This window comes from Oryctolagus cuniculus, chromosome 11 (assembly GCF_051225735.1).
Source record: "Oryctolagus cuniculus isolate XC-2025 breed Fujian yellow rabbit chromosome 11, ASM5122573v1, whole genome shotgun sequence".
Lineage (NCBI taxonomy): Eukaryota > Metazoa > Chordata > Mammalia > Lagomorpha > Leporidae > Oryctolagus > Oryctolagus cuniculus.
The window spans coordinates 43,198,555-43,250,255 of NC_142877.1; the positions used below are offsets into that span (position 1 = coordinate 43,198,555).

General features: G+C 46.0%; 2 protein-coding genes across 6 annotated transcripts; both read left to right on the top strand.

Annotated features, from left to right (window-relative positions):
• The first annotated feature begins 1,745 nt into the window (after positions 1-1,745).
• On the top strand, positions 1,746-41,230 carry SEC23B (SEC23 homolog B, COPII component). Of its 5 annotated transcripts, none has more exons than XM_008256345.5 (20): positions 1,746-1,807; positions 3,723-3,957; positions 5,658-5,715; positions 9,164-9,250; positions 10,100-10,336; positions 10,442-10,527; positions 11,422-11,566; positions 11,963-12,121; positions 13,010-13,125; positions 19,282-19,405; positions 20,831-20,911; positions 24,763-24,852; positions 25,969-26,075; positions 27,213-27,366; positions 31,807-31,884; positions 34,370-34,531; positions 35,348-35,434; positions 37,510-37,665; positions 38,035-38,100; positions 40,758-41,230. In XM_008256345.5, exons 2-20 carry the CDS (start codon positions 3,737-3,739, stop codon positions 40,845-40,847), a joined length of 2,304 nt encoding a protein of 767 aa, XP_008254567.1. In that variant the 5' UTR covers positions 1,746-1,807; positions 3,723-3,736; the 3' UTR covers positions 40,848-41,230. The 5 variants fall into 5 exon arrangements, 3 of the variants coding, with proteins under 3 accessions (XP_008254567.1, XP_002710997.1, XP_089164347.1); XM_002710951.6 differs by having other exon boundaries at positions 3,734-3,957; XM_089308221.1 differs by lacking the exons at positions 1,746-1,807; positions 3,723-3,957; positions 5,658-5,715; ... (3 more) ...; positions 11,422-11,566; positions 11,963-12,121 and adding an exon at positions 14,167-14,333.
• Positions 41,231-49,592: 8,362 nt separating this feature from the next.
• SMIM26 (small integral membrane protein 26) lies at positions 49,593-51,300 on the top strand. Its single transcript, XM_051845349.3, has 2 exons — positions 49,593-49,745; positions 50,955-51,300. Exons 1-2 carry the CDS (start codon positions 49,631-49,633, stop codon positions 51,140-51,142), a joined length of 303 nt encoding a protein of 100 aa, XP_051701309.1. The 5' UTR covers positions 49,593-49,630; the 3' UTR covers positions 51,143-51,300.
• The last annotated feature ends 401 nt before the right edge of the window (positions 51,301-51,701 follow it).

Sequence of the window (51,701 nt, forward strand, 5' to 3'; positions counted from 1 at the left end):
CATGAACCAGTGGATGGAAGCTCTCTCTCTCTCTCTCTCTCTCTCTCTCTCTCTGCCTCTCCTTCTCTATGTAACTCTTTCAAGTAAATAAATAAATCTTTAAAAATAAATCTGTAATGCTTTTGCTTGCTTTGGTGAAGAAGTAACTGGCACCATTTAGGAAGATTACCTGAGGAAGCTGCTAACAACTGGAGATGGGTTTATAGATGAGGAGGTGGACAGGTGCACAAAGAAGCACTAATTGACAAAAAAAGTGAATTTCAACTACGTTGAACTGAACTTCAAATGCCAGCCAACATTTCTTGTTGCCACTTCAGAAATTTCTGGCATTTTTCCCTATAGCCTATTGCATATGCCTTACCTTTACAGCTTTCATCGTTTTCACTGTATTTCTCCTTAGCCATTTTGGCACATGTACATTTATACTCAAACTAGCAATGGATTTTTCTCATTTTCAGAATACAAAATAGGGTAGATTTACCAGTCCCTCCCCGCAGTAAATTAAGTATACAGAGTCAATATATTTTTTAGAGAAAATTGCTTAGCCTTCTTCTAAATCATAATTAAACTTCATTAATAAATTTAAAAGTCTTTCCTACATAAATTGCTAGTATGGAAAGAATTTAGGTTCAAATAATTAAGACAAATCTTTGGTAAATAATATTATGCTAATTTTTGGTGTAAAAAGAAAAATCCCAGTTAAGTCCTTTCTCTGTTAAGTGTAAAATACAAGTATACTTTATTTTAATTGGTCTTTTCCATTAAATTTCTTAAATTTATACAACTTTACTGATTAAAATAAGCTAACATTAACATCGAGTTTAAGATTAAAAACCAAAGTTTTCAACAATCATCCGATAACTTACATGAATTACATTTCATAGTGCATTGACTAATTTCCATTATCTATAGGGAATTTAAAACTTTGTACTTAGTTGAGCTAATTAGTGGCTGCTTCTTGAGTGCCTGGATGTGTCCCGGCCTTATTTTAAGCTCATCCAGTTTTTGCTTGTTTTACTATGCCACGCCTGAGTCAGAACTACAAAGCGCTCATTCTGTTAGCTGTCAACAAAGTGTGAAAAGACATGGCGGCTGGGACAGTTGGGTTCTGTGGAGAGTGAGCCTTGCTGGTTTCCTTCAGGGCCTGAGTGCAATCGTTCACCTCCTTGAGGAGGGGATGGATGTTCCGAGAGGGGCAGTTAGAGCCAGGCTGAGGAGGAAACCTTGGCGGATAGACAAACATCAGCTAGCAGAGACCACAGGGAGAGCACTCGCACACCCCACCACCACCAGCAAACACACATGAGCCCCCTTTCGGCGTGCTGACGCCACTTCCGGCCACTTCCGTTCCTTCCGGCCGGCGCCCCGCCTTCCGGAAGTACACGTCATCGTTCTCGCTTCCTGGTAACTAAGGCGATGAGAGGGCTTTCCCACGGAAGCGAGCGGATGTCATCTTGTGTGAGGGCGAACCCCCGGGGCGTGCTGGCTAGTAGCGACGAGGGTGCGGGTCTGGGAGGCGCCGGGGTTCTCTGAGGCAGAAACGTTTCGGGGTGGATGTGGAGAAACGTGTTGTGAGAAACTATCTTTGAAGTGGAGGCGTGATCGTCTTGCCCGGGTCCAAGATGACGGCGTGGCGTCTCTAACCGTGTCGCTTCCGCTCGGTCGTGCGGAAACCGCTCTTTGATTGGCCAGCGGACGGCGCCGTGGCGTGACGCGCAGGGGCGCCGGCCAATCCGTTGAGAGCTGAGCTGGACTTGGAAGTGGGAGCGAGAGCCCGGCTTTTCCAGCTGTGGACGGCGGTGGCCAGGTGAGTTGTAATCCTAGGTGACGGAGAGCGGAGGACGCGGTCGCGAGTTCTACCGGGAGCCTAGTGGTTTGCTCCTGGGATGGGGCCTCTTTCTGGCAAGCAGAGAAATAGATTACTCAGGAGGAAATTGATAACCCGGAGTCGGCTGAGAGTGACGCTCCCGGGCCAGGCCGGGCAGCCAGAGGACCGGTATTGGGGTCCTGAGCATTCAGGATTGGGGGTGAGGCAGTCATCCCTTTTAGTTGAGCAACCTAGCTGAAAGGACTTTTGCTTTGGGATAGAGAACTAGAACCCAGATCTTCGGGCTCCCTGCGAGGTTAAACCTCACTGAATTCTGTCTACGGATGGTCTCACTATGTCCTGAAATGTTAGGCAGCTGGGAGTGGCTCCGGTGTTTTTTTTTTTTTTTTTTTTTCTTGCGGATCCTCTAACGGTATCTTCCCAGGCCTTTCATTCCTTCAGCGGTTCGTTCATTCGGCTGGTAACTTCTTCCTATACACTTGCCCTTTGGGGAATTTGGTGTAAGCCCAGACCCGGCTCCCTAGGAAAATGCACATTGATTCACAGATTGATTCACAGTTGTCCGAGCAACGTCAGAGGACTCGTGTCCCCCCCCCCCCCCCCGAAGTCCTCCGTGGTTCATACGGCCAAGGTCAAAAATCTGTGCTTTGGAGGAGATAGGTCAAGAAGCGGTGTGAAATCAGGAGAGCAGGTGACAATAGGTAGACATCTGGGGACTTGAGGTAGAACCCACTCCTTTTTTTTTTTTTTTTTTTTAAAGAAAGATTTATTCATTTATGTGAAGGACAGAGTTACAGAGAGGTAAAGAGAGAGAGAGGTCTTCCATCTGCTGGTTCACTCCCCAGATGGCTGCAACAGCTGAACCGGAGCCTATCCGAAGCCAGGAGCCAGCAGTTTTTTCCGATCTCCCACATAAGTTCAGGGGCCCAGGGACCTGAACCAGCCTCTGCTGGTGGAGCAGCGGGGAATTGAACCGGCACACTTATGGGATGCTGGCACTGCAGGCGGCAGCTTTACTTGCTATGCCACAGCGGCCCCACAGGCTCTTTAACTTGTTCTGCTTTTCTTGAAGGGCTTGTTCCCCTGAACCCCACTTCCTGAGGTGTATGGTGCCCAGTATTTCAGACGTGTGACCATGGCGTGTATTAAACACCGCATGAAGCTGGGATTGCTGGGGTTGAAGCGTAATCTGCAGTACTGTTTCACTGCCCAGATTCAGGCCCGAGCACCTGCGACTGTGGTGCAGGTCCCGATGAGGCTCAGCAGAACGGCATTTGGCCTTGGTTGTTTCTGTTAACTCCAAGTGGAACTACTTCAGCTCGGAACTGGTTCCCATTGTGAACTGGACTGGCCAATCAGTAACTCATTCTTCACAGTTAACCAAGCTGGAGAGGAGAAAGGCCCCAAAACAACATCACTTGAAATGTAACATTTAATAATGTATTTAATTTCATTAAAGAAGGAAGGGTTGGGTTGTGAAACAGTGTCTGAGACTGGCCCTTGGGCAAGGGTCCAGATCGGCTTGACTGAGATGACGTGGGGTCCCTGAGGAGGATTCCAGTGGATGTTTTGACTGGGTGCAGCTTAGAGATAATCAGATGGTGGTGAACCTCCTCCCTCGTTTGTGTGATTTTTTTTAAGTGCTAGAGGGGGGAGAGTTGAGAAAGAATCCATCAGCTGGGAGTCAACTGACTTTTGAGGCCAGTGGGAAGGTAGGAGTAAAGAGGGGAGTGTTGAGGCAGGAAGCGTCACAGCTTTGGGGTCAGAGAGAAGGTAGGTAATGTCATCCATCCGCAGCAACAGATTCTTCCAGACCAACGTCCAAACAGAGTCAGATGACCATCTTTGAAATTTCAGATGAGAGTGTTACACTCAATTAAAGCTGTATCTTCAGTTTCCTTTCAGACTATGGCAACGTATCTGGAGTTCATTCAGCAGAACGAAGAGCGGGATGGCGTGCGTTTCAGCTGGAATGTGTGGCCCTCCAGCCGCTTGGAGGCCACGAGGATGGTTGTTCCTCTGGCTTGTCTCCTCACACCTTTGAAAGAACGGCCCGACCTGCCCCCTGTACAGTATGAGCCTGTGCTCTGTAGCAGACCGACTTGCAAAGCTGTTCTCAATCCTCTTTGGTATGGATTCTTTTAAACATTGGTAAAAATATTGAATACGATAAATTACCACGTTTATGTGATTCTGATAAATGACATTCATTTTGGGCAAGGTGTCAGATTTGAGATGAGTAGTAGATGGTGAGGTTCTTAGGGGATGAATGCTGGTAGAAATCTACCTGGCCTAATACCCCAGATAAAATTGGAATCTTGGCCGGCACCGTGGCTCACTAGGCTAATCCTCTGCCTGCAGCGCCGGCACACCGTGGGTTCTAGTCCCGGTTGGGGCGCCGGATTCTGTCCTGGTTGCTCCTCTTCCAGGCCAGCTCTCTGCTGTGGCCAGGGAGTGCAGTGGAGGATGGCCCAAGTGCTTGGGCCCTGCACCCACATGGGAGACCAGGAGGAAGCACCTGGCTCCTGGCTTCAGATCGGCGCACTGCGCCTGCCACAACATACTGGCTGTAGCGGCCAGGGGGTGAACCAACGGCAAAAGGAAGTCCTTTCTCTCTGTCTCTCTCTCTCACTGTCCACTCCGCCTGTCCAAAAAAAAAAAAAATTGGAATCTTATAGGAATTAAGTGAAGGTAGAGAAAAGAGGTTTGTCATTCACTTTTTTTTTTTTTGCCAATTATTAACTTAACTGTAGATGTTATTGGTGCCTTTTAAAGTATTTTTCAAAAAACTTTGAGAGCTTTAGAACATTTTCTCATACTTTACCTGGTATGATGAAGATATGTAGCTGGACGCAGTCGTAGGCAGAAGAAATTTTAGCTGTGAGTGATTTTGTTAAAGTAGTTTTCTTTGTAACTGAAGAGTAGCCTATGATATTTCTCTGAGAAGTGGGTGCTATTTTAACTGTTAAACAGGTGGGAAATGTATAATTTCTGTTTGAGGGGACATTTTTCACTTTCTTCTTATTTAATGCACCCATATATAAGAATGCTGCTGTTGTGTTTTTAAAAAATCATTACCCCTGTTTTTTAAATTTTTTAAACATTGAAAGGAGAGAAAAGCAACTGAAGCACTATTTAGAATGAATTGTAGGAGGTGGTAAATGTAGAAGCAAGACTGCCCTACATTTCTTCAAGTACAATGGACATTTGGTAATGTCACATAGCTGGACAGTAAAATTATTAGGGAAAAAATCATGAAAATAATGTTAATAGGCAAAGAGAAATAGCCTATAATTTATATAAATCATGAAATTTAAAAAATTTTCTAGGATCTTAGGAAAATGAAAGGGGTCCGCTGATTCTTCATTGTAGCTTTTTAAAGGACATTTTCTGGTGTGGTTAATAGCCAAAATTCTAACTGCAGCCAGCAGTTTTGTTTATGCATACACATAGAAACGTGTTTATGTGCTTTACTGACCTTGAAATTTATATTTGAATGCTTTCTACCTTAAAAATGAATAGGGCTGGGTGTTTGGCAGTTTGGCCTAGCAGTTAAAATGCTCATGACCCATACGGGACTGCTTGGATTCAGTACTAGCTTCCTGATAATGTGGACTCTGGGAGGCCACCATCGTGCCTCAGCTGATTAGATTCCTGCTACCAACATGGGACATCCGGGTTGAGTTCCTGGTTCCCGGCTTTGCCCCCGCCCTGGCCATTGTGGGCATTTGGGGGATGAACCACTGGATGGGAACTCTGTGTCTCTCTGTCTCTCTCCCTCTCCAATAAATATAAAGTACCTAGTTGTGATATTTATTTTTTCTTACAGTCAGGTTGATTATCGAGCAAAACTTTGGGCCTGTAATTTCTGTTTCCAAAGAAACCAGGTATGTGAATTATTTTTAAAAATGTTGTATGTTGCATTTTTAGTTGTGAAAAAAGTGGGGTTGAATTTGTGTCTACATTGGTAGTCAGCAATTTCTGCTGAACTCAAAGTGATAGCTTTTGTTTAGCAGAATACTGAGCGTTGAGCATTTGTGATTTTTCTGTTGATGGTTCCATTATTTGAGTCCTTGTCATTTGCTGTGGAGGAAATGTGGAGTTCTCTTTCCTTGCAAGCTGCTAAAGACAGGAAATCTGTTACCGTAATAATAGACCAGTAGCCCATATTTCACTTAATTTCAGTGTATTTGAAATGGATAGTGTACATTACTAAATTCTTATTTTCTGATCTTTTGGGATTCAAGTGTCAGTATTGCTTCTTCTGATTTAAAAAAAAACTTTTAAACTACCAAACTAGAAGGAGCTCACAAATCACGAGAGACCGCTCTTTAAAATTTCCTGTGCCTATGATGGAAAATGTTCTAAGACAGAGTTGTTGCACAACTCTGTGTGTTTACCAGTAGTCATTGAATTACACACTTAAAATGAGTGAATTTTATGGTATGTAAACTATGCCTCAATAAAGCTGTTAGAAAAAAATCTTGCCCATCCTATTGTACATTGTCCCAATAGTACCTAAGGTATTCATAACCTGCATTTATTTATTCATTTATTTGATAATTATAATTAATCTCATTCCCAGATATGACACATAGCCAGTGATGACATAAGCAGTGTACAGTTGTTGACTAACTAGGTGTTCAGAAACTAAGTAGGTTCCATTCACTATGTATCTCCTTGAGAGATTCAGAATTCTATACAATTTGGGGCAGTATTTAGCCTAGCAGTTCAGATGCCTGTGTTGCGTTGGAGGACCTGGATTTGCGCCCCAGCTCTTGATCCTGACTCCTGCTCCCTGCCAGCACAGACCCTGGGAGGCACCAGTGATGCCTGAAGTAGCTGGGTTCCTGCCACTCACAGGGGAGACCTAGACTGTGTTCCGGCCCTCAGCTTCAGCCTTGGTCATAGTGGACATTTGGGGACTGATGCTGCTAATGGGAGTTCTCTGTCTCTGCCTCTCAGATTAAAAAAAAAAAAAAAAGGTATATATAATACCCTGTTATGTGCAGAATTGATGTTGTCTGTGTTTCAATAATTTGTCATGAAAATTCTCAAGCAGGATGGTGATTATAAGCCAGGACGCTGTAGCCGGACTGCCTGGGTTTCACTCAGATCTGTCACTTCCTGTGTGGCTTTGGGCAAGTCACTTCATCTCCTGTTCTAGTCTTTAAGATTAGAATGATAGTAATATACCTGCTTCATGGGGTTGTTAGAATTAAACTGAACTGATGAATGTGCAGGATTTAGGACAGTGCTTGACACATTGTAAGCACCACGTACATGGTATAATGATGCTTACCTGAGATCGCCACCTGCCAGTTGACAGGCATGCTCTGCAGTCTGTGTGTTGCAGGCAGGCACGGTCATTTGTAATCCTCTCAGCTGGGCCTTGCAGAGGTGAGCCTCTCAATGAGTGTGGAGCCAGGAGGAGAGGGGCGGCTCCCTGGAGGAGTCAGAGCAGTCTTAGTCGCCTCTCCGCTTCTGTACAGACAACTGAGTGGGTGAACAGGGCCTCTCCAGGTTGCTGGGATGTGGCCAGTGTGGCTGGGCTGACCTCTGGGTTCTCCTACACTATTTTTTTTATAGTGGGAGACTGTGGGGTATTGCAGCCAATAGAAAGTCAAGGCCAGTTTGGGGACAGAGGTCTTGCTGTCGTGCTGAGATACCCTTTCTAGCCACTGGCCCTTTAGAATTGCCTGTCAGCTTCCCAGCAGGATTTGTATGTGGTTATCCTGAGGTGATTGTCCTAGAGTGAACACCTGCTAAACTTGGTGAGCTGCACCTAAACTTTGTGTGTGGGTGTGTGTGTTAATTATTTGTTAAAATCACAGATACAAAGCGGGGGTGGTGTAGGGGGAGACAGAGAGATCTTCCATCCCTTGGTTTCACTCTCTATATGGTCTCAACGGCCAGTGCTGGGCCAGGCTGAAGCCAGGAGCTTCTTCCAGGCCTCCCATGTGGGTAGCAGGGTCTTAAGCATCTGGGGCATTCTCTGCTGCTTTTCCCAGGCCATCAGCAGGGAGGGAATTGGATCAGAAGTGGAACAGCCAGGACATGAACCAGTGCCCATATGGGATGCTGGTGTTGCAGGCTGCATCTTTACCTGCTACACCACAACCCCAGCCCCTAAACTTGATATTTAACATAAAGCTAGGGGTAGGCATTTGGCACAGTGGTGAAGCCACTGTTGGGATGCCTGCATCCCATTTTGGAGCACATGGGTTCCACTCCTAATTCTTCTGTCCATTCCAATATCCTGCCAATATGCACCATGACAGCAGGTGACGGTTCAAGTAGTTGGGCCCCTGCCACCCATGTTGGAGACCTGGATAAAGTTCCTGGCTCCTGGCTTCCGCTTGGCCCAACCCTGGCTGTTGTTGCCATTTGGAGAGTGAACCAGTGAATGGGGGCTCTCTGTCTGTCCATCTGTATGTCTGTCTCTTTGCCATTCAAATAAATTAAATAAATAAATAATAGGCTCAATTGTGCTCTAATATAAAACATCTGGAAGAAATTACACCAAGATGTTATCAGTGGCTGTTTCTAGGTCACAGGATTTGCTTTTTTTCCTTCTTTTTTATATTTTCCTAAATTTGCCAGGTTTCCTACCCGAACATGTATTACTTTATTGGTAGCCAAAATAAGAAAGAAAATAAAGATGTTAGCCTGTGCACAAATCTCAGTCTTTAATTTGTAGGACAAAGTTAGGAAATGGTTTTTAATAGTGTTTTTAAACATTTGGAAATTACAACGTAACTTGAAGCTGCCTTAAAAAATAAAGATTTTTTTAAAGTTTCAAAATGATGTAAGACAGTTACAAGTTTTAAATCATGATTTTTCAATTTTTATGAATGTTTTGTATTTTGTTAAAAATTTATTTTACTTAATTGAAAGGTAGAGTTTTGGCAAGAGAGGGAGAATGGAAAGGAGAGAGAGAAATTGAACTTCTGTCCTCTGGTTCACTCTCCAGATGGTTGTGATAGCTGGGACAGGCTAGGCCAAAGCCAGGAGCCTGGAGCTCCTTCTGGGTCTCCCACATGGGTGGCAGGGGCCCAAGCACTTGGACCATCTTCTTTTGCCTTCGCAGATGCATTATTGAGGAACTAGAGCAGAAACAGAGCAGTTGTGACTTGAACTGGTGGTCTGATATGGGATATTGTCATTGCATGTAGTGGCTTAACCCACTTGTGCCACAGTGCTGGCCCCATTGTTTTATATTTTGTGATTTCAAAATTAATATATGGTCATTAGCCATTTTCATAAATGGAAAATAAAAAGTATAGTGTAAGTATCTTTCAGCTGTAACAAAACAACACTTGGTTTTCTTTTCAGTTCCCTCCAGCTTACACAGGCATATCTGAGGTGAATCAGCCTGCTGAGCTGATGCCCCAGTTTTCTACAATTGAGTACGTGGTGCAGGTAACTTCTTGAGTTTCTCTGAAAACCCTGTTTTTCATGTGTCTTAGCTGCCCAGGGGATTTAAAGCCAGTAGGGCAGCTGGATCCTACACATTAGATTATGGTGTGTGTGCACACACCGGCAGTCTCCTCCTTGATTTTGCCCTTACCCATTTACGTTTGTTTCATAACCCGGCGGCCAGAGTACATCTAAGAAATGCGTATCACGTTACTTATCTGTTCAGAAGCCTTCAGTGGTGAAAAGAGCTCGTCTTTTGGCCCAGAGTAGAAGACTTTTCAAAGCCCTGTGTGCCACCTCTCTGACCTCAGTTCTGCTGGGGTCCTTGTTCAGCCGGCTGGGCCTCCAGCACGCCAGGAACACTGTAGCCCGACAGCCTGTGCTCTTCCCTCAGGCTGCAACTGTCTCTGTGTGTGGCTCCCTCCTTGCTTTTATGTTACTTTCTTAATGAGGCTGCCTGGCCCCTCTCAATCCTTGAACCTGTCCCCTGCCTGCACTCCTGGCTTTCACAGCCCCCCTTAATCTCTGCCTTCCAGAAAGTTTGCTCCATGAGGCAGGCAGGGACCTTTGTTCTTTCTGTTCACTGATGTACCTGGGTCCTGGAAGCATGCCCAGTACATAGTGGGTATTCCAAAATGTTGAATAAATTGTTGGGAATAGTTTTTAAGTATAATTTGTTACAAAAAACAAATCTTAGTCATCCAATGAAATAAATAAATGGAGGTTTGTGTAGATGTCCTTATCCCCTGACAGTAAATGTAGATGAAGACTTGGTATTTTAACACTCAGTCAAAAAAGAGCTAGTCACGTGTATCTGAATACTGATCATTTTGCTGTTCTCTTTTCCAAAAGCGAGGTCCCCAGACCCCTCTGATCTTTCTCTATGTGGTCGACACATGCTTGGAAGAAGATGACCTTCAGGCACTCAAAGAGTCCCTGCAGATGTCCCTAAGTCTCCTTCCTCCAGATGCCCTGGTGGGGCTCATCACTTTTGGGAGGATGGTGCAGGTGCACGAGCTAAGCTGTGAAGGAATCTCCAAAAGTTACGTCTTCCGAGGGACCAAGGATTTAACTGCAAAACAAATACAGGTTTGTGTCTCACTTGTACAGAAGCAAAGATGTTTCTTAGAAGTGAATTAGTTGTTCACTCTTAATGGTATGGGAAATGAGTCTTTTTGTTTCTGTTTTCTTTAGGATATGCTGGGCCTGACCAAGTCAGCCATGCCCATGCAGCAACCAAGACCTGCTCAAGCCCAGGAGCACTCTTTTATTTCAAGCAGGTGAGACACAGTGTCACACACACGCCATAATGGGTGTGCAGGATAGTCCAAGGGAGTCAGGAAGGACCCTATTAGAACTTTATTCTCCTGTTAAAGAAAATTCAGCTTAACTGGTATTTAACATTTTGTCAAAAAGGTGTGGACACCACCTTACTCAGTCATTCTCCTCCTCTTAGACTTATGGTTGTTGCCCTTTCTAATCCTTATGTAAAACTGAAAAACTTGAAAAGACTTTTTTTTTTTTTTAAGGGAAAGAGTTTATTGGGGGAAACCTGACAGACTGGAGGGAAGGGGTGAAGAAGGAAAAGAGGAAGAGGAGAGTGTAAGAGAGACAGACAAAGAGCGAAAAGACTTCTTATTGAATGCACACAAATAAGATACTCACTTCATTCAGGCTACTGAGTGAATGGGCGATGGTAGTGGCCAGCAAATTCAATAAAATGCATCACCTGCAGGCTGGGCTGAACTTCTTCCTCTGGGAAGAAACTAGAACATTTCTCTCTGTGTTACTCCTCAGGCTGAAGAGAAACAAAGTAAACCTTTGCAGTGGTGCAGCTTGGCCACATCAGTGGACCTTCCATGTACCGAATTCCATTAGATGGGTCCTTAGCATCCCTTTGCTGCTTAACACTTAGTTAAACTCATTTATTCTCTTTAAACTGTTATTTTTCCTTGCCTCATATGTGATTGCTAAATATTAGACTTTATATTCCCTAGTAAAATTTCCTTGAGTTGTTTTGTGTGTGTAGTTAGAGATGACCTTAAAGAAGAAAATGACAGTTGTTTTTCCTACTCTGAGTAATTGTTTGAAGAGCAGTAACTAGGAGCCCCCTGAAGTTGAAGACCAGAGTGCTTTGTTAAGCCAGGACTGATGTTTCTCTTCAAAATTTGCAGATTTCTGCAGCCCATTCACAAGATTGACATGACCCTCACTGATCTTCTGGGAGAGCTGCAGAGAGACCCGTGGCCAGTAACTCAGGGGAAGAGACCCTTGCGCTCCACCGGGGTTGCGCTGTCCATTGCTGTTGGCTTGTTGGAGGTAATTCACAATTCACTGGGAAATTTGTCCTCAGAAATTTTATTTGTTGGCTTTGCTTGAAAACCAGTTGTGACGTAAATCAACCAGATGCCCATGTTAATGTAAGTCATTATTGCTATCCACATGGAAGGAATCCCTGGATGTCTGAGAGTACCAGAAGCTTTCAGGAAAAGCGTAGGGGCATTAGAGCAATGGGAAGTGCTCGCCGTAAGTTAATACCAGTGTGCAGAACCCTCAGGCTGGTGCTGCCCCTCGGCAGCATCCTCTGTGTTGATGTGCAGCTGCATCTGGTCGGGGCAGCTGGAAAGACTCAGTCTTTGGAACGTTTCTGTTGGAGGTTGAACCACACTTGGAGGTGGGCGTATACCTCTGAAATGCTGCTGCTTCCTATTCCAGGGCACATTTCCTAACACCGGAGCCCGGATCATGCTGTTCACAGGCGGTCCTCCCACCCAAGGGCCTGGCATGGTCGTTGGCGATGAACTAAAGGTTCCTATTCGTTCCTGGCATGACATTGAGAAAGATAATGCGCGTTTCATGAAGAAGGCAACCAAGGTAGGTACTCATGGGCGCGGGCTATAATGGGAGTAGCCCTGTGCCGGCTTTGGGCTGCTCTGGAGTGACAGCTACTGTGCTGAGACCCCCACATCACGGTCAGCAAGGCCCTCTTCCTGAGACTGTTTCCACGTCTTGGCTGCTGTTAGACTACTTCTACTGTCAGACCTTCGTCACAGCAGATGACCTCAAAGTGTTTTATAACTGGAAACTCAATCTTTATTTTCCCTGTGTGTTTTTAAGAAAACGATATATAAAAAAGATAAAAAAAAGAATAAAAATAATAAAATAAAATAAAAATAATATAATAAAAAAGAAAAAATACTATATAAAAGTAAATAAAATAACAAAAAATAAAAAATATAAAAAAGAAACTAAAAGATAAATAAACAAAAAATAAATTAAAAAATTTAAAAAAGAAAAATTAAAATAAAAATAAAAAACAAATAAATATAAAAAAGAAAAAAAGATTAAAAAAGCATATAAAAAATAAAAAAAAACAAAAACAGAAAAAAAGAAAAATGTATAAAAAATAAAAATAGAAAAATAAAAAATAAAAAAGTAAAAATAAATAATAGATAATTAAAATAAATATATATAAAAGAAAAAACTAATAAAAAATAAAAAACCTAAAAAATAAAAAATATAAAAATGCAAAATAAAGAAAATATAATAAAAAATAAAAAAGTAATAAAGAAAAATAGAAAAAATAAATAAAAATAAAATTAATAAAAAGATTAAAATAAAGAACTTGAAACAAATACAGAAAAAAACAAAAATAATAAAAAAAATAAAAAAAAAGATCTCCATTCCTATGTCCTTTGGGATGTTAAGGCATACCATGGCATCACGTTACTATTTCCTAAAGAATGTTTCCTCTCTTCACAGCATTATGAGATACTTGCTAATCGAACTGCTGCAAACGGCCACTGCATTGATATTTATGCCTGTGCCCTTGATCAGACTGGGCTTTTGGAGATGAAGTGTTGTACAAACCTCACTGGGTATGTTGACCGCAGATATCTGGGGAAAGTGAGGGGTAAGGAAAGAGGAATCAGTGATGGGAACATGGGGATGGGTAAGGTCACCCCACAGGAGCTTTCAGGTAGCCCTGGGCCATGGTTTCAGTGACTGTGGTGTGGGCCCGGGTGTGTTAATCTTACTCCAGGCTCTTGTCTTGCACAGAGACAAGCATTCTAAATTCAGACATGCACATGTATAAGATGCTCAAAGTGGTAAGAAAATTTATTCAGAAAGTGAGAAAGTGAACAGATACGCACCAATGAACATGGATTGCCCCACACAGAGAAATTCCCATCCCGAATGGGCAGCAGGCCAGATGATTGCCAGAAGAGAGGTGGGGTGGCAAGTGGTGTGGTGGGTGGAGAAAGGGCGCCTGGGTAGCACCTCCAGCTATGGGCCCTGCCAAGGAGAGAGAACTTCTCCCATTTGTTGGCCTCTTTTGTGAAGGTGGGGTGGGGCCTCTGCAGGTGTGAAGCTACCTAGGAATTTTATGGCACCTCCTCAAGTTCCATGTGGAGCTTGATAGCCATATGTTCATGACATTCCCCACCATAGGTCCCAGATGAAGCAGGTACATCCCAGGAAAGGGGATGTTTTGATTGACAAGTAAGAGGGTAGAATTACACATGGCACCTTGTAGGACTTCCAGCTCAAGCAGACCTAAGCCAGGTACCATATCAATTGGGGAGGGGGTGTTGGCCCCTCAGAGGAAGAAGCAGATTAGCAGGAGGTCTCAAGGGTTTGCTGTAAGAAGTTACACCAGAGTAACTTCATTTCTTCCTTAAAGTTTTAAGATTCACAGAGAGCAGGCCAGGAAAGCCGGCAAGCGGGGAGTGCATGGCCTTCAGCAGGGTACTTCCTGTGAGCCAGTGGAAGGATAGAGTCTGAATGCTGGAGCAGTGAGGAGCAAACCTGACCTGACTGAGGGACTGTACTTTGTGACCCATACCAAGTACACTGTAAGCCTAGAGGGCGAACTACAGGGTGCTGGTTTGGAGCCTGAGGCTGAACTGTACTCACAGGTCAAGGTGGAAAGCAGTGGTTCTCAGTGTGCACTGGTGCCTGGACCAGCAGCCTTAGGGGTTCCTGGGAGCTGATTAGGAATGTGCTGCCCGCATCCTGTCCCAGACCTGGTGAGTCAGAAGCTCTGGGGAGGAGCGCTCCGGGAGATTGCAGTGCACCTGAAAGGGTAAGAACAGCTGATGGGGCCACTGGTCTGGAGCCGGCTGCACACCAGAGGCACTTAGAGAACTTGGAAAGCTACTCTTGCTTTGGGTCTTGTCCTCCAGAGTCTGATTTCCTTGCATGGGGTGTGGCCTGAGCATCTGCATGTGGGAAAGTTCCTCCAGCAATTCACCCATGAAGTAGAGTTTGAGTCACACAGCAGCAGCCACACCGGGGAGCTTGTTAAAAATGCAGCACCTTGAGCCTTGCTCCAAGTCTGCTGAATCAGAGCTTCATTCGAACAAGATCCCCAGGGAATCTGCATGCACGGGACAGTTTGAGGAGAAGCGGTGTTGAGCGAGCCATGGTGTGGGCCTGAGATTCTGCGTTTGTCACAGGCTCCCAGGTGATACTGCTGGTCCTCATTGGAAAAAAAGGGGTCTGAGAGGGAGCCCAGGTCACTTCAACTGTGCTAGAGAGCAGCAGATGTGTTAGGGGATAGAATTAGTGCCCAGATGACACAGATGGCACTGTCTAAGCGAGCCAGATCTCATGATGAAGTCTTGCCAGGGCCCACCATGAGTTCTTGGCTGTGAGAAGCCACAGGAATGCTGTAGTGCATTGGTGAACTTCCTGAGATGGTCTGTCAGTGTTCATGCGTGTGTATTTCTTCTGTGGGGAGGTGCCGTTGCTTCCATCACGTTCTCCAAGATTATGTTGTTTTCCACACAGAGCATTTCTGCTGAGAAGGTTGGATCAGTGGCTTGGCGGTGCTCACAGGGGAGCAAAAGGCATGGGGGAGAGCACCCGAAACTCAACCTTGGGGAGAATCATTGAAGGAGCTAGTACAGATTAGGCTGGAGACAGACAAACACACAAGAACTGAACTCAAGTTTTGAAGGATTGCTGTGTGGAGAGGGAATCAGATCTGTTCTGTTTGTGGGCAAAGGGTAGACCAGAACCAGGGGCTGGCAGCTGGTCTCAGTATCGAGACCCCCTTCCTGACAGTCAGCGCCCCAGACACGGAGAGGCGGCTTCTCAAGGGCTTACGCTCCCTGCTGCCCGGGGTGGTGACTTGGCAGGTACTCAGGTGTCGTTGAGGGGTGAGTCATGATTTATATGAGTGTGACAAAAGCCTACAACAGCTTTCTCTGTCATGGAGGTGGCCAGCCTAAGGCTGGCATCCTGATTTTATCATAATCAGGAGCTGAAGGTCTCTGATTATATAGAGGATATAGAGGGAAAAACAAACTCAGACTCAGTTTCTCCTGTGCCCTCACAACTCAGGTCGCTTCTGACGCCACATGTGTTTTTGCCCACATACCAAGCTAGCAGGCATGCTGCAGCAGCACACTCCTAATTTAATTAGATCCCCTAATCTACTGGGGGTCCTTTTAGACTGCATAATTTGAAGGCTCAGCCCCTGGGACTGCCCCCACCCCTAAATGCCAGTCACAAGCCCCCAGGTTGGTTTCACGCTGCTTCTGACTGACTGGCTATCAATAAGGATTCCCACTACCCCCTCTCTGTAAGTTTGATTAATTTGCTTAAGTGACTCCTGGAACTCAGGGAAGAACTTAGGATTCCCAGTGGCTTCTTAACAAGGATATCACAAAGGATATGGACAGAGCAAGGTGTGGGGAAGGGGTGTGGTCCTTTCCTGCCCTCCCTGGTTGCATCACACTCTAGAACCCCCAGATGCTCAGCTATCCAGAAGCTCTCCAAACCCTGTCCTATAGGGTTTGTATGGAGACCTCGTTGCATAGACATGATTGAATCTTGGGCAGCAGTAGAAAGTGACTGGACAAAAAGGGTCTGATCAAATACCGGCAGATTCAGTGGAGAAGCCCAGCCTGGCCTGTCCAGATCCTTCTTGGCCTTTCTGGCCAGCATCCTTTCCTTACTGGTATGGGGAAGCTCCCTTCTGAAATGCGTTTTAGGATCAGAAAAGCGTAGGTCAGACACTTCATAGCCATCTCCAAGATGGAAAGGTGGGGCAGATCTGTGTTTCTGAGCCACTTTGGGGAAGAATAATAGTTTCCAAGGCCTACCTTGGAGAGAGAAAGAAACGAGTGAAAGGGCAGAAAGGTCAGAGAGAGGGATGTTGCTTCCTGAGACTTGTTAACGAGGTCCAACTCACCAACCCTTTTCTAGAAACTTAGGAAATAACAAGATCTGTGGATGTTGTTAGCCAGGAACCACTGACGAAACTCAAAATAGATACGCAATGTCTCAGGCTCCTCCTGAGCTGTTCCTGCCCGCTTCACCTGCGGCTGGAGTTCAGGCTGGTTGCTGGAGCTCCAGCCACGTCTCAGCAGTAGGAAGCAGGAAAGGTCAAAGACGGACATGCCCCTTCCCACAGGAATACACCCCACACATCATAAAGGACACTTGAGCAAGCAGAGCCGAGTCGCGGGGCCACGTGGATGGCAGGGTAGGAAATGCGTCTGTATTTCAGGCGGCTATGGAGTACGCGATAAAGGAAGAGGAAGAGAGTGATTATTTGGGGCAAATAGCTGACCCCCCCTCGCTGGAAGGGTCAGGTACTCCAAGACGGGTGGACCGTGTGATTGTTCCTGTGCTCTTCCCTGTTCAGAGATCTTGCTTTAAAATGGCTTCTGGATGCGCAGCTTGCACCAAACTGTGCTGCTCTGCCTACATGCATGACATTTTGAACAGTGTTTTCCTTTAACTTCAATAATGGGTGACTATCATATTGAAAAATGAGGAAAATAATTCTTGTCAAGCATTCAAGGTTTTGAGGCAGTAAATGTGGGTTTCCCACAGGGCTGGTTATTTTCTTATCCCAAAGAACTGTATGAAGGATTGGAGATGTTTTCCCAGTAGATAAATTATTCAAACTGGTGGGTCTGGGGCCAGCATTATGGCACAGTGGGTTAGGTTGCCGCCTGTGACAATAGCATCCCGTAAGAGTGCTGCTTCTTAGCCGGTGCCGCGGCTCACTAGGCTAATCCTCCGCCTGTGGCGCTGGCACCCCAGGTTCTAGTCCCAGTCGGGGCGCCAGATTCTGTCCCCATTGCCCCTCTTCCAGGCCAGCTCTCTGCTGTGGCCAGGGAGTGCAGTGGAGGATGGCCCAAGTGCTTGGGTCCTGCATCCACATGGGAGACCAAGAGAAGCACCTGGCTCCTGGCTTTGGATCAGCGCGCTGAGTGCAGTGTGCCGGCCACAGCGGCCATTGGAGGGTGAACCAACGGCAAAGGAAGACCTTTCTCTCTGTCTCTCTCTCTCTCACTGTCTGCTCTGCCTGTCAAAATAAAAAAATAAAATGATAAAATAAAAGAGTGCTGCTTGTTGTCCTGTGCTCCACTTCCCATCCAGCTGGGAAGGCAGCGGACAATAGCCCCTGTACCCATGTGGGAGACCCAGATGGAGCTCCTGGCTCCTAGCTTTGGTCTGGCCTAGCCCTGGCCATTGCAACCATTTGGGGAGTGAGCCCCTAGTTGAGAGGTCTCTTTCTGTCTCTCTCTATAACTCTGCCTTTCCAATAAGTAAGATCTTTTTTTTTTTTTTTTTTAATAAACTGGTGGGTCTATTCAAGGATTTTTTTCTTTTTCTTTTTCTTTTTAATTTGAAAGACAGAGTTACAGAGAGGCAGGGGCAGAGAGAGAGAGAGGTCTTCTATCCACTAATTCACTCCCCGAATAGCCACAATAGCCGGCGCTCAGTCAGTCTGAAGCTATGAGCCAGGAGCTTCCTCCAGGTCTCCCACGTGGGTGCAGGGGCCCAAGGACTCGGGCCATCCTCAACTGCTTTCCCAGGCCATAGCAGAGAGCAGGATCTGAAGTGGAGCCACTGGGACTTGAACCAGCTCTCACATGGGATGCCAGCACTGCAGGCTTTACCTGCTATGCCACAGCGCTGGCCCCGCAGGTGGCGTCTTCACCCACTGTGCCACAGCGCTGGCCCCAAGGGTTCTTTTTCTTTCACTTTCTTTTTTTTTTTTTTTTTTTTTTTTAATTTGACAGGTAGAGTTAGACAGTCAAGAGAGAGACAGGGAGAAAGGTTTTCCTTCCATTAGTTCACCCCTCAAATGGCCACCACAGCTGGCACGCTGCGCCAATCCGGCGCCAGGAGCCAGGTGCTTCTTTCTGGTCTCCCATGCAGGTGCAGGGGCCCAAGCACTTGGGTCATCCTCCACTGCCTTCCCAGGCCACAGCAGAGAGCTGGACTGGAAGAGGAGCAACCAGGACTAGAACCTGGCACCCATATGGGATGCCAGCGCCGCAGGCGGAAGATAAACCAAGTGAGCCACGGCACCGGCCCCACTTTCACTTTCATTTTGAAGTAATTATAGATTGAGAAAAAGTAAATATAGAGGAAATACGCACAATGCTTCTGTTTCCTTCATCTGGTTTCTCCCAGTGGTAGTATCAGTACCGGGAAACTGATACTGGCACTAAGCAGTTAACAGTACTGCAGACCAATTAACTGTACTGGGCCATATAACTCTTTTAGCTGACCTTGCTTTAGTGTGGTGTATGTGATGGCACGGAGAATTTTGAGTTCTCAGGGGTAGGTTCAAGTCCTGTAATTTTAAAAATAAGAGGATTTAAGCCTCTCTTATTGTTTACTCTACCAAAGTCACTGTTCTGTTAGACATATTTCTAAATGTGTGGCTGAATACTTAATAGTATCGGCACACAGACCTTACTTGGGTTTTACCAGTTTCACAAGCATTCGTTTTTCCTATGTGTGTGTGTAGAGTTCTCTGCGATTTTATCGACTGTATTGAATTGTATAATCACCACAGTGATCAAAACATCAAACTGGTAAGGATTCTATGCTTAATGTTTTAGGAATAGTTTCTTTCCTAAAGTACACAGATTGAACTTGCTGTTTTGTGGACGTGATTTGTTTTGGTAGTCTTCCTTAAACTATTGTTTGTACAAACTGAGGGGGTACTTGAATGGTTTCTGTCAATGCTAATGTTCGCTTTCTTTTTTCTTACCTAGAGGCCACATGGTGATGGGAGATTCTTTCAACACTTCCCTCTTCAAGCAGACATTCCAAAGAATTTTTAGTAAGGATTTTAACGGAGATTTCCGAATGGCGTTCGGTGCTACTTTAGAAGTAAAGGTATGACAGACTTTAAAACGTTAATGGACTCACAGCTTTGTATCTGAACATTTCCCTAGCCATGGATTTAACAAGCTGAATTCAAAACTTTTGGGGGAAAATTTGTACTGAACATATGTAGCCTTCTTTTCTGTCATTCCCTAAGTAATACAGTTTAACAGCTTTTACATTATTTCCTAAATAATATAGCGTAACATAGTATTTACATTGTTTGGGGTATTAGAGTGATGTAGAAATAATTTAAATTATCTGGGGAGATATGCATAGGTTATATGCAAATACCGCGTTCTTTTCTACATGGATTTTGGTGTGTGTAGGGGCATCTGGGACCAGTCCATCTTGGATATTGAGGGATGACTGTGCAGTGTTCCTGCTTACTCATGGTTAGGCTTCCAGCAACCTCAGTCTGTTGGACAGAGATGTAAATGTCCAGACCACAGTGGCTGTCATAGAGTTTATTATTCACATCATCCCTTCGCTTCTCCAGGCTGACCTGCATGTGTGTTAGTACTCAAAACAGAGTGGTCTAGTTCCCCTGCAGACCTTGCAGCACTCTGGAGTTAGAGAGACTATCTATTTTCGCCACTGTAGGAGAGCTGGTGTTGGGGTAGGGGTTAGGAATAGCACTGAAATCCAAGGACAGAGGAATCCACACAGTGGGCAGTGTCCCCCAGCAATCAGTGTGGGGTCCACACTTCCCAGAGCTCTGGTTTTCATTTAGTGACTGTTGAATAGACAGCATTGTGAGTTTTGATTTGTTTTTCCATGAAAGGACTCCTGGCCCTCTACACAGTTAATTCTAAGTCACTGAGAAAACTTTAAAAGGCGCCTTTAGAAAATACGAGTGGAGCTAATACTTACAGAATTGGCAATTATCATTAAGTCATTTAGGTTCAACTTTAATAAACATGGTTGAATTTTTTCTTTTTTTGAAGATTATTTATTTATTTGAAAGATGGAGTTACAGAGAGAGAGGGAGAAATAAACAAAGAAAGAGATCCTCCAACCTCTGCTTCACTCCCCAAATAGCCATAATGGCCAGGGCTGGGCATGGCCAAAGCCAGGAGCCCTATTCTGCTCTCCCACATGGGTGCAGGGGCCCAAGCATCTGGGACATCCACTGTTGCCTTTCCAGGCTCACTAACAGGGAGCTAGATTAGAAGTAGAGCAGCTGGGACCTGAACCAGCAACTATATGGAATGCCAGCCTCGTAGGCGGCAGCTTTACCTGCTGTGCCGGCCCCTTTTTTTCCTTTTTAATATGAAGTGGAATGGGCATTGTTAAAATGAATTCACATTTAAAAATCTGAGCATGGGGGCAAGCATAGTGTCATATTTTCCCTCTGAATTTGTGTTGTAACCATCGTGGGGACAGAGTGGGTCTCAGTGAATTTTAACTTTATACTTGTATATCATTTGTTTTTAGACCTCTCGGGAACTGAAGATTGCAGGAGTCATTGGTCCGTGTGTATCCCTGAATGTGAAAGGACCGTGTGTGTCAGAAAATGTAAGGGAAATTCTTCCTTCATCACCCTCACCCCCTGCTGTAGCTGTAACTGGTTAGAAGTGTTGGAATACGAAGCCTTGCAGTATGTCACGGTAGAGAGTGTCTGTGGGAGGGGAGAAGGGCTAATCCTCGCTGACCACCACAGGTCTGGGGGCTGGCATCATTTCCACCTGTCCATCTGTTTATCTGAAAGAGAGAAATGGAGAGAAGGAGGCATGGAGAAGGTAAGTATCTTGCCTAAGGGTCAGAGCTGACATGGAGGAGCTGGACTCTAGGTTCCCCTGACTCCACTGCCCGTGCTTGGGTCGCTGTGCCAAAAAGCCAAGAGTGTTGTGTTCAGCACCAGGGAACCATTCAACAGCTCCTTCAGGAATAAGCCTGTGTGTTCTTTGCCCTTGAAGTGGTACCTTTATCTCGCTCTTATCTAGTAACGAGCCTTATACAGTGAGATCAGCCTGAGTTGTTGAACAGTAGAAGACACTGTCATGTATGGAGACAGCTGTGTTCACTAAAACCAGATTTTGCGTGTTCGCTTATCATTCAGGTTGGTGGCTTTGCTGGTGGCCCTCACCTTCTGAATATACTTCAGTTGCCAGGGCACAGGCTGTTTCATCTGATGAGGCCTTTGCAGGGCTGCTGTTACGCAGTCATGTCCTTCCCTTTCATCCTCAGTGGGTCGTATACAGGTGCGACAGACCAAGGCCAGGAGCTTCTTCAGAGTCTCCCACATGGGTGCAGGGACCTAAGCACTGGGCCATCTTCTGCTTTCCCAGGCACAATAGCAGAGAGCTGGCTTGGAAGTAGAACAACCAGGATTTGAACTGGCGCCCATATAGGATGCTGGCATTGCAGGTAGAGGCTTAACCTGCTGGGCCACAACACTGGCCCCATGTTATTTGCTCTTTTTGAAAAAACTTCTGAATGTACTGTCTTGTTGAAAAGACAGTGCTGGGTGTCTTCTCTAGTGGAATGTCCCACACTCAATGTGCCTGGTTGTTTCTTTGAACTGGTGTTTAGCTTATGTCTGTCCTCTGTGGATTCCGTGTGAAATGGAGGTTAGCTCTGAAGATGTGACAGATTCAGGGTCATCTTTTGGTCAGTTGTACTTCCTGGCTGATGTGTAGCCCATGCTGTGTCACATCCGGAGGCACTTAGTGCCGTTGTCCCCTGTACTGGTCCTGAGGTTGGATCTGGTGGGGAAGGTCTTTCCATTATAAAAAAACATTTCCCCTTGGAATGTGATTGCAGTGCAATATGAAGATTTTCTTGCCGACGGCCTCATGATTTTAGCCTCATTGGTCATCCTCACTGGAATCAGCTTATTTAATTGGAGGTTATAAAATGATGATTCCCTGGTTCTGTCTTTATAATTCCACCAGTAAAGGCATTTAAAGGTTAAATGCTTAAGTGTATGTTAGTAAGAAAATGGAAGGTTTGGGCCAGCGCCGCGGCTCACTAGGCTAATCCTCCACCTTGCGGCGCCGGAACACCGGGTTCTAGTCCCGGTCGGGGCGCCGGATTCTGTCCCGGTTGTCCCTCTTCCAGGCCAGCTCTCTGCTGTGGCCAGGGAGTGCAGTGGAGGATGGCCCAAGTGCTTGGGCCCTGCACCCCATGGGAGACCAGGAAAAGCACCTGGCTCCTGCCATCGGATCAGCGCGGTGTGCCGGCTGCAGCGCGCTGGCCGCGGCGGCCATTGGAGGGTGAACCAATGGCAAAAGGAAGACCTTTCTCTCTGTCTCTCTCTCACTGTCCACTCTGCCTGTCAAAAAAAAAAAAAAAAAAAAAAATGGAAGGTTTGTAGCCACACTGGGCCTGGTGCCTAGAGAAAGGGTTAGCAAGGCAGGAGGGGAGGCACACGAACTCCTTTCACTTCTTTGATGCTTTTCCCAAGTGTAGTCCTTCAGCTTCCAGCAGGTGTTTTAAAAAGGCCATGAAAGGGTTGGGGTGAATCTGTCCATCTCATGATTGTGCCTAGGAAGTACTGTTGGAACAAAGCAGTGTGCCCTCTATAGCTCTCCACTATAGAGCTCCTGGTTGATTTCACTTAAGAACCTTTCCTGGGGCTGGTGCTGTGGCACAGTGGGTTAAAGCCACTGCCTGCAGTGCTGGCATCCCATACAGGCACCGGTTTGAGTCCCAGCTGCTCTACTTCCTATTCAGCTCCCTGCTAATGCACCTGGGAAAGCAGCAGAAGATGGCCCAGGTCCTTGGGCCCCCATACCCACATGGGAGACCTGGAAGAAGCTCCTGGCTTTGGCCTGGTCCAGCCCTGGTTATTGCAGCCATTTGGGGAGTGAACCAGCAGATGGAAGGTCTCTCTGTCTCTCCTTCTCTCTCTGTAACTCTGCCTTTCAAATAAATAATTAAATATTTTAAGAAAGAACCTTTCCTTTTCCCCTTTGACCATCACTGGTTTTGTGGCCAGGTACGTAGGCTCCTGGCATGGCTTTGTGGAGAGAACATACTAGGGTCAGCTGACAATGTGCAGTGTGGGTGAAGTTGGAGTGAATGAAGAAATAGTGTGACTCTCTAAGTGCATAATCGTGTCACTTTCCCAGCACAGTATTCTGCAGAGTGATGTGAGGTGTTAGAATATGCAGTGCTTAGGCCGGCGCCGTGGCTCAACAGGCTAATCCTCCGCCTTGCGGCGCCGGCACACCGGGTTCTAGTCCCGGTCGGGGCGCCGGATTCTGTCCCGGTTGCCCCTCTTCCAGGCCAGCTCTCTGCTGTGGCCCGGGAGTGCAGTGGAGGATGGCCCAAGTGCTTGGGCCCTGCACCCAAGGGAGACCAGGATTAGCACCTGGCTCCTGGCTTTGGATCAGTGCGGTGTGCCGGCCGCGGCAGCCATTGGAGGGTGAACCAATGGCAAAAGGAAGACCTTTCTCTCTGTCTCTCTCTCACTGTCCACTCTGCCTGTCAAAAAAAAAAAAAAAAAAAAGAATGTGCAGTGCTTGGGGTAGATGCATTTGGCCAGGCAGTTCAGACACCGTTTGGGATACCTACATTCCATGTGTCAGAGTACCTGGGTTCAAGTCTCTGCTCTGCTCTTCATTCCAGCCTCCTGCTAATTTGCATTCTGGGAGGCAGCAAGTGACGGCTTAAGTAGACATGGGCTTTGGCATGGCCAGCCTCAGCTGTTAGGGACATTTTAGCAGTGAAAGAGCAGTTGGGAGTTTCAGGGTCTCTCCTTGCCCCCAACCCCTACCCCCAGCATCTCTAACTCTCTCTGCGTCTTAAATAAAAATAAGAACAATGATGTTTGTATTCACATTTTAGTGAACCTCATGTTTTAGTGAACCTCATGTTTATCACTGAAAGCCATTTAACTAGTCTATAAAATAATCCTCTCATACCACTACAATCCCCTCAGTTCTGTTACAATTTACATATAGCTTTTACCTAAAACAATTGGATAGAAAATTAACATTTTATAGTTAATGTTCTGTAACTATTTCTGATTTTAATAATGATCATGAAAGAAATACATAAAACTTGAAGCTAACTAGATAATTCCTTCTCCTACTATTTACTTCTTCCCCAAACCTGCCTTGATTTGTTATTGACTTCAGTGTTATGTACCATTTTTATAATATATATGATGTAGTGTACACTGGTCACACTACCAACATAATAAAAGCTTAATTTTAAGATACTATAGATTTAAATATTATGTCTTCTTGTCTGTAATTGTGCTTTTTTCAGTAAAAAAAAACTTTTTAATTAGATTTAAATTTTCACCTAAAAGGCGGTATTCTAGGTGACCTGTCCTAAGAGTATCTCGTCAGGACTTCTGCTCAGCAGCTCACCCTGAGGGTGATGTTTGTGTTTGATCATTCCTCTGCCCACCCCAGGAGCTTGGTGTTGCTGGCACAAGTCAGTGGAAAATCTGTGGCCTGGATCCTACCACTACGCTTGGCATCTACTTTGAAGTTGTCAATCAGGTGAGCTGGATTTTTATTTTATTTTTTTTGGTTACATTTTCATGTCTTAATGTCCTATTTTTCATATTTATTACAAACCAGTGACATCTGGTTAACTGCTCCATGAACTGATACCATTTTGATATTGTATGAGATTCTTTAAGAAGTTGATGGAAAATGAAATTAAAAGATATTTATTTTGGTGCAAAAAAAATTTGAAATCAGGGCTGTGTTGTGGTAACATGGGTTAAGCTGCTGCCTGCATCTCTGGCATCCCATATAGGTACCAGTTCAAATCCTGGCTGCTCCACTTCCAATCCAGCTCCCTGCTAATGGCCTGGGAAAAACAGCGGAAGATCGCACCAGTGTTTGGGTCCCTGCCAACTACTTGGGGGACCCAGGTGGAGCACCTGGCTCTTGGCTTCAGCCTGACCCAGCCCTGGCTTTTGGGGCCATCTGAGGAGCAAACCGGCAGGTGTAAGAGCTCTCTAACTCTGACTTTCAAATAAATAAGTAAATTTTTTTAAAAAAGTGAAATTACATAGTTTTTTCATAAGACGTATTTTCTGTGACTGTTTTGAAGACTCCTTATATGTATGAATTTCAAAATTTTTCTTGTACCAAAATAAACTTAGGAGAGTAATGACTTGTACCAGCCATTGTAATGTTGGATTTTTCAGTGTTTCAGTCTTTCCCCAATATTTTCTTGGGTTCAAAAAAAAAAAAAAAAAATCAGAAACCTGCATTACAGGAGACTGATAAAACTGCATAGTTAACACTCTGTGCCCACCACCTGGATTCTGTAATTAGTGTTTTATTGTATTTACTTTGTTAACATATGTGTTGATTTCATCCTTCTTATTTTTGATGCATTTCAAAGCAAATTGAAAGTCATCAGTGTAAATTCACCCTAAACACTTCAGCATGCATATCATTAACTTGAATTCATTGTTAAATGTGCTGTTTTAGTTATTTTTTTTTTTTAAGTGAACATTCTGTATAGAAAAATATGCAAATCTTAAGTGTACCATTCAAAGTGCATCCAGAACCATACTGTCCTGGCCGTGGCAGGCTCTGCCACTGTATTGAAGTCATGCCTGTAACAGTAACAAGATGTCTGGCTTCTTGTCCCTGCAGCACAATGCCCCAATTCCCCAAGGAGGCAGAGGCGCCATCCAGTTTGTCACGCAGTATCAACACTCCAGCACCCAGAGACGCATCCGTGTGACCACCATCGCCCGAAAGTGAGCATTCCCACGTTCTGCATTGGCATTTTCCCTCTGAAGAGATGGTTTAATGTTAGTTTGCCTTTATGGTTTCCATTGTTTGGCTCTTGCCAGTCCTTGAAGTTAACTACCATATATCCATATATATGGGGGTGCTTCAAGGTTTGTGGAAAATGCATTTTATGAAAAAACTGTAGGATTTTAAAAAAAGTTTGTACCAAAATAAACTCATTTTCCATTTTCCACACCTTTTTGAAATAATCTTGTGCATGTGCAGCAGCTTTTTATGTTTAAATAGCTGTGTCGGTATCCAGTATAACTCACTTTGCAAGCCTATTTATGTTTTTCCATGGCTGCATAGTATTGCATGGCATGTGTGGGAAGTATAATTCCTCTGTTAAAGGACATTTCAGGTCCTGCCTGCCAGTCAACTTCATGGTAGTTAAATTTTGATACTGCAAACATTGGAAGGAAAGTGTCCTGTCTCCTGAATAACAGTGGATATTTTCAATCTTTCACATGCAAATCATGAACAGTTTCTCACTGTCATTTGTCTCTTCCCATTTATCAATGAGTTGAGTACTTCTTTATGTTTATTGGCCATATGTATTTCTTCTGTGATAGCCTTGCCCATTTTGCAGAATAGATTTCTTGTTCTTGTTTACTGCATTGCAGAGACTGTAGGTATTCTGGATATAGTTATTGTGTTTGTTGCATACATTTATTTCTGGCCTATGTTGATTTTTATTTTTGTTCATGATGTATTTACCCATCTGGAAAACTTTTGTATATGTGCAAATTATTTTTTTTCCAGGCATGTGATGCTGGGAAGTCATTTTGTGAATTTGTAAACATTTAGTTTTTTTTTAAGATTGAACAAGAGGAAGCAGTGCTGCATTGAATATTTACCTGCATAATGTCCTGAGGACATGGGGAAGTTCTGCTCTCTAATTTTCTTGAGTTTACAGTTTTCAGAGATCACGTAAGGGTGACTGAAAACGTGCATAGAATTCCTGTGATTCATTACTGAAAATGAAGCTCACATCTGTGTGGTCTGAGAGGAAGGAGCAGGATCTATGGTTCTCTATCTAAATGAATATCTGGCTTTCTTGTCTCTCCTGTACATAACTGTGGCCCTGCCTTTGGCATTGTCAGCTGGGCAGATGCGCAGAGTCAGCTCAGGCACATTGAAGCCGCATTCGACCAGGAGGCTGCAGCAGTCCTGATGGCGCGGCTTGGGGTGTTCCGAGCGGAGTCGGAGGAGGGGCCCGATGTGCTCCGGTGGCTGGATCGACAGCTCATCCGACTGGTAAGTTGGGAACAAAGGCATTAGGTTCTGTCTTGATCTCTGATCTACTTTTTTTTTTTTTTTTAAAGATTGATTTATTTATTTGAAAGACTTATAGAGAGGGAGAAACAGAAGAAATCTTCCATCTGCGAGTTTACTTGCCAGATGGCCACAGTGGCCGGGGCTGGGCCAGGCTGAAGCCAAGAGCCATGAACTTCATCTGAGTCTTCTGTGTGAGTGGCAGGGGCCCAAACATTTATTCCAAGCACTAGATGTTCTGAGAGTGGTATGAAAGAAGTGATCAATAATGTATTTTCCCTTCAAGGGCTGATGTATTAATTGAGAAGAAGCAACGCACATTTGGGGAGTGATGCAGATCTGTGCATGTTAAGAACTGAATTGTGAATCCTGTATTTTCCTCCTTATCTGGAAGGTGGTTTTGGGAAATAAAAGTCCAGGCCCAGTGAGTTTAGGGAGATGCTTCATATATTAGTCTGGGTCCAGCCAGGAGTGAGAAATCACACTGTAATTTTTTAAAATATTTATTTAAATATTTGAGAGTCAGAGACAGAGAGCTCCCAGCCACTGGTACCGTGGCTTGGTGCTGGGCCAACCAAAAACCAGGAGCTGGGAATTCAATCCAGGTCTCCAGTGTGAGTGGCAGGCACCCAACTGCTTGAGCTGTCGCTTCAGCCTCCTGCAGTGGCCATTAGGAGGCTGGAAATTGTGAAGCTGGAACTGAAATCCAGGCTCTCATAATGAGATGTGGGCATCCTAACTGCATCTTAACCACTAGGCCAAATGTCAAGATCGCACTGAATACTTTAGGTAGGGAATGTTTTATATAATGGCTGCTACAACAGATGAGTAGCTTGAGGGACTTGTGAGTAATAAATAAAACAGGGCACAGCCACTACTTCTGGGACAGAGAAGAGCCCTCCTCCACCCTACACCCAGGGCTGATCCAGACCTAATTGGGCGGTGATGGCCATGGCTGAGTAAATTTTTCTTAGCAAAGAAGTTGCCATGGTAATATGCCTGAGGAACTTACTAGAATTTGACAAAACCACACCTCTGGGGTCCTGGGGAAAGCTGTTCCCAGGGGAGCGTCTCTGCAGAGGCACGTGAGGGTGCTTAGATAGCTAGCTGCTAGCTGCCATCTGCTCCAGTAGCTCAGTACTGGACAAGCCACAGAGCATCGGGGAGGCTGCTGGGTGAGCACCTGGCCCCAGGAAACACTCGCCTCCTGCAGCCTCCACTGACATACTTTAAAACACTGGGGCATCTGGCAGGGGAATACTGGTTAAAAGGCCCACATGGTTTTTGCAGCAGGCAGAAGGGATGAATTTGGAAGCATGAGGCAACAAATTAACAATTGGCATACCACATCATCCTGTCTTCTTGGAGTGCACAGCATGTGGTCAGAGGTACTGCAAAGCCCAGTGAGGAAAACCATTTCACTTTGTTTAGCTCAGTCATTGCCCTTGCCATTGCATGGAACCATTTTCAAACTCAAATTGAAAATTGCTCCTCTAGAATTGCAAAGACACAAGAGATGACTGTCCAAGTGGTTGGCAAAACCTTTTTGCCTAGTGAGCCTTGAAGCACATTTTTTCCCCATTGATTTGTTTTTATTTATTTGAAAGGCCAAGAGAAGGAGAGACAGAAAGAGAAACAGAGAGAAAGGACGCTGTGATTGTGATCAGAGGCAGTACTTGAACCCAGACACTCTGATATAGGATGCTGGTGTCCCAAGCTGTGTCTTAATTGTCATGCCAAACACCAGCCCCAGACCTTTTTATAAAGAGTAGGCTAATAGAGGAGGAGGCATGGCTTGCTGCATAGTGGCCCAGCATGAACAAGCCTGAGGGAGGTAGCTGTACCTTTCATTTGTATGCTGGGAATGTTGGAAAGATCACTGTCACAGGAAGCCAGGTTGGACAGTTGGACAGTGGGGAACAGAGGCAGTGAAGGTACACCCTAACTGGAACACTGCAACTGCAGGGAGAGAGGGAGACTTGGGTATGACTCTTTTTTTTGTTTTGTTTTGTTTTTAAGATTTACTTATTTGAGTGGCTCAATAGGCTAATCCTCCACCTTGCGGCGCCGGCACACCGGGTTCGAGTCCCGGTTGGGGCGCCGGATTCTGTCCCGGTTGCCCCTCTTCCAGGCCAGCTCTCTGCTATGGCCAGGGAGTGCAGTGGAGGATGGCCCAGGTGCTTGGGCCCTGCACCCCATGGGAGACCAGGAAAAAGCACCTGGCTCCTGGCTCCTGCCAGGATCAGCGCGGTGCGCCGGCTGCAGCGGTGGCCATTGGAGGGTGAACCAACGGCAAAAAGGAAGACCTTTCTCTCTCTGTCTCTCTCTCTCACTGTCCACTCTGCCTGTCAAAAAAAAAAAAAAAAAAAAAAAAAAAAAGATTTACTTATTTGAAAGGTGGAGGTAGAGAGGCAGAGAAAGAGAGAAGTCTTTTTTTTTTTTTCTTTTAAGATTTATTTATTTGAAAGAGTTACATAGAGGGAGAAGGAGAGGCAGAGAAAGAGGTCTTCCATCTGCTGGTTCACTCCCTAAATGGCTGCAGTGGCCAGAGCTGGTCCAGTCTGAAGCCAGGAGGCTCTTCCGGGTCTCCCACACGGGTGCAGGGGCCCAAGGACTTGGGCCATCCTCCATTGCTTTCCCAAGCCAAAGCAGAGAGCTGGATCGGAAGTGGAGCATATATGGGATGCCAGCACTGCAGGCAGCGGCTTTACTCGCTATGCCACAGCGCTGGCCCCTTGGGTATGATTCTTAGCAGGAGTATGGGATCAGTATGATGCTTCAGTTTACATCTACTGTCATCATATAAGAGAAGTTTCAGGGGGAAGGAGCTACTGCTGTGATGGAGGATTTTGCAGGCTCATGGAGCTGAGATGAAGGTAGTGGCAGTATTAACAAAGACAGGAGAAGGTTTTGGACCAGGATGTACTCTGAATAAAGAATTGATAAAACTTGGTAAAATGACTGTAGGCAGAACCAAAAGCCAAAAAGTCAGTGTTCACTCACATTTCAATTGAAGGTAACTACAAGAAAAGTGAGATAGAAAAATGGGAAAATTAGAATTGGAGGGTGGGAGAGTGTTAATCTATTTGTTTTGGATGTGATCGTTTATTTTTATTTTTATGGGTGGATTGTGAACTAACTGGGGAAAGTATGTCAAAGGAATGCAGTCCTGTAGTTGGGTGGAAGTCACAACTGGGATTCGGGGGGGGGGGGGCGAGCACTGGACACTAGGGGAGGGATGGATTTGAGTGACTTCGCTCTGCTTCCAGTGTGCACATGTGGCTAAAGCAGTGAAAAATGGGAGAAGGACGCCAAGAACTGACCTCTGAGGAGTCCACAGTTAGGAGGAAGGCACTGAAGAAGGCGAACAAGGTTTGGTAGGCCAGGTGATGAGGAATAGGTGGGCAGTATTTTAGCAGCTGAGGCATGAAGTTTTGGGAAGTCTGGGAAGTCCGCTGGCTCATGCTGCCAGAAGTTCGAGAAGGTAGGAGCTGTGAAAGCACCTCAGATCTCAGATTTGGTAGGAAGAAGGTAATATTAGAGGTGAGGTTTCTTCAAGTGGAGGCTAGCCTTGTTCTAGTGACCATGTGAAATGTGTGACCAAAAATAAAGGCAGTTTTTCTCTGCATAGATTCGGTCTGGCTGTAAAAGAAATAAAATAAAATAAAATAAATGCAGAAAAAAAAAGGATGACTGTTCAGAAACCTGCCCTGGAAAGGAAGAGAACTGAGTGGTAACTTGAGAGAACATCAGGGTGTATCTCTGACTGCTGTTTCTGTGATCCTGGAGGGTCTTCCTGTGGAAATGGCACCTGAGAGATTACACAGCCCCTCTGTGGCCGGGATGACCTCGGCCAGCATTGAATGGGAGCTGCTAGAGGAGGGGAGCTGCAGTTCCTCTCCAGAGTCTGCATCTTAACCCCCACCCCCCCACACTGTGAGTGGTGGTCATCTGCCTCTTGATGCCTGAGAGACACTAGTCTAGACTCAGTAGGTGGCAGAGTTGAGACTGGAACATAGAGGCCAGCACTGTGGCACAGCAGGTTAAAGGCCTACAGCGCCAGCTTCCCATATGGGCACCGGTTTGAGTCCCAGCTGCTCTGCTGTCTGATTCAACTTTCTGCTAATGCACCTGTGAAAGCAGCAGAGGATGGCCCAAGTCCTTGGGCCCCTGCACCCACCTGAGAGACCCAGAAGAAGCTCCTGGCTCTTGCTCCAGATCAGCTCAGCTCCAGCTGTTGAGGCCATTTGGGGAGTGAACCAGTTTATGGAAGACATCTCTCTGTCTGTCTGTCTCTCTCTGTAACTCTTTCAAATAAATAAATCTTTAAAAAAAAAAAAAAGAAGATGACTGCATTTTAACACCTGACACTATCTTAGTTTTTTGTTTGTTTGTTTTTAATAATATGTTTCCTTTCCACAGTGTCAGAAGTTTGGACAGTATAACAAAGAAGATCCCTCTTCTTTCAGGTTATCAGATTCCTTCTCTCTATATCCTCAGGTAAGTAATACACATTTTTAAGAATTCCTGCAGAGTAACCATTGCAGTAAAGTGAAGAGTGTGTCCCATTTCCAACCTCTATGAGGAGCTGTAGGAGTTTTATTAACTGAAGACCAGGTTGTGTGTGTGAGGCACGACCCCAGGCCCTACAGAAGACAGCAAGAACAGTCAGGAGAAAACAAGTGCATCTAGTGTCCTGAGAAGGCGAAGCAGGGTCTTTGGCAGTAGGCCACAACCAGATCTCTGATTTGCAGAAGTTAGTTCCCTCAGCAGCAAACCAGGAAAGTGAGGGCAAGATGATTTAACAGAACGAAACCACAGTTAGTATGACAGGTTATTAACATAACATGACAAGCGTTTCGCAGTGAGTCTGTGGTTATCCAGCTGCGTCCTATTTAGGCATCGGTAGTTAGCAGCTCTGAAAGTAACTACAAAAGGCTGAAACGAAGCACATGGCTGCCCCTGGGCAAGGGAAGAGAGGAGAGAAGTGGATGGAGCAGGAAGCTGCTCTCATGGACCTAGGTTTCCACGTTTCCCAGACTTCCGCCCTTGTCTGTGAGTGAGCTAGAGCTGAGCTCTGTGGCTGGCTTTGAGGGCTCCATCAAGTACTGAAACCTGGTGCGGTGCCAGCCACCTGTTCAGTGCTTCGTGTGAGCCAGATGACAGCAGGAGCCTGGGACTTGCCGGGGTCTGTGCCCGGCAGGTGGAGGCCAGGTGGAGTTTGTGAAGATCAGAGCAGAGTTGCAGCTCTCGCCCCACCACTGCTATCACAGGTGAGGTCCCAACCCCTGTGGATTTCAGTTTAGAAGGGAGGAGTTGGTCTGGAGAAGTGATTTGCAGTCCTTTCTCCAAGGGGCCCTCCTCAAAAGCTAGCACGTAAAGTAGAGGGACTGGATGCCACTCTGTGCCCATGCACCCCACCCACCCAGTGGCTCCCCCAAGCAGTGCCCTTAGCATTCGCTTCACTGAGATTCTTGAAGAGCAGTTGGAAAACCAGCAGATGAGGTTTTCCTAAGGAGTCTCTGTCAAGGCATTCTAGGATAGACGTCAGGAGCCCAGTCTCTAGAGCCAGTGGCCTGGAGGAGAGTCCCTCGCTGCCACTGCATAGTGCGGTGACCTGGGGCAAGTTGGTCACACCTGTCTGCCTCAGTTTCCTCAGCTGTAAATAAGGAGAACTCGTGGGTTTATTGGAAGGATTCAATGATTCTTGGCAAGCACGTCGTGCCTTGCACGTAGAATCTACTGAATGTCAGGCACGTTAGTCTTTAGTAGCCTGTGGTTTAATTCTGAGCCTCAAGAAGCTTTGTACTTCTCAAGGCAGCTCACTGTCACATGCTGGCAGCTCTACACACTGAGCGAAAAGTCTGCCCCCCAGCCCCCTGTAATTCTTGGGGTGAGGACCATGACCTCCCCAGCATTGTCTCTCCCCTGTACCTGTCACTGCAGCCCCAAGGACTAGCTTGCGCCCTGAGCTCTCATCTGCCCTTCCTAGGCCTGCAGTCCCCTCTCTCTGACCTCCAGCCATCCCATTCATGTCTTTCAGGATCTATCCTCAACTCCACAGCTCTGGGTAGTGGGCTGGCCCATCACCACCCCCACCTGCTGTAGTATTTTCAGTGCTGTGGCTGGTGATGTGAGGATGCCCCAGGGGGCTTTTTCCCCATGGGACCTGACTTCTCCGAGAGCAGATATTCTGTCTGCACAGACCAGATGCTCTGGAAATTAAGTGTTTCTTGACCTTTTCCCTTTCACGTGGAAGCTCTGCCATATCCCGAGGACCTTTAAACATTGTTTAAATCATAGTCAAAAACATGTAACTTTAAAATGCACCCAGAAACGTTAACCATTTGTCAATGTACATTTGGGTAGTGTTAAGTTTATTCACATTGTTACCCAGCAGATCCCAGAGGGTCTCATCTTGGGAAACCGAAATTCTCTTTTTCTTTTTTTTTTTTTAAAGGTTTATTTATTTATTTGAAAGTCAGAGTTACACAGAGAAGGAGAGGCAGAGAGAGACAGAGAGAGAGAGAGATTTTCATTCTGCTGGTTCACTCCCCCAGTTGGCCATAATAGCCGGAGCTGTGCTGATCTGAAGCCAGGAGCTTCTTCTGGGTCTCCCACATGGCCCGAGGATTTAGGCCATCTTCTGCTGCTTTCCCAGGCCACAGCAGAGAGTGGGATCAGAAGTGGAGCAGCCGGGACATGAACCGGCACCCATGTGGGATGCCGGCACTGCAGGTGGCAGTTTTATGCTATGCCACAGCTCTGGCCCCAAGAAAACCAAAATTCTCAACCCATTCAACAAAAGTCTTCATTGCCCTCTCCCCCGACCCCAGGCACCACTTTCTGCTTCCTGTTTATGTGAACGTAGAGACCTTTCTCCTGAAGTTGGGGCTCTGCTGTGTCGGTGCTGAGGTGGGCCGCCTCTGCCGGACCGCAGCAGGGTTGCAGCTTTGTGCCTTTGCCTCTCGCTTTGTGTTTGCAGTTCATGTTCCACCTCAGAAGATCGCCGTTCCTCCAGGTGTTTAACAACAGCCCTGATGAGTCGTCGTATTACAGGCACCACTTTGCGCGGCAGGATCTGACGCAGTCCCTCATCATGATCCAGCCCATCCTCTACTCCTACTCATTCCAGGGGCCCCCTGAGGTAGGTGCTATGTGGGGGCTTTTTGGAGAACTGCAGTCACCTCATATGTCTTTTTTTTTAATTCTCCCCTAGCAAATTTACTTTTAGAACAGAATTTTTAAAAAAAAATATTGAAAACTTTAAGTTTCTGTAGCAACTTAACCTTATTTTTGAGTATTAAAAATATCCATAGGAAAAAGACTGGACGTATAAAGCTGTTTACAAACTATTAAAATAGAGAGTTAGATAATAATCTGAGTGTTTCATAGTAGAAAAATAAGTAACCTATGAAATATTCACAAAAATTATGTAAACATGTTACTGAGAAAAATCGAAACAGCAACTTTTCTAAATGATGTTTTTCAAGAATCCTGCAAAAATAAAGAACTTTATGAAAAGAAACCAAAATATCAATATTTGTTTATGTGAGTGCAGAACAAAATACATTTTGTAGTAAACTTGAAGAACTTGTACTAAGTGTTACTTTGTGTATCAGCATCCATATTCTCTCTCATCTACAGCTGTAATAGATTTGAGAGGCAATATCCCTAGGTGACAAAATGCATTTTCAGCACAAAACTAAGAGTGTTTGGAGAGATTTCCAGGCTCCAGATCACAGGATTCCATGCTACCCCTTCCACTTGCTGAGAGATTACTTGGAGCTGTTTCCCCTGTGCACTTGAGCCTTAGACTGAGCTGGGGGACGGAACGTGGGAGTGTGGTGTGAAGCAGGGAGCCCTTGTCGGCGCCGCCGCCCTGTCCAGGGAGCGGAGCAGTGCGGGACCATCTCCCTCCCACTGGGGCAGTGCGAGGCCGTCTCTCTCCCTTTGTCTGCAGCCAGTGCTCCTGGACAGCAGCAGCATCCTGGCCGACAGAATTCTGCTGATGGACACCTTCTTCCAGATTGTCATTTACCTGGGTGAGGTAAGAGGACAGTGATGTCTTTCTTTACTCTTGCCTTTGTTTTCTTCGGATTTATTAATTTAAGGCTTTCTAAAAATGACATGTGAAACAAGAATTTGAGCTTCGAAAATCCAAACTTTATTCTAATGAATACAGTGGCTGTTAGTCTAATGAATAACATCTTTGCCAGGTGCCCTGGGGTATTTGTATGTTTAATAATATAATATTTGCTGTACGTAAATTTTAGATGGTTCTTTTAAGTCACCATAATTTATTACTTTCTGACTTAATAGGCAAAACTAGTTTGTTCTTCTTCAGTAAACTTTTTGCACATTCTTGCATCTGTTTCAGAGTTATGTTGGAGTTAAGGTTGGAACTAAAGTTTTCCTCTCATGATGTGATGTGACCCCAATAATGTTCCACTACCATGGCCCTGGTGCCTTACAGGGAGAGTCCTTTCTTTCCCAGGGGGGCTCATGATCTGAGAAAGGAATCAGACCTCTGAATTATTTGCATCTCATGGAAAAATCCTTTAATTGAGCATTATGTTCAGTGATGCTTTGTCCCGTACTGTGCCTTCTTTACCTGTGGTAGATTGTTTTGGGGCTTGATTTGGCTTTCTAATGCCTGCACATTAGAAGTGACATCAGATGTCCTGAAAAGATGCAACTTGTGTTTCAGGATTTCCTCAAAGGCTTAGGAAGTATTGGTGCCAACCACTTGCCCCAAATGCTAGACTGTCAGTAATGGGAGCCCAAGAGCCGTGGGTGGACCAGCTGCTCTGCCCACTGGTTCCTTGGATGGCATTCCTGATGACGTAGCTTGCTGTGCCTTCACACCTGCTGTAGACATTCTGACCATTCAGTCTCACTCATTCACGCCTTTGTTAAGTGCTTTCTGTGTGCAGGTGAGGGGTGGAAGTGAGAGAAGTAGTCTGGCATTGTTCTTGCCTTCCTGAAGCCCTGAGTCTGCCGTAAGCAGGTGCTCTTAGGAACCCCTAGATTCAAGTGAGCTTATAGGCATTTCTCCAGTTCACCTGTCAGTCAAAAATTAACACCCAGAAAATGCCAACTGTCAGTTCTGAGAAGGGGAGAGCAGGCTACACGAGGAGACATCTGAAGAGATTTAGTATCGTACAAAGCTACTTCAAAAAAAACCATGGATAGGACAGCGCCGCGGCTCACTAGGCTAATACTCCGCCTTGCGGCGCTGGCACACCAGGTTCTAGTCCTGGTCGGGGTGCCAGATTCTGTCCCGGTTGCCCCTCTTCCAGGCCAGCTCTCTGCTGTGGCCAGGGAGTGCAGTGGAGGATGGCCCAAGTGCTTGGGCCCTGCACCCCATGGGAGACCAGGAGAAGTACCTGGCTCCTGCCATCAGATCAGTGCGGTGCGCTGGCCGCGGCGGCCATTGGAGGGTGAGCCAACGGCAAAGGAAGACCTTTCTCTCTCTCTCTCTCTCTCTCTCACTGTCCACTCTGCCTGTCAAAAAACAAACAAACAAACAAACAAACAAAAAAACCACGGATAGATGGAGTTAAAAGATACTTATTTCAGTGCCAAATATTTTTGAGCTCCATGCATAATTCTTTCATAATTTGCACTTTTCATGAACTTTTTGGAGACCATGTTAAGGGATTTCAAAAATTTTTACACTGAAATAAACTTGCTTTTAATTCCATTTTCCATAAACCCTTCAAAGTATGCTTCTGTCAGTACTTCTGTTAAAACACACTAGTGCACTGGTTACATTTTCTTACTCTCTTTTCCCTCTCGTTCTCTTGTTGTATTCCCTACATTACATATGATTACACTGCAGTTTAATTATAAAGATACAGAAATCAGTTAATGAATATTTCTTCATTTCCTGTGTGTATAAATATTTCCTGGAGCACTTGTTGAGGAATGAGACACAAAGTGGTTCTTAGCTGAGTTGGAGAGAAAAATCATCCTCACTTTCCACATGTTACTCTGTTGCTTCAATGGGTCTCTTTTGACTGAGGACTTCTCACTGGAAACAAGTAACCCCGGGTGGAGGGTCACCCAAGGCTGTCGTCACTGCATGTCCACAAGAGTTTTGGTGGTTCTGTGTTGGTGCAGACGATAGCCCAGTGGCGGAAAGCGGGATATCAGGACATGCCTGAGTACGAAAACTTCAAGCACCTCCTGCAGGCACCCCTGGATGATGCACAAGAAATCCTGCAAGCGCGCTTCCCAATGCCGCGTTACATCAACACGGAGCACGGAGGCAGTCAGGTGGGTAAGCGAGCTCCGGCTCCGACGTGCTCTTCGCTTTGTGATCTGCTTTTACAGCTCCAAATCCAAATAGGTGGTTACTGTCTTACATAGTGACATACCCTGGCATTCAGGTAATCCTCCAGCTGTGACTTTTTAAAATGAGTGGTCAAAATATGCTGCTGTAAAAGTTGAGAATTGCCAGAACAAAATATATATTTCATGTTTTATGATCTTTCAGAAATGGAGAGACAGTGGGCTTTAAGCTAAAGAAATAGGTTTCTGTGCAGTAAACAAAATTTCAGATTTAACCAAAGAACTGAGAAGACCTCATATTTTTTCCTAATATACTAATATTAATGTCACCTTTAATATTTCATTTTTTTACAGGCTCGATTTCTTTTGTCCAAAGTGAACCCATCTCAGACACACAATAACCTGTTTGCCTGGGGCCAGGTGAGAAATTGTCCAGTGTTTGCTTCTTAAACTTGTTTGAAAAATTGTACAGTTGCATCTCTTTTGGCCCATAGATAGAAAAAATTGGGTATTTTGTTGGGGGGTGTGCACTTTAATAGCACAGTGGAGAGGAGTGGAGAGAGGGCTGCCCTGTGTGGGTCCCATCACTGCTAGCATCTCTTATGTCGCCCTGTTTTGTTTTGTGTTGTTCTATTGTCCTTTTATTTGAAAAGCAGAGACAGAGAAATCTTGCATCCATTAGGTCATTCCCCAGATACCCACAACAGCCAGAGGACTAGGTCAGGCTAAAGCCAGGAGCTAGGAACTCAGTTCAGGTCTCCCACATGGGTGGCAGGGACCCAAGTACTTGAGCTGTCATCTGCTGTCTCCTGGAATGCACATTAGCAGGAAGCTGGGTCAAAGCGAAGTAGCCAGGACTCAAGCCAGGCACTCTAGTATGATACCTGGGTGTCCCAAAGCAGTGGCTTACCTGCTGTACCAAATGCCTGCCCCCATTGCGTTTCTTCCTACCCCTTTGAGATTTATTTATTTTATTTGAAAGGCAGAATGATAGAGAAAGAAGAAGAAACAAAGAAAGAGAGATGTCTTCTATTCACTAGTTCACTCCCCAAATGCCTACAACAACCAGGGCTGGGCCAGGTCAAAGCCAGGAGCCAGGAATTCCATCCTGGTCTCTCAAAGGGTGGCAGGGACCAAGTCCTTGGGCCTCTACCACTGCCTTTTCAAGTGCATTGGCAGGAAGCTGGGTTGGAAGCAGTGTAGCCAAGACTTGAACTCCTGTTGGGTGGATTTGGCTGCTGTGGTTTTTGAGAAATCAGTCCAGTATAAAACTTAAGGTGTAAAATTGCTTGTAGTACTCGCTTAGCATCTATTGGATCTTCATAGAGTCTATAGTGGTGCCCCTATTTCATTCCTGATATCGATCTACATGTGTCCTCTGTTTCGCCTTTTCAGTCTTACTTAAGTTTTGGTAATTTTACTGTTCTTCTCAGAGAAGCAGCTCTTCATTTGATTGGCTTTTCCATGTTGTCTTTTCTTTTTAATTCCATCAGTTTTGTCTGCAGACATTGTTTCCTTCCTTCTGTTTGCTTTAGGTTTTTTGGTTTCTTTTTTTTTTTTTTTTTTAATTCTTTTTCTAGGTTCTTAACGTGGGAGACTATATAGTAATCTGAGACTTTTTCCTCTCTTCTAATTTGTAGACTTGCTGCTGTTTTCCTCTCAGCAGTGTTTTAGCTTTGTCCTGTGAGTTTCAATGTCAGCGTATTACTTAGATTCCAAGTATTTGGGTATTTTCTTATGTGTCTGTTACTGAATTCTGTTTTGATTCCATTGTGGTTGAAGAATATACTTTGTATGATTTCAATTATTGCAAGTTTGCTGAGGTTTGTTTTGTGGCCCAGGATGTGGTCTGTGTTGGCTTACATTTCATGGTCACTTGAAAAGAATATGTATTCTGTGGCTGTTAGATGAACGTCCTGCAAGTGTCATTTATAATTGATAGTTATTGAATTGTCTTTATGCCCTTGCTGATCCTCTAGCTTCATCAGTTTTGAGTTGGGGTACTGAAGTTTTCTCAATTTTTTCTTCACACGTTTTGTAGCTTTGTTTGGGGCATACACACGTAAGATTGCTGTCTCTGCCTGATGGATTGACCTTTTTATCATTATATAATGCCCCTGTCTGTCTATGGTAATTTTTTTGCACTGATACCTACTTTATCTGATATTACTGTAGCCATTTCTCTCCCTTGATCAATGTTTGCATGATACAGCCACCTTTTGCTTAATGATGGGGAAATGTTCTGAGAAGTGCATTAACTAGGCAGTTTTTTCTTTTGACAAGCATTATAGTGTGCATTTCCGCAAGTCTGGATGGTGTGGCTTCAGTACACACCAAGGCTGTATGCTTATAAAAATATGGAAAAAGAAATTGAGCTTACATAATGACTGTCATAAAGTATGTGTATTGTATATGTATGAAGGTACTTCAGAAAGTGTGTAGAAAATTGAATTAGAAGATGTTTATTTTGGTGCCAGAATTTTTGAAATTCACGCATGGTGTTTTCCTGGTAGGCATTTTGAAGACTTGCCCCATGTATATTTATTTTCTTTACAAGTTTGAGATTTCACTACAGATTTCTTTCTAGTCAGATCTTTTCCTATAAAATTAATGAAATCGTAGGTGTTTTCTGATATTGCACCTACGGTTCTGTGGAGGTCCTGACTCCCTCAACACTCACTCTTTTGTGAATGTGCCCCTGTGTCAAGGCTGCTGTGTGCAGAGCGCTTCAGAACTCGGGGACTAGGTGCTGGCAAAGGGCGAGGAGGCTGGGAGAGGGGTCATGGGTCTCAGGAGGAGTGAGGGCCGGCTGAGTCATCAGGACTGTGGAGAAGGGACACCACTGAAACGCAGGTGCTCAAAACTCTTGCGGGCAGGGGTGGTCTGATCTCAGTGGATCAAGATCCAGAAACAGGTTTTCTGCTGGAAGAAGTCATTCACAGGCAGGGGAGAGGACAATAGCAAATGCTCAGGGCGGGGACACCTGTGAATGTTCCGAGGCAGAAGATCCCTGACACTTTGGAATTCTAGCCAGCTCTTAAGGGAGGTGCCAGTAAACCCTTCTCGTTACGTTGCAGGAGACCGGAGCCCCCATCCTCACTGATGACGTCAGCTTGCAGGTGTTCATGGATCATCTGAAGAAGCTGGCGGTGTCCAGCGCCTGCTGAGGGCCAATGTGCCTGGAGGGGAGGACACACACTGCGAGTGTGTGCACGGTTGTTTGTAAAGGCTTAGTAACGTTCCTCTCACTCTTCTGGTGGGTTTTAACAGGTCATCAAAGGAAATTCTGACTGCAGCCCTCGATTATAAGTTATTTGTATTCCTCTCTGTGCCCTTTTTGCTGCACCATGCGATTACAAGGTCATCACTGGTGTGCTGCTTGTGGATGTTTATGTTCTTTTTCTGTCCTGACTTTTATAACCTGTGTGAAATCAGAGGTCATGTATTTTGGCAGCTTGTTTAAATAGAAACCTTAATCATCATAATGGAAATAAATCTGGCTGGAAAAAGCACCGACTAAAACAATGCTAATATAGATTTGATCTTCTGAGGTGTGTGTGTGTGTTATGTTTTAAGTCTTAAGAAGCACTTCCTGAATGTAATACTCAAATACTGCCTAGATGTTAGGGAAGCCAAGAAGCAGTCCACAGTGTGTGCAAGTGGGTGAGGCGGAGCAGCTGGACACGCGTGGCCGGGGAAACGTCAGGCGTGGCTGCCGGCCCGGGGGGCCCAGTGCAGTCAGGATACGTCCACCCCGGGCATCAAGTAAAATAACTTGAACAAATACTCTTTTTTTAATCAGAGTCATACAACTGCACAGTCCAAGAAACAAACCCCAAACAAAAAGAAATACCTTATCCTAAGAGCTAAGAACAGATAGCCTCAGTCCCCTCACTCCCTAATCCTAACCTCCTCTTCAGGGAGAAGAATTGCTTTTAACCTTTTTTACACTTTTTGTTGTTGTTGTTGTAGAATACTATTTTAGCTGCTATTTCTCAATTCCCATTTTCATAGAATGTGGATATTAAGACCTTTCTCTCCACCCTCCATTTTTGGTCGGTTCTACCTTTACTTTTATATTATCAAGATTGGCAAAATCTAAATTCTGGCCTGTACCATAATTCCTTCTTTTTGTCTCTGAGTTGGCTGTGGGAGTGAAAGCTAATAAAGAGCATCTCCAGCATTGTGCTGACGTCAGTGTCACTCACGCCTGAGTCAGGTAGGAGCGGGACCTTTTCCTCCAGGAGTCTGATGTCCCAGTCTGTCCTTGTACCACTTGAAGGAGAACATTCCAGATGACAGAAGCAGTCCATGTCCTCACATGCCATAATGCTGCATCCTGGCTTACTTCCTTTTTGTATTATGAATTTTTAGATTTGCTATTGTTTTCCCCAGAGTTCCTAATTTTTGATTTTTAAAAAAGGTTTGTGTATTGATTTATTTAAAAGGCAAGGAGAGACAGAGATCGCCCATTTGCTTACTCTTCAAAATGCCACAATAGCCAGGGCTGGGCAGGGTGCAGCCAGGAGCCAGGAACACCATCCTGGTCTCCCATGTGGGTAGCAGGAACTCAAGTCCTTGAGCCATCTTCCACTGCTTCCCAGGCACAATAGCAGGAAGTCGGGCCAGATTTAGAGGTAATAGAACACACACTGTTACTCTTATATGGGATGTGGGTGTCCTAAGCAGTGGCTTAACACACCGTACCACAACGCCAGCCCCTTGTTTGCTTAAGAGGAAAAAATACTTTGCTCTCTTCTAAGAAATTCCAGCTTCTTGGGGCCGGCACTGACGTAGCGGGTGAAGCTGCCACCTGCAGTACCAGCATCCCATATGGGTGCCGACTTGAGTCCCGACTGCTTCGCTTCAGATCCAGCTCTCTGCTATGGCCTGGGAAAGCAGTGGAAGATGGCCCAAGTCCTTGGGCCCCTGCACCCACGTGGGAGACCTGGAGGAAGCTCCTGGCTCTTGGCTTTGGATCAGCACAGCTCCGGCCGTTGTGGCCATCTGGGGAGTGGACCAGTGGTTGGAAGACCCCTCTCTCTCTCTGCCTCTCCTTCTCTCTCTGTGTAACTCTTTCAAATAAATAAATAAATCTGAAACAAAGAAATTCCAGCTGCTTATTCTACTGAATAAAGTCCATGGGTGATTCCCAGTCTCCAAATGAGGAAAATAAAGAGAAGCTTTGTTTCCTTTTGGGAGTGGTGTTGGTAAGTTCAGTTCTGGATATTTTGAGTTGAAGGAGCTTGGGGGATCTGCAAGCTGAAAATTCCCTGCCTTGGCTTTCAGGAGGGAGACCAACAGGGACGGTAGGTGACAGGAGCAAGGCTGATGAGATGGAGAGATGGGAAGAGAAGCAAGCTCGAGACAGATTACCAATTTGTTTTGTCTTTAACAATGTTATTGAGGTGTGGACTCAAGTGGTGGATGCAGAGGCTTAAGTCAGCCAGGGTGCCCTGCACTGACCAAGCAAACATCTGTGTGCTTTATGGCGTGAACTTGTCATTGCAGGCCCATTGTAGGAAGAGTGATTTGCGGCCAATGTTGCCTTTCCATACATACAGATCACATACTGTGTGGGAATGTAATATGCCTCAATCATTAATCAGTCGCTGTTCACTAACACCAATTGTTCCTTTCTTTTTTCTTTTTTGCAAGGCAGAGTTAAGACAGTGAGAGAGAGAGTTATAGTTAGACAGTGAGAGACAGAGAAAGGTCTTCCTTCCGTTGGTTCACTCCCCTAATGGCCGCTATGGCCGGCGCTGCGCCGATCTGAAGCCAGCAGCCTGGTACTTCCTCCCGGTCTCCCATGTGGGTGCAGGGACCCAAGCACTTGCGCCATCCTCCATTGCCCTCCCAGGCCACAGCAGAGTGCTGGACTGGAAGAGGAGCAACAGGGACTAGAACCCGGCTCCCATACGGGATGCTGGCGCTGCAGGTGGAGAATTAGCCAAATGAGCCACAGCGCCAGCCCCTTGGCTTTCAATGTCATTGATAACGACAATACATAAATCTGGATTGTTTAAACTCAATTCAGTGCATGTAATCAATTTGTGAGAAAATTATAAAAACCTGTTACCCAACTTGGGCTTGTGACAGCCAGCTTGGGCAAACTGTTTTTTAATTTAAATAATTTGATTACCCAAGTAAACTTTAACTTTGATGCTTCAACCAGACCCTTAAGTATATTTTACATGTAATAAAATGCACCCAGTTGGGTCCAGTGCTGTGGTGTAGTAGGCTAAGCTTCTGCCTTTTTTTTTATTTTATTTTTTTTCTTTCTGTTTTACAAACCCTTGTGTCGAGGGCTGACTTTAAATAGATCACAGCGAGGGAGCTGCTCTGCTACGTACGTAAGCCTCTGCCTTTATTTTTTTATTTTTATTTTTTGACAGGCAGAGTGGACAGTGAGAGAGAGAGAAAGGTCTTACTTTGCCGTAGGTTCACCCTCCAATGGCTGCTGCGGCCGGTGCGATGTGGCCGGTGCACCGCGCTGATCCGAAGGCAGGAGCCAGGTACTTCTGGTCTCCCATGGGGTGCAGGCCCCAAGCACCTGGGCCATCCTCCACTGCACTCCCTGGCCACAGCAGAGAGCTGGCCTGGAAGAGGGGCAACCGGAACAGAATCTGGTGCCCCGACCTGGACTAGAACCCGGTATGCCAGCGCCGCAAAGCGGAGGATTAGCCTAGTGAGCCGCGGCGCCGGCAAGCCTCTGCCTTTAATCTGCCTTTAGTGCTGGCATCCCATATGGGTGCCAGTTCAACTTAGCTACTCAACTTTTTAAAGAGTTATTTTATTTATTTGATTTTTAGTTACAGAGAGAGGTAGAGTCAGAGAGAGCGGTCTTCCATCCTCTGGTTAGCTTCCCAAATGACCACAATGGCTAGAGCTGAGCTGAGCTGAGCTGAAGCCAGGAGCCGGGAGCTTCTTCCGGGTCTCCCATACAGGTGCAGGAGCCCAAGCACTTGGGCCATCTTCTACTGTTATCCCAGGTTATAGCAGAGAGCTGGATTGTAAGTGGAGCAGCCAGGACTTGAACTGATATGGGATGCTGGCACTGAAGGCCAGGGCTTTAACCCACTGCACCACAGCGCTGGCCCCAGCTGCTCAACTTCTAATCCAGTTCCTTGCTGATGGCCTGGGAAAGCACTAGAAGATGGCCCAAGTGCTTGGGCCCCTGCACCATGATGGGAGACCCAGAAGAAACTCCTGGCTCCTGGCTTCATATCAGCTCAGCTCTGACAGTTGTGGCCATTTCGGGGGTTGAACCAGTGGATGGAAGACTTCTGTCTCTCCCTCTGTCTGTAACTCTGTCTCAAATCTTTATTTAAAAAATAGTAATGGGGCCAATGCCTGCAGTGCCATATGGGCACTGGTTTTAGTCCCAGCTGCTCCACTTCTGATCCAGCTCTCTGCTATGGCCTGGGAAAGCAGAAGATGGCCCAACTGCTTGGCCCCTGCCCAAGGAGGAGGAGACCCCGAAGAATTTCCTGGCTTCTCACTTTGGCTTGGCTCAGCTTGAGCCGTTGTGGCCAATTGAGGAGTGAACCAATAGATGGAAGACCTACCTTTCTCTCTCTCTCTCTCTCTTCCCCCACCTTTCCTTTTCTCTCTGTGTAACTCTTTCAAATAAATAAATCTTAAAAAAAAAAAAAGTAAAACTGGCATCCTTTAAAAAAAACACCCAGTTAGAATGTACAATGAGGTTTTTTTTAATAAAAAAGATTTATTTAGTTATTTATTTGAAAGTCAGAGTTACACAGAGAGAGGAGATGCAGAGAGAGAGCGAGGTCCTCCACTCCCCAGTTGGCAGCAATGGCCAGAGCTACGCATATCCAAAGCCAGGAGCCAGGAGCCTCCTCCCGGTCTCCCACACAGGTGCAGAGGCCCTAGGATTTGGGCCATCCTCCACTTCCCTCCCAGGCCATTAGCAGAGAGCAGCATTTGAAGTGGAGCAGCCGGGTCTCGAACCAGTGCCCACATGGGATGCCGGCGCTTCAAGCCAGGGTATTAACCTTCTGTGCCACAGCACCGGCCCCTACAATGAGTTTTAATAAATGTGTCCACCCATGAACCCACCAACATACAGAACATTTCAACAGCCCCCAAAACTTACTCAAACCCCCTTTAGTCCTTCACATCTGTATCCTGGCTGCAACAGCTACTGGTCAACCTTCTCCCACTATCACCCATTTGTTTTATCTGGTTTTTTTCTCTCACTTAGCATAACCCATTTAAGACTCATCTGTGAGTTGCATGTTATCAGTAGTTCCTTTGTATTGCAAAGTGCTATGTCACATTTCATTTATCCATTTTCTACCTGATGGACATGTACGTGGTTTCTATTTTTTGCTGTTATAAATAAAACAATATCTGTGTAGATGTCTTCATGTGGACATAGGTTTTCAGTTTTCTTGGGTTAACAACTAAGAATGGAATGTCAGGGTTGTATGGTAGATATATGTTCTGGTTCTAGGAACTGCCAGTTTTGTAAACATGTTGTATCATTTATGTTTCTGCTAGTAAGAGTCCCCAATAGCCCCAAATTCTTTTTTTTTTAACGGGGTAGGGGGCAAGGGGGAAGGGAGTGTAGTGTCATTATTTTTTGTATCTATGAACTACATCGAATCTCTTCTCTTTGTGTTGATATCACATTCACACAAGAATTGATGAGAATCGTGTTGCAGTCAGGACCGTGCGTTATTCCCTGTGACCCTGGGAATCTAAAGACTTCTGGCCGGCACCGCGGCTCACTAGGCTAATCCTCTGCCTTGTAGCGCTGGCACACCGGGTTCTAGTCCCGGTCAGGGCGCTGGATTCTGTCCTGGTTGCCCCTCTTCCAGGCCAGCTCTCTGCTGTGGCCAGGGAGTGCAGTGGAGGATGGCCCAAGTGCTTGGGCCCTGCACCCCATGGGAGACCAGGAGAAGCACCTGGCTCCTGCCGGCGGCCATTGGAGGGTGAACCAACGGCAAAGGAAGACCTTTCTCTCTGTCTCTCTCTCTCACTGTCCACTCTGCCTGTTAAAAAAAAAAAAAAAAAAAACTAAGAAGAGAAAAAGAAAACGTAAAAGATGGGGAAAAGAAGGAATGGAGGTTTAGAAAGAAAGCCATGAGGACACGACAAAGAGAGGAAACACATGAGGGATGAGGGAAGGTAGGAGACAAAAATGAAACCAAAATAAGGAAGAGAGGAGAAAGCATGAAGATTTAAAAAGACAGAGAGAGAGAGAGAGAGAGAGAGAGAGAAGGCAAGCAAGTGGGGAGAAAAAATTTAAAAAAGGACAAAGAATATCAAGTCAAATGGGGAGTGAGAAATAAAGTTGTAAGAAAAAGAAGCTAGAAGGAGACAGAGCGGGAAACAGCGAACATGAGAGCAAGAGACGAGACAACAGGGAATAAACTGAGAAAGAGAACATAAAAGAAAGGAAGAAAAGAAAAGAGAAAAGAAAAAAGAAAGACGCCAATGGTAACCCACAGGGGACTCAGCTCACCCAGGGTGGGGCCGACCCCAGTCACGGCCCGCTCCCGCCCCCTGGCCAGCTTCCCACCCATCTCGCGGCAGCGGCCGTGGTGGCAGGGGCGCCCCAGCCCAGAGAAAAATGCACACCCCCCCGCCGACCCCACAGCAGAAAGCCGCCCCAAATTCTTACAACTGGTATTCTCCGTCTAAATTTAGCCATCCTAATAGGTGTGTAGATGTGTCCCATTGTAAAATGCGGAGTTAAAAATAAGTATTTGAAAGGCAGAGTGACAGAGGGAGAGACAAAGAAAGAGATCTCATCTGCTGCTCCATTCCCCAAATGCCCACAATGGCCAGGGCTGGGCCAGGCCAAAGGAAGCTGGAACTCCATCCAGGTCTCCCACATGGGTGGCAGGGACCCAAGCACTTGGGCCAATTTTGCGCTGCCTTCCCAGGTGCATTAGCAGGGAGCTGGATGGGAAGCAGAGCAGTCAGGACTGGAACCGGCTGTCCTATACGGGATGCCAGCATTGTAGGCAGCAGCTTCACCTGCTGCACCACCCAACACAGGCCCCAGAGTGTCTAATTTACATTTTGGTGGTGACTGAGGCCCAGTCACATGTGTTGCCTGTTTTCCAGTTGTGTTGTCTGTAAGGGGTCCTCATATATCCTGGGTATGTATCCCTGTTCACATATATGTATTTTGAATATTTAATTCAGTGGCAACTGGCCGGCGCAGCGGCTCACTAGGCTAATCCTCCGCCTTGTAGCGCCGGCACACCGGGTTCTAGTCCCGGTCGGGGCACCGGATTCTGTCCCGGTTGCCCCTCTTCCAGGCTAGATCTCTGCTGTGGCCTGGGAGTGCAGTGGAGGATGGCCCAAGTGCTTGGGCCCTGCACCCCATGGGAGACCAGGATAAGCACCTGGCTCCTGCCATCGGATCCGCACGGTGTGCTGGCCGCAGCGCGCCGGCTGGGGCGGCCATTGGAGGGTGAACCAATGGCAAAGGAAGACCCTTCTCTCTGTCTCTCTCTCACTGTCCACTCTGCCTGTCAAAAAAATAATAAATAAATAAATACAGTGGCAACCTTTTCATTTTCTCAACTGTGACTTCAAACAGCCAAAGTTTTAACTTTGAAAAGATCAGGTTTTTGCATATGGTTCAATGCTTTTCGTCATGTTAGGAATCTTTGCTTATCTCAAAGTGACAAAGATTCTCTCCTGCGTTTTCTTCCAGGTTTTTAGCTTCAGCTTTTACATGTTAAGCAAGCCAGTGGTTTATTTAGAGTTAATTTTTGTAGGTGTGGATTTCTGTAGGGCAGAACCACCTTTAAAGGGTGGGCAACATAAAAAGATCCGGGGGGAGGGAGGGTTCGTGGCACTGTGGCTTAGCAGTAAAGCCGTGGCCTGTAGTGCCATCATCCTATATGGGTGCCGTTTTGAGTCCCGGCTGTTCCTCTTCCGATCCAGCTCTCCTCTATGGCCTGGGAAAGCAGTGGAAGATGACCCAAGTCTTTGGGCCCCAGCACCCACATGGGAGACCTGGAGGAGGCTCCTGGCCTCGGGTCGTCGCAGCTCCTGCCATTGCAGCCATCTGGGAGTGAACTAACTCATGGAAGATCCCCACCCCTCCCCTCTCTTTCTCTCTGCCTCTTTGTAACTCTGGCTTTCGAGAAAATAAAATCGATTAAAAAAAAAAAAAATCCCTGCGAGATTCCCGGGAAAGTGACGTCTTCGAAGCCAGGGTGTCAGATGCTTTAGAAATCAAGTTTCCGAGTGCGGTTGGAGCAGGTACCCGGGATGTACTGAGCTTAGCCCGGCCCAAGCACATCAGCCCCGCTATTGCAGCGCTGGAGATCACGCTGTGAGGAAGTGCGAATGAGAGAAATGTGAAAGCGGGCAGCAGGTGCACACGCACGTGTACATGGCTTAGAGTCAGCCAGGATTGATAGGAGCGTGGGGTGGGAGCCAGGTGTCACTGATGGAGGCAGGAAAGCAGGAAACCCAGAGCACAGCGGAGGGACCACGTTGGCCTGGGGGTCCCCAAAGTTCACCCAAACTGACCTGGAGGGAAAGCAGGGAGGAGCAAGAGGTGCGGTTTAGAGACAAGAGATCGCCGCACATTTTGAGAGCTTGCAAGAGATGGAGGTGAAAACAAACAAAAAAAGAGATGGAGGTGACCTCGTCAAATCCTGCCAAGCAGGCATTACACTTTTTCAGATGACAAGTGTCTGCTCAGAGAAGTTGCCATCTGGTCTTTCGCGTGGTATGCAGGGTCGGCCTCTCGCAGCTCAGGACCAAGTCCCTCGAGGTCCAAGCCGAGACGAGACGGTTGGGACTACAAGTCCCAAGAAGCATCGGGGCCAGAGCAGGAAGCGGCCGTGGTGGCCGGCTTCCAATTGGTTGCAGTGGCGGCGGCTTTGGAGCGCCAGCCAGAAGTCCCGCCTCCTACGGGGGCCTTGGCGGATCCAGGCCTCCAACCGGAGGCAGCATGCAGCCTAAGCAGGCCGCGAACTGGTACCGGCGGATGTCTGTGGTCTACGCAGTGGGCGCCTGGACCCTAATGGGCTCCGTGTTTTTTCTCAACCGCAAAAAGAAGCCGTCAGGTAGGGCTCTCCGGTGGCGCGTGTCTCCGGACCCTCGGACTTCGGGTGGACAGTGCCCAGGGGGTAGTGCCAGTTTGTTCTGCAGAACTTGTAGTTGCCAAAGAAGGATCTTGCGCCCCTGCACCCGCGTGGGATCGGGTCTTCCTAGTTATTGGGTGTAAGGAAATCTATAGGCCGGCGCCGCGGCTCACTAGGCTAATCCTCCGTCTTGCAGCGCTGGCACACCGGGTTCTAGTCCCGGTCGGGGCACCGGATTCTGTCCCGGTTGCCCCTCTTCCAGGCCAGCTCTCTGCTGTGGCCAGAGAGTGCAGTGGAGGATGGCCCAAGTGCTTGGGCCCTGCACCCCATGGGAGACCAGGAGAAGTACCTGGCTCCTGCCTTCGGATCGGCGCGGTGCGCCGGCCGCAGCGGCCATTGGAGGGTGAACCAACAGCAAAGGAAGACCTTTCTCTCTTTCTCTCTCTCACTGTCCACTCTGCCTGTCAAAAAAAAAAAAAAAAAAAAAAAAAAAGGAAATCTGTAGAGACAGGAAGTTGACTAGAGAGGTTGTCATAGGCCAGAAGGCTAAAGGTATGGGGTCTTCCTTTTGTGGATGGAAGTATTCTGATGTTTTGCTGGCTGCCCAAATCTGAATATAATAAAAAGCATTGAATTGTACATTTTAAGTGGATTGTTTGGTATGTTAAGAAGCTCAGTAAAGCTGTTGTGAGAGAACGGAAGGTTCTCATTTTGTGATGAAGACTCGTTGTGGCCAGGCCAGCGTTGGGGACACAGGGGTTAAACTGCCTGCAGCACCAGCATCCCATGTGGGTGCCTCCTCCATTCCCGGCAGCTCCACTTCCAGTCCAGCTCCCTGCTAATGTGCCCGGGAGGGCAGTGGAGGGTGGCCCAAGTCTTTGGGCCCCTGCATCCACGTGGGAGACCAGATGAAGTTACATGTTCCTGGCTTCGGCCTGAGAATTGCAGTCTTTTGGGGAATAAACCAGCAGATGAAGATATATATCTCTCTTTCTGTAATTCTGCTTTTCAAGTAAATAATCATTTAAAAAATTGTCAGTGGCCTGAAAATACACATATCTAGCATTAAGTACTTATTAAAAACATTTTAATATTGTAGTGGCCACATCTGTTCTTTTTTCCTTTCCTAATTTTTTTCTTTTTTGAGAAGATGACTATAATACTCTGTCTAATTTTTTTTTTCTTTTTAAGGTGATGAAGTAGAACAAAAGGATACCTCAACACAGGAAACTTCCGTTCAAACAAATGAAATACTTGAGGCTCCCAAAGGGTTTTATGTGGAAACAATTGTCACCTATCGAGAAGATTTTGTTCCAATTACTGAAAAGATTCTCAACTATTGGAAATCGTGGACTGGTGGCCGTGGTCCAGAATCATGATTGAGTGCTAAATTATGAAAATCAGGACTTGGGTTCAGCACTGACACTCGATAGATGACTTGATTTCCATTTTATGTTTGTGGAAAGTAGAAATTTAATATTTTTTCTGTAAAAATATAATCACTAATTATGTGCAATAAACTTTTCCTTGAGAGAAAGTGGACTTGCATATTCAAGATGTGTTCCTCTTGATATACCTGAGTGAGACACTGGCATGAAATTCACATCCAGCTTCCATTAGCCCATTTTCTGAAACTACTTAATGTGGCTTTATGTTTCCATTAGACTCAGCTGTAGCAGTCCCTTTAAGGTTAGAGTCGGCAAGTCTCCATGTTGAGTCTGGGATTCACAGATCCCCGTGGACTGGTGCATGGATCACAGTTCCTAAGTTGCATAGACGTGTCCTGTTCTTCAGTTCTGCTACAGATCCCCCTCATCCCTTTGGCGGGCACGGCTTGTGGGTCGCCTGCTGCCGGTGCCAGTCTGGATGCTGGGCTGCTACATCAGGACACCATCATTACTGCCTCACTAGTCTCCTGATTGGTCTCTTGGGTTGCAG

What these genes read in the sequence shown, in the direction of transcription:
- SEC23B (XM_008256345.5), top strand. Translation starts at nt 3,737, where the DNA reads ATGGCAACGTATCTGGAGTTCATTCAGCAGAACGAAGAGCGGGATGGC. An exon ending in TTGCTGTTGGCTTGTTGGAG is followed by an intron (nt 11,567 to 11,962) that starts GTAATTCACAAT and finishes TTCCTATTCCAG; the next exon opens with GGCACATTTCCTAACACCGG. An exon ending in GTGACCACCATCGCCCGAAA is followed by an intron (nt 26,076 to 27,212) that starts GTGAGCATTCCC and finishes TGGCATTGTCAG; the next exon opens with CTGGGCAGATGCGCAGAGTC.
- SMIM26 (XM_051845349.3), top strand. Translation starts at nt 49,631, where the DNA reads ATGCAGCCTAAGCAGGCCGCGAACTGGTACCGGCGGATGTCTGTGGTC. An exon ending in CCGCAAAAAGAAGCCGTCAG is followed by an intron (nt 49,746 to 50,954) that starts GTAGGGCTCTCC and finishes TTTCTTTTTAAG; the next exon opens with GTGATGAAGTAGAACAAAAG.